At 45.2% G+C, this 60,948-nt stretch overlaps 2 protein-coding genes across 9 annotated transcripts; both read left to right on the top strand.

Moving 5' to 3' along the window:
* Window positions 1–873: 873 nt before the first annotated feature.
* Window positions 874–49,488, top strand: LOC112264359 (keratin, type I cytoskeletal 13). Of its 8 annotated transcripts, none has more exons than XM_042310706.1 (8): window positions 876–1,085; window positions 8,846–9,240; window positions 9,717–9,799; window positions 10,123–10,279; window positions 10,467–10,628; window positions 11,279–11,404; window positions 11,730–11,950; window positions 12,137–12,737. In XM_042310706.1, the coding sequence occupies exons 1-8, from the start codon at window positions 944–946 to the stop codon at window positions 12,318–12,320; spliced, it is 1,470 nt and encodes a 489-aa protein (XP_042166640.1). In that variant the 5' UTR covers window positions 876–943; the 3' UTR covers window positions 12,321–12,737. The 8 variants fall into 8 exon arrangements, with proteins under 8 accessions (XP_042166641.1, XP_042166640.1, XP_042166643.1 ...); XM_042310709.1 differs by having other exon boundaries at window positions 876–1,115; window positions 8,885–9,240; XM_042310711.1 differs by lacking the exon at window positions 876–1,085 and having other exon boundaries at window positions 8,634–8,947; window positions 8,990–9,240.
* LOC121841574 (keratin, type I cytoskeletal 13-like) lies at window positions 29,592–30,473 on the top strand. The gene has a single exon (XM_042310713.1). It carries the CDS (start codon window positions 29,606–29,608, stop codon window positions 29,900–29,902), a length of 297 nt encoding a protein of 98 aa, XP_042166647.1. The 5' UTR covers window positions 29,592–29,605; the 3' UTR covers window positions 29,903–30,473.
* Window positions 49,489–60,948: the final 11,460 nt, after the last annotated feature.

Here is a 60,948-nt window from a genome sequence, read left to right as displayed (position 1 = left end):
TGGGGTACGATGCCCGGAGTAATGTCTCATCCCATGGGGACTATAAAGTGGTAAAAGGAAGGAAAAAGGACTTTTGTCGGTCCTGCAGTAGATGGAACACATACAGTTGAGTGAAACTTAGTATAATGGTATCCGAGTCTGTGCATGAAACCACAAAAACTATCAGGCAACAATGGACTGTTGCGTTTTAAGGAATTAGGAAAGGAGATTTTCTTGCGAGATATCAGTGTGTGAGTAAAAGACAGGTCTGTTCGGGGAAAACGTTGTCTGGGTGTCACGTGAAAGATCATATTGTACCGTAAAGTTTCAATGAATTGCATGCACCTCTGCAACTTGTGTCTTGGTAGGATAACATGTACAGGTAAATAGGCATTCAGTGTGCCAATCTATATGCTCAGGAAACATGGCAAAGCTCACCTGTTACAGCATGTCAAAGTTATACTGTGTGTGTGTTGACTGATTGATTGATTGACCTACCTGGGGGTAATAGAAGCAGGCGTGTCCATGCTTTAAACCAGACGCTTTAACGGGAGAGGAATTCCAACTGTTTATGGGTGTGTGCACATTTATGTTTGTGTTTGTGTGAGTGCCTGCAAGCACCCTGCAGGCAGAAGCCACATATAGAGTGAGATGGGGGAGAGTGGAGTTACGCAACAATAGAATATTTAAGAAATTTGCATATCCACACATACAGTACATATCTATCTTTCCTCTTCAATCTTCTGCATCCAAACATGTCTAAGTGGGGGGAGGAGCCCTGCCCTTTCCCACATGAGTTAATAACTACCTGTATTCCTCCCTTCTGCCTCCCCCACCCATGTCCTCCACCCACCCTCCCTCCCACCTTCTGCCATGTGCAGCATAAAAAGGGAACAGTGGCTGGGCCAGGCACCACATTCTCTCTCCTCTTCATCCCAGGCAGGCAGACTCCTTCTCAGCAGCCATGTCCTTCTCCAGATCTAGCATGTCCTACAGCAGCAGCGGTGGTGGAGGTGGCACCATGTCCATGAGGTCTGGAGGTGGAGGTGGAGGTGGTATGGGCTCCTCACGCTTCTCCTCGATGGGTGGTGGTGGTGGTGGAGGAGGTGCCATGAGGGCCGGCAGTGTGTACGGAGGTGCAGGAGGCTCTGGGGTGCGCATCTCTAGCTCCTCGTTTGGTTCCGGCGGCGGAGGTGGTGGTGGCGGTTATGGTTTCGGAATGGGAGGGGGTGGCGGCGGAGGCTTCGGCATGGGAGGGGGTGGTGGCGGCGGTGGAGCTGACATGAATGTGTCAGCCAACGAGAAGGCCACAATGCAGAACCTGAACGACCGCCTGTCCACCTACTTGGAGAAGGTGCGCAAGCTAGAGGCGGCCAACGCCGAGCTGGAGCTGAAGATCCGTCAGTTCATGGAGAGCAAGACGTCCCCCAGCTCTCGTGACTACTCTGGCTTCTACGCCACCATCGCCGACCTGCAGGACAAGGTACGTGGCATGTCTCCTTGATAGCAAGAGCACTCAATGATGACATCACAGCATGTCAAAACATGGTAATGTCTGCATTGCGACAATGTTATGCTTCATTAGAGAGTACAGGTACATGGTGTACACATGCCATCAGCTTGTTTTTCCAACAAGTTACTGAGAGTGATATATGACAATTGGAAAATGCTAAATTATGTACATTTGTTATAATTGATTCAACCAAGATGTGGCACCAAAGATAGATGCAAAGACAGTGTCCATACTTGCAGCTGAAGTATTGAAAATTAAGCCAATCATTGAAGCTATTCCTTCCTCTCTCAACAGCCCCTTGGCGATTGCGAAAGGTGCAATTTGTTTCTTGGAGCCATGCTTTACAATTATCATAAAGACGACAGTTTCACTGTAATGCTTCCATGAGCTATTATTTACAGTGCGGCTGAATCTCAGAATTCAATGATTACAGTGTGGTATCACAGTTTGTGCGCACTGCATTAGTGTGAAATTCCATGCATTCCCCATCCTGAAATGTTTTTCCATCCTCCACCTCTCAGATCCAGGCTGCTACTCGTGTAAACGGAGGCATCTATCTCAGCATTGACAATGCAAAGCTCGCTGCAGACGACTTCAGAACCAAGTAAGTATATCCAACATCATCCACATAAACAGTCCACTGCTGGTGCATTCCATTAACCGAATGGAATAACCCCAAATATGTAAAAACCCTCATACTGCTTATTATTTAATTTTGTGTTGAATCTATAAAAAAGGAAACCAAATGATATTACCCTTCACCTCCACAATAACCACACCCTCCCAACAGACATATCAGAAGCCTGGTGTTACTTTCTGTTATTTTCCCAAAACTTAATGGAATACTAGAATCTATAACCCCCTGCTATTCCCACAGAGGAACACATTCAGGCAGTTCTTTGACCTAAGCTCTCTCTATCTCTCAGGTATGAGAACGAGCTGGCCATGCGTCAGTCAGTGGAGGCAGACATTGCCGGGCTGAAGAGGATGCTGGACGAGATGACCATGGCCAGATCTGACCTGGAGATGCAGATCGAGGGGCTGAAGGAGGAGCTCATCTATCTCAAGAAGAACCATGAGGAGGTGGGTGTGGGCTGATGGAACATATCCATACAGTCCCTTAATGTATTACATCTATTGACCATGTCAACCTGCTATGGGTCTCCACTAGAACACCACTGCTGGCTTTCAAGCACGTCTGTATCAAGCAATGGTGTTCAAATGTATAATGAAGACAGAGGGCAGGTCAAGTTGTTACCATCAGCAGAGGTTAGTCACTTCTTAATTCTTTAAACTAACCCCTATGTGTTTCTCCACAGGAGCTACTGGCCATGAGGACACAAATGACTGGACAGATCAATGTGGAGGTGGACGCAGCACCACAGGAGGACCTGTCCAGAGTCATGGCTGAGATCCGTGAGCAGTACGAGTCCGTTAGTGCCAAGAACCAGCGCGATCTGGAGGCCTGGTTCCAGACCAAGGTAGAACCTCTAGAACCTCTAAACTATGTTCATGGTGTAGATGTTCCTTTACTTCTAGTTGGTAACGTTGTCACATTATATCATGAGCTGAAATGTTGATTTGTTCCTGTGATGGTTGACCATTGTTTTACAGACAGAGACGTTGAACAAGGAGGTGGCGTCCAGTACAGAGGTTCTCCAGACCTCCAAGTCAGAGATCTCAGAGATCCGTCGCACACTGCAGGCCCTGGAAATCGAACTGCAGTCACAGCAAAGCATGGTGAGCCGTAATTACAAACATCTAACCACAGACAACAGTTTAGGGGACATTACCAATACAACTTTCTGCAGCTTTCTTCAATAATCAACAATTGACTCTCATCATTCTCTATCATCCCTCAAGAATCTCACTTTCAACTGGTCTCTAACACTGTCCCTCAAGTTGCTATAGCCAGGCACCACTCCATTACTATAGCTAACCTCTACCTGCCTACACATTCAATTACTAGAGCTAACTTTTCAGTATGACTGTAAACATTCCAAATTCAAAACCAACTCCCGCTGTTTTTGACCCATCATCTCTGTCCCTCCCGGCCAATAGAAAGGCTCCCTGGAGAACACGCTGGCGGAGACGGAGGGCCGTTACTCCATGCAGCTGGGACGCCTCCAGAACCAAGTGACCAGTCTGGAGGAGCAGCTAGTGTCTCTCCGCAGCGACATGGAACGCCAGGGCCAGGAGTACAAGATGCTGCTGGACATCAAGACACGCCTGGAGATGGAGATCGCTGAGTACAGGAGGCTGCTGGATGGAGAGGCTAGCGGGTAAGGCAGGAAGCGATTGGACAGAGGGGGGCCAATGAGACAGATAGGGATGGGGGAGGAGAGTGCTACATCTTAGTGGGATGGGAAGAGGGGTGACAGGGGACCTTGAAACACATGTAAATGAATTGATGTCTCCTTCAACGTTTGATTTTAAATACAAAATTCATTTGAAGGTGATTTTAAGTTGATCTTACTATGAGCCATGGTTGCTTTTGACATGAATCTACTGCTATGTAACCAATTAATGGTTACTTTTTACGATCATAGATGCTAACTATGGGTTTCTCTTCCTCACAGCCTCGGCGCTAGCTCCTCGAAATCTGTCCAAAAATCCTCGAGCTCCGGCCTTAGTTCCAGTGTCAGCAGCTCCACTGTCAGCTCCTCCAGTTCCGTCCCCAGCTCCACCACCTCCACCACACGTAAGGTGGTGATCGTCACGGAGGAAATAGTGGACGGCAAGGTTGTCTCCACAAGTGAAACCAAACACACCACATAAGGTCCCACACACGCAGCGAGCACTGCAGCAAGCAATGGGTTAACCATAGAAATAAAATGACTAGAATGGGTATAGGAAATGAGAGGCCAGCACATGGCATATTACAGCTCCCCAGTGCTTTATTCATGCAACCTAAAATACATCGTTTCAACTTATACGAAGTCTTTGTCAGCTGTCTTCGTTATCTGTGTTATTTGTTGAGGCCAGCTCTGGTTAACTCTAGTTTAAGATGTGCATACCATCCTCCTGTTCTTTCTAGAATGGCTAAAGCCCCTCAGACACCCATCATGGATCATTGACTTGAATGGGGATTTATTTTCTGGTAATTCTATTTCTATGGTTAACACCTCCAGAACAACACATTCTACTACATCTGGATGGAACACCAACAACAGAACCCATTGTCAATGTAATAAAGATGCTCTGACTTGCTGACACCATCATTCTGTCTTCTGTGTCTTTCAACTTGATTTATCTGATCTGGCGTGCTCCCAAACATCTGACTATCACATAGGTTGTTATCTTTTGCACATGAGGCCAATTCTATGGTCTTGAGAAAGCATATGTGTCAGTATGATCTTGAATAGTGTAATAGTGACAATCACTTGTACTGAGTTTAATACTAAGCAAAAATGTTTAAATATTCATAGTAGAAATGTTGAAAGTTGTCATAAAAATTATATAATTCTATCTCTAAGAAAAGTTACGAGTTTTTAGATTGAGTTTTATACTGTATGGAGGGTGTTTGGAGTCAACTGTAGAGCTGTACACCATGTTTTGGTGGAAAGATTTAGATTTGAAAACTATACATTTTAAATTAGATGCCAAAATGTATCTGCTATGACATCTGTACTCACATATTCATATAGTCAGTCTATGATAAAGCATTAATATCTCTGAAACAAGTGAAACCACACAGTCCATTCTCATTCAACCACAAAAATCTTTATTGTGGGTTCTGTTGACAAATTATTACTTGATCTCATCCACATCGAGGTTCTAGGTGCTCTCCATCATAACTACCATGTAGGTCTATGGAAGTAGGTCAGGAGCAAGTGTTTCCTAGGTTTTGTATTGAAATCGATGTAGCCAGAGGAGGATGGAAAATAGTTACACCAGGGTGCTACCCTAGAGGGTCCTGTTGAGACTACTGTAGACCTTCATTGCGAAAGTGTGTTTTAGGTCTATTTGGTGACGTGAGTATATGTAGTATGCTTTTTTTTTTACTCTTAAAAAAAAGCATAACCTTTTGAATTTTTATTTTTCAGATAATCACTGAGTAGGGTGGGTCCTCCTATTCCTCTTCTGAGGAGCCTCCACTGTTACACAACATCAGTAGGCATTGGAGTTAGAGGATGGTCAGTTCGCATTAACAGATATGACTGTGGGAGACTTAGGATATTTGGAAAATTCATACAAAGGCTTGGAAAGTAGAGTCTTCTACTCACAGTGGTGGACAGCCATAAATCAAGATGCAGACCACATATACACTACATGGTCAAAAGTATTTGGACACCTGCTCGTCAAAAACCTCATTCCAAAATCATGGGCATTAATATGGAGTTGGTCCGCCCTTTGTTACTATAACATCAACACTCTTCTAGGAAGGCTTTCCACTAGATGTAGGAACATTGCTGCGGGTATTTGGTTCTATTCAGCCGCAAGAGCATTAGTGAGATCGGGGACTGATATTTGGTGATTAGGCCTGGCTCGCAGTTTGTGTTCCATTTCATCCCAAAGTTGTCCATAGAATGTCATTGTAAGCTGTAGCGTTAAGATTTCTCCTCACTGGAACTAACGAGCCTATCCCAAACCATGAAAACCTGCCCCAGACCGTTATTCGTCCCCCACCAAACTTTACAGTTGGCACTATGCATTCGGGCCAGTAGCATTTTCCTGGCATCTGCCAAATCCAGATTCGTCCCACTATTGGTGAAGCGTGATTCATCACTCCAGAGAACACTTTTCCACTGCTCCAGAGTCCAATGGCGGCGAGCTTTACACCACTCTATCAGAAGCTTGGCAATGCTCATGGGGGTCTTAGGCTTTTGTGCGGCTGCTCAGCCATGGAAACATATTTCATAAAGCTCCCGGCTAACTGTGTATGTGCTGACCTTGCTTCCAGAGGCAGTTTGGAACTCGGTAGTGAGTGTTGCAACAGACAATTTTTACACACTTCAGCACTCTGTGGTCCCGTTCTGTGAGCTTGTGTGGCCTACCACTTCGCGGCTGAGCCGTTGTTGCTCCTAGACGTTTCCACTTCATAATAACAGCTTTACAGTTGTCCGGGGCAGCACCAGCAGAAATTTGACAAACTGACTTGTTGGAAAGGTGGCATCCTATGGTGGTGCCACATTGAAAGTCACTGAGGTCTTCAGTAAGGCCAATCTACTGCCAATGTTTGTTTATGGAGATTGCATAGCTGTGTGCTTGATTTTATACACGTTTCACTAACGGGTGTTAGTGAAATTGCCAAATCCACTAATTTGAAGGGGTGTCCACGTACTTTTGGCCATGTAGTGTATGATAGATGATTTTGTGATTCATACATTCAGATGAACGTGTATCTAATTTGATTGCATTGGCCTGGCACCTTGTTTGTATGAACACGCCAATGCAAACTCACTGACTGACTGCACCCTTCTGATTTAGTATTTCTCAGAAAAGCCAATAATTTCACAAATGTATTAAGACACATGCGACAGCACTTTGGATTTGAATCCATTTCAACTAGATTGTGGTCTAGAAATGACTGCTTTAGGATGTCTTCTTTTAGACATATTTGTTCATACGAAGGGGGTCTGTTTGTTCCTACATTGGGGACATTGTGTGTCTAGAAGAACCAGTTACATAATGCCAATGGACAGGGGTTGAGTTCTGGGTGAATCTAGTGACTGTCAGTGGCTCTACGTGCTGTCGTGCTTGGCTCGGATCTCTGTGACCGGGTTGTAATTCAGGCACAAACAACCAGGAAATATGTTATGAATAATTGAAGGGTGAGGCTAAGGTGAGGAGGTTTATTTTAGTTTAAAAAAAACTTTAGACAAGTCTTAGGGCAACATTTATCTATTTTTTTTGGGCTGAGGCTGGAGCACTCAGGAATACTCAACTCCTCTTGGAAAGTCATTCTGGCCTGTCTTTGGCATTAATATATGTGTAATTCTCCCGCTAAAAAATAAAAAGTTTAACCTCGCTCCTTTCATATTTATTTTGATCCTGACAAATTCCCCAGTTCCTGCCGGTGACAAGCATACCCATAACATGATGCTGCCTTCCCAACCCTTGAAAATACAAAGCGTTTCACCCTGTGTTGTGTATTCAGGATCAAAATAGATAATGGAGCAACGCCCAGGTAAAATGTTAGAGGACAATGGTAACCACTGGAGCGTGACAAAAAAAAAAAACTGCAATATATGCTGTGGTTATATGGAAATACACAGATGTCAAGTTCCCTGCCAAGGTGTTAAGGGAAAGAACAGTACTTTAATCCCATCTGGGGTGAGTTTTTCTGGGGTACAATTCCCTGAGTAATGACTCATCCCATGGGGGCTATAAAGTGGTAAAATGAAGGAAAATGACTTTTGTCGGTCCTGCAGACTCCTACAGCAGATGGAACACGCATAAAGTTGAGTGAAACTTAGGAAAATGGAACCTGAGTCTGTGCATAAAATCACAAAAATGATCAAGGAACAATCGACTGTTGCGTTTAAGGAAATGGACAGATTATCTTGCGAGATATCAGTGTGTGAGACAAAGACAGGTCTATTCGGGGACAATGTTGTCTGGGTGTCAAGCGAAATATCATATTGTACCGGGAAATTTCTTGGCAACTTGTTGTCTTGGTAACTTAACAGGTACAGGTAAATAGCCATTCATTGTTTCAAAAAAATATGCCCAGGAAACATGGCAAAGCTCACCCGTCACAGCATATTAAAGTTATACTGTGTGTGTGTTCACTAATTAAATTACTTACCTGGAGCTAATAGAAGCAGGCCTGTCTATGCTTTAAACCAGATGCTTTTAAAGGAGAGGAATTCCATCTCTTTATGGGAGTGTGCACTTCTATATGTTTGTGTGAGTGCCTGCAAGCACCCTGTCGGCTGACACCACCTATAGAGTGAGATGGGGGAGAGTGGAGTTGCTCAACAAGAGTATATTTTCAAAATGTGCATATCCACACATACAGCACATATCTATCTTTCCTCTTCCGTCTTCTGCATCATAACTTGTCAAAGTGGGGGGAGGAGCCCTGCCCTACATGTGGTAATACTTCCCTGTATTCCACCCTTCTGCCTCTCCTACACATGTCCTCCTCCCACCCTCCCTCCCTCCTTCCACCATGTGCAGCATATAAAGGGAACAGTGGCTGGGCCGTGCACCACATTCTCTCTCCTCTTCATCCCAGGCAGGCAGACTCCTTCTCAGCAGCCATGTCCTTCTCCAGATCTAGCATGTCCTACAGCAGCAGCGGTGGTGGAGGTGGCACCATGTCCATGAGGTCTGGAGGTGGAGGTGGAATGGGTATGGGCTCCTCACGCTTCTCCTCGATGGGTGGTGGTGGTGGTGGTGGAGGAGGCCGCGTCACTGCCATGAGGGCCGGCAGTGTGTATGGAGGTGCAGGAGGCTCTGGGGTGCGCATCTCTAGCTCCTCGTTTGGTTCCGGCGGAGGAGGTGGTGGTGGCGGTTATGGTTTCGGAATGGGAGGGGGTGGCGGCGGAGGTGGCGGTTATGGTTTCGGCATGGGAGGGGGTGGTGGCGGTGGAGCCGACCTCCATGTGTCGGCCAACGAGAAGGCCACAATGCAGAACCTGAACGACCGCCTGTCCAACTACTTGGAGAAGGTGCGCTCTCTGGAGGCGGCCAACGCCGAGCTGGAGCTGAAGATCCGTCAGTTCATGGAGAGCAAGACGTCCCCCAGCGCTCGCGACTACTCTCGCTTCCACGCTACTATTGCCGACCTGCAGGACAAGGTACGTGACATGTCTCCTTGATAGCAAGAGCACTCAATAATGACATCACAGCATGTACATGGTGTACACATGTCAGTTACAGAGAGTTATACATGGCTATTGGAAAATGCTATTATATATGCATTTGTTGTAATTGATTCAACCAAGATATTGCACCAAAGATAGATGCAAAGACAGTATGCATATTTGCAGCTGAAGCATCGAAACTATAGCAGACCATTGAAGCCAATCCTTCCTGTCTGTTAAGAGCCTCAAGGCGATTGCGAAAGGTACAATTTGTTTCTTTGTGTCATGCTTTACAATGTTCACAAAGACAGCAGGTTCCCTGTAATGCTTCTATGGGCTATAATGTACAGTGCAGCTGAAACTCAGATCTCAATGATTACAGTGTGGTATCACAGTTTGTGCGCACTGCATTAGTGTAAAATTCCATGCATGCCCCATCCTGAAATGTTTTGCCATCCTCCACCTCTCAGATCCAGGCTGCCACTCGTGTAAACGGAGGCATCTATCTCAACATTGACAACTCAAAGCTCGCTGCAGACGACTTCAGAACCAAGTCAGTATATACAACACCATCCACGTATACAGTACACTGCTGGTACGTTCCATTAACCAAATAGAATAAGCCCAAATCTGTAAAAACCCTCATAATATATTTTATTTAATTTTGCGTAGAATCTATAAAAAAGGAAATCAAATGACATTACCCTTCACCTCCACAATAACCACACACTCCCAACAGACATATCAGAAGCCTGGTGTTACTTTCTGTTATTTTCCCAAAACTAAATGGAATTCTAGATTCTATAACCCCCTTCCTATTCTCATAGAGGAACACATTCAGGCAGTTCTTTGACCTAAGCTCTCTCTGTCTCTCAGGTATGAGAACGAGCTGGCCTTGCGTCAGTCAGTGGAGGCAGACATTGCCGGGCTGAAGAGGATGCTGGACGAGATGACCATGGCCAGATCTGACCTGGAGATGCAGATCGAGGGGCTGAAGGAGGAGCTCATCTATCTCAAGAAGAACCATGAGGAGGTGGGTGTGGGCTGATGGAACATATCCATACAGTCCCTTAATGTATTACATCTATTGACCATGTCAACCTGCTATGGGTCTCCACTAGAACACCATTGCTGGCTTTCAAGCACATCTGTATCAAGCAATGGTGTTCAAATGTATAATGAAGACAGAGGGCAGCTCACCCCTATGTGTTTCTCCACAGGAGCTGCTGGCCATGAGGTCAGAGATGACTGGACAGATCAACGTGGAGGTGGACGCAGCACCACAGCAGGACCTGTCCAGAGTCATGGCTGAGATCCGTGAGCAGTACGAGTCCGTTAGTGCCAAGAACCAGCGCGACCTGGAGTCCTGGTTCCAGACCAAGGTAGAACCTCTAGAACCTCTAAACTATGTTCATGGTGTAGATGTTCCTTTACTTCTAGTTTGTAACGTTGTCACATTCTATCATGAGTTGGTTTGTTCCTGTGATGATCAACGACTTATAGTGGTGTAATGTTCTTAAGTAAAAATACTTTAAAGTACTTTTTAAGTCGTTTTTTGGGGTATCTGTGCTTACTGTTTACATTTTTGACAACTTTTACCACATTCCTACAGAAAATAATGTACTCCATACACTTTATCTGACACCCAAAAGTACTTGTTACATTTTGAATGGTTAGCAGGACAGGAAATTGGTCCAATTCATTCACTTATCAAGAGAACATCCCTGGTAATACCCTACTGCCTCAGATCTGGCGGACTCCCTAAACACACATGCTTCGTTTTTAAATGTATGCACCTGGTTAAAAAAAACAAATAATTTATACTTTTACTCTTGATGCTTAAGTATATTTTAGAAATGATATTTACTTAAGAACATTTAAAACCAAAGAGTTGTAGACTTTTACTCAAGTAATATTTTACTGGGTGACTTTCACTTTTACTTGAGTCATTTTCTGTTAAGGTGTGTTTACTTTTACTCAAGTATGACAATAGAGTGCTTTTCAACCATTAACAACTTATTATTTTTTACAGACAGAGACGTTGAACAAGGAGGTGGCGTCCAGTACAGAGGTTCTCCAGACCTCCAAGTCAGAGATCTCAGAGATCCGTCGCACACTGCAGGCCCTGGAAATCGAACTGCAGGCACAGCAAAGCATGGTGAGACGTAATTACAAACATCTAACCACAGACAACAGTTTAGGGGACATTACTAACACAACTTTCTACAACTTTCTTCAAAAATCAACAGTTGACTCTTTCATCATTCTCTTTTCCAACCCTCAACTTTCTCACTTTCACCTGGTCTCTAACACAGTCCCTCAAGTTGCTATAGCCAGGCACCACTCCATTACTATAGCTAACCTCTACCTGCCTACACATTCAATTACTAGAGCTAACTTTTCAGTATGACTGTAAACATTCCAAATTCAAAACCAACTCCCACTGTTTTTGACCCATCATCTCTATCCCTCCCGGCCAATAGAAAGGCTCCCTGGAGAACACGCTGGCGGAGACGGAGGGCCGTTACTCCATGCAGTTGGGACACCTCCAGAACCAAGTGACCAGTCTGGAGGAGCAGCTAGTGTCTCTCCGCAGCGACATGGAACGCCAGGGCCAGGAGTACAAGATGCTGCTGGACATCAAGACACGCCTGGAGATGGAGATCGCTGAGTACAGGAGGCTGCTGGACGGAGAGGCTAGCGGGTACGGCAGGATGCGATTGGATGTCTCCCTCAACATTTGACTATAAAAACAATGTTCATTTTAAGTTGACCTTAGTATGAGCCATGGTTGCTTTTGACATGATTCTACTGCTACGTGACCTTTAATACGTACTTATTATGATCATCGATTCTAACTATGCTAACCATTGGTATCCCTTCCTCACAGACTCGGCCTCAGCTCCTCAAAATCTGGCCACAGCTCCTCCAGCTCCCACATCAGCTCATCTAGCGCTGGTCTCAGCTCCGGCTCCAGCTCCACCACCTCCACCAAACGCAAGGTGGTGATCGTCACAGAGGAAATGGTGGACGGCAAGGTTGTCTCCTCAAGTGAAACCAAACACGCCTCTTAAGGTCCCACACACACAGCGAGCACTGCAGCAAGCAACGGGTTAACCCCATAGAAATATAATTACTGGAATGGGTATATGAATATTGCTGTTCCCCAGTGCTTTATTCATGCAACATAAAATACAACGTTTTAATTCATAATAAGGATTTGTCAGATAAATAACATTGTTATTTGTTGAGGCCAGCTCCGGTAACTCTAGTTTAAGATGTGCATACCATCCTCTTATTTTTCTAAAATGGCAAAAGCCCCTCAGACACCCATCATGGATCATTGACTTGAATGGGGATTTATTTTCTGGTAATTCTATTTCTATGGTTAACACCTCCAGAACAACACATTCTACTACATCTGGATGGAACACCAACAACAGACCCCATTGTCAATGTAATAAAGATGCTCTGACTTGCTGACACCATCATTCTGTCTTCTGTGTCTTTCAACTTGATTTATCTGATCTGGCGTGCTCCCAAACATCTGACAAGGTTGTTATCTTTTGCACATGAGGCCAAATCTATGGTCTTGAGAAAGTACATGCGTCATTATGATCTTGAATAGTGTAATAATGACAATCACTTGTACTGAGTTTAATACTTGGCAATAAATGTATGAACGCTCATAGTCGAAATTTGAATTCAAAGTTGTCAATAAAATTATTCAATTCAATCTCAATTAATCAAACTCCAAAAATGTTAAGCATTAGGTTCAGAGGTATGTACTGTATGGGGGTGTTTGTGGAGTCAACTGTAGAGCTGTACACCATGTTTTGGTTGAAAGATGTCAAATTGAAAACAATTCATTTGAAATGTGAACACAAAATGTATCTGCTATGACATCTGTACTCACACATTCTTATAGTCTGTCTATGATAAAGCATGAATATCTCTGAAACAAGGGAAACCACACAGTCCATTCTCATTCAACCACAATCTTTTTTTAATAGTTGTGTTGACAAATTATTACTTGACATTCTGGGTTGTCTCTGTCATTACTACCATTTAGGTCTATGTAAGGGGGTCAGGAGTCAGATCTGAATAATAAATAACTCCGGCTAAACCAGATCTGAACAAATTCTTCCATGGAGGGCCGCATTAGAATATATTTTTGCCTTTGCGGGCCAGAATCATATTACAGGATTATACATCATGTGTATGACTGTGTTGATATATATATATCTATTGTAAATCACGTCCACGTCGCTATGCGTAGAATTGCTGAGAGGTGAGAGTCAGCAAGAGATAATCTGTGCCTTGACTTGTTGTATTTTGTCACTGAAAATGACTGGTCACATACACTACTGTTGACAAGTTTGGGGTCACTTAGAAATGTCCTTGTTTTTTAAAGAAAAGCAAGTTTTTTTTGTCCACTAAAAGAACATCAAATTGATCAGAAGTACAGTGTAGACATTGTTAATGTTGTAAATGACAATTGTAGCTGGAAATAGCAGATTTTATATGGAATATCTACATAGGCGTACAGAGGCCCATTATCAGCAACCATCACTACTGTGTTCCAATGGCACGTTGTGTTAGCTAATCCAAGTTTCTCATTTTTACAGGCTAATTGATTATTAGAAAACCCTTTTGTAATTATGTTAGCACAGATGAAAACAGTTGTTCTGATTAAAGTTGAGTATCTGGAGCATCAGTGGGTTCGATTACAGGCTCAAAATGGCCAGAAACAAAGAACTTTCTTCTAAAACTCGTCAGTCTATTCTTGTTCTGAGAAATGAAGGCTATTACATAAGGGAAATTACCAAGAAACTGAAGATTTCGTACAACGCTGTGTACTACTCCCTTCACAGAACAGTCTCTATCCAGAAGTGAAAGAAGAGTGGGAGGCCCCGGTGCACAACTGAGCAAGAGGACAAGTATGTTAGAATGTGTAGTTTGGGAAATAGATGCCTCACAAGTCCTCAACTGGCAGCTTCATTAAATAGTACCTGCAAAACACCAGTCTCAACATCAACAGCGAAGAGGCGACTCCGGGATGCTGGCCTTCTAGGCAAAGTTCCTCTGTCCAGTGTCAGTGTTCTTTCGCACATCTTAATCTATAATTTTTTTCATGTGCTGACCAACTGGCAAGTGTCTTTACTGACATTTTCAACATATCCCTGATTGAGTCTGTAATACCAACATATTTCAAGCAGACCACCATAGTCCCTGTGCCCAAGAACACGAAGGCAACCCGTAGCCATGAAGTGCTTGGAAAGGCTGGTAATGGCTCACATCAACACCAATTTGCATACTGCACAAACAGATGATGCAATCTCTATTGCACACCACACTGCCCACTGCCCTTTCCCACCTGGACAAAAGGAACACCTATGTGAGAATGCTATTCATTGACTACAGCTCAGTGTTCAACACCATAGTATGCTCAAAGCTCATCACTAAGCCAAGGATCCGGGACTAAACACCTCCCTCTGCAACTGGATCCTGGACTTCCTGACGAGCTGCCCCCAGGTGGTGAGGGTAGGTAGCAACACATCTGTCATGCTGATCCTCAACGCTGGAGCCCCCCAGGGGTGTGTGCTCAGTCCCCTCCTGTACTCCCTGTTCACCCACAACTGCATGGCCAGGTACGACTCCAACACCATCATTAAAGTTGCAGACTACACAACAGTGGTAGGCCTGATCACCGACAACAACGAGACAGCCTATAGGGAGGAGGTCAGAGACCTGGCCGGGTGGTGGCAGAATAACAACCTATCCCTCAACGTAACCAAGACTAAGGAGATGATTGTGGACTACAGGAACAGGAGGACCGAGCACGCCCACATTCTCATCGACGGGGCTGTAATGGAGCAGGTTGAGAGCATCAAGTTCCTTTGTGTCCACATCACCAACAAACTAGAATGGTCCAAACACACCAAGACAGTCATGAAGAGGGCAAGACAAAGCCTATTGCCGCACTGCTCGGCCTCCAACCGCAAAGCACTACAGAGGGTAGTGCGTACGGCCCAGAACATCACTGGGGCTAAGCTGCTTGCCATCCAGGACCTCTACACCATTCGGTGTCAGAGGAAGGCCAAAGACCCCAGCCACCCCAGTCATAGACTGTTCTCTCTACTACCGCATGGCAAGCGGTACCGGAATGCCAAGTCTAGGTCAAAAATGCTTCTCAACTGTTTTTACCCCCAAGCCATAAGACTCTGAACAGGTAATCACATGGCTACCTGGACTATTTGCATTGTGTTTCCCCCCACCCCCTCTTTTACGCTGCTGCTACTCTCTGTTTATCATATATGCATAGTCACTTTAACTATACATTCATGTACATGCTACCTTAATTGGGCCGACCAACCAGTGCTCCCGCACATTGGCTACCCGGACTATCTGCATTGTGTCCCGCCACCCGCCAACCCCTCTTTTACGCTACTGCTACTCTCTGTTTATCATATATGCATAGTCACTTTAACCATATCTACATGTACATACTACCTCAATCATCCCGACTAACCGGTGCCTATATGTAGCCTCGCTATTGTTATTACCTCGCTACTGTATATAGCATCGCTACTGTATATAGCGTTGCAACTGTTATTTTTCACTGTCTTTTTACTGTTGTTTTTATTTCTTTACTTACCTATTGATCACCTAATACACATGTTGTATTCGGCGCACGTGACAAATAAACTTTGATTTGATTTGATTTAGTCTAAAGAAGCCCATTTTTATTGCTTCTTTAATCAGGACAACAGCTGTGCCAACATAATTGCAAAAGGGTTTTATAATGGTCAATTAGCCTTTTAAAATGAGAAACTTGGATTAGCTAACACAACATGGCTACCTGGACTATTTGGACTCCTGGAACACAGGAGTGATGGTTGCTAATAATGAGCCACTATGTAGATATTCCATAAAAAATCTGCCATTTCCAGCTACAATTGTCATTTACAACATTAACAATGCCGACACTGTACTTCTGTACTTCTGTACTTCAATTTGATGTTCTTTTAATGGACAAAAAATGTGACCCAAAACTTTTGAACAGTAGTGTACGTAGGCTGACCCAAAACAGTACAAACATCTTCTGAGTATGACTCCTAATCTTTGGAAAGTTTTGTTCATCAATAGATGCATAGAACCTCGTCAGTGACATTGCTTTGAATAGTTCTTCAATCACTGCATCAGACTGAAGATCGATAAGCTCAAGTTGCAGGTCAGTGGGAGCGTTATCCACACTGAAGGTGAAAGGAGAGGAAACTGTTTCCAACACTTCAAAATCCTCAAAATGACAAGAAAACTCACCGTTTAAAGCCCGCAGCAGTGGTGTATACTTCTCCCACTGGTCATCTGATAGGGAACAGACTAGTAGTGTCGGAAGGTGGGTGAGATTGTTGGCTTCTACTTGACGGGTCAGGAGGAGTAATTTACCCTTGAAGGCTTTAACAAGGCTGTACATCTAATGTGCAAAAAGACCCTTCCTTCCCTTGTAGTTTGGAATTCAGTTCATTCATGAGGGCCATGATGTCCACGGTGAAGGCAAAATTAGCCAACCATTCTTTATCTTGCAGTTGATGTAACATCTGCTCCTGCAACGCCCTTTACTTCTCATCCTGTGTCTCCTTGACCTACCGCCACTCCCCCAGTACTCTCTCTCTCTGTGCGTGTGTGTTTGTGTGGGTGGAGACAGGTGTGCTGGAGTCAGAGCAAATCCCACCAGCTGCAACCTGTTCCATAATCAAGACCTCTACAAATACTCAGCCCTGCCACTTCCACGCTGATAGATCGTAATCTCTGCTCAGTCAGTCTACGGTTCTAGCTGTTTGTTTCTATTTAGCTCCTGTTGTGCCTGTTTTCCTTGCATGATGCTGTTTTGTTCTCCGCTACAGTTCCGCCAGCTCTGACTCTGGTCCCTGTCTCCAGTCTAATGTCTCATCATCCTGCTACTCTGTCCTGGATTCCCCTCTGGACCTACTTACCCTGTTCCAACCCCTCTCGCTCCAGCCTCAGCCTCTACACCTGGTTTCCTTCAACCCGCCCAAGCTTCCCCTGACCTGCACTCCATCTTCCCCCTGTATTTCAATAAATACCTTGGTTACTTCATCCCAGTCTCCTCGTCTGAGTCTGTTCTTGGGTTCCCCTGTTCCACACCGCGTAACAATTGAGGGAAATCAACATATTTTCCTTAAATTTGCTAAAACTCAGCAATCTCCGACTTCAGGTCCCACACCCTTTTAAGCACCTTCCCCAAACTCAGCCATCTCACGTTTGTGTGGGAAGGGAGATCTGCATGACCCGACTGTCTCTTCCAACAGTGAGACAAACTGCCTGTGGTTTAAATATTTTTCTTTTATGAAGTTTACCACTTTAGTGACTGTTTCCACAACGTGGCTCATTTTCAAAACACATTTACAGAGCACCTCCTGATGAATAATGCAATACAGGAAAATCATTTTCTGATCTGGGTTCAGCTCTGCTACCTGATCTTCTATCCTTTTCAAAAGGCCAATGTTTTTTCCTGTCAAGTTTGGGCACCCATCAGTGGTCACTCTGGCAACTTTTCAAAACTCAGTCCCAGCTTTGCCACACACTTATCCTCCTCCAATAAATATTTATCTGTGGTTGTGCTCTTCATTGACTGCACTGAAACAAGGCCCTCTGTAATTTCAAAGTCTGGGGTTATGACTCGTAAGAATATCAACAACTGCACCATGTCACATGCATCACTGCTCTCCTCCAGGGTCATGGAGAAATAGGTGAAATCGTTTACTGTGTCTTTCAACTGTTGATCCATATTTTCTGCGATGTCCTCAACACTCCGTGTAACTTTTTGTCTTGACAGGGCAACATTTTCAAACAGCTCATTCCAGCGGGTTTCTCCACGCATCGCGCCGACAGAAACGAACATCTTTCTGGTAAGAAGAGGGGCGGGGGCGTATGCCTTATGACTAACGTGACATGGTGTGATGACAGAAACATACAGGAACTCAAATCCTTCTGTTCACCTGATTTAGAATTCCTCACAATCAAATGTAGACCGCATTATTTACCAAGAGAATTCTCTTCGATTATAATCACAGCCGTATATATCCCCCCCCAAGCAGACACATCGATGGCTCTGAACGAACTTTATTTAACTCTCTGCAAACTGGAAACGATTTATCCGGAGGCTGCATTCATTGTAGCTGGGGATTTTAACAAGGCTAATCTGAAAACAAGACTCCCTAAATTTTATCAGCATATCGATTGCGCAACCAGGGGTGGAAAGACCCTGGATCATTGTTACTCTAACTTCCGCGACGCATATAAGGCCCTGCCCCGCCCCCCTTTTGGAAAAGCTGACCACGACTCCATTTTGTTGATCCCTGCCTACAGACAGAAACTAAAACAAGAGGCTCCCACGCTGAGGTCTGTCCAACGCTGGTCCGACCAAGCTGACTCCACACTCCAAGACTGCTTCCATCACGTGGACTGGGAGATGTTTCGTATTGCGTCAGACAACAACATTGACGAATACGCTGATTCGGTGTGCGAGTTCATTAGAACGTGCGTTGAAGATGTCGTTCCCATAGCAACGATTAAAACATTCCCTAACCAGAAACCTTGGATTGATGGCAGCATTCGTGTGAAACTGAAGGCACGAACCACTGCTTTTAATCAGGGCAAGGTGTCTGGTAACATGACTGAATACAAACAGTGCAGCTATTCCCTCCGCAAGGCTATCAAACAAGCTAAGCGCCTGTACAGAGACAAAGTAGAATCTCAATTCAACGGCTCAGACACAAGAGGCATGTGGCAGGGTCTACAGTCAATCACAGACTACAGGAAGAAACCCAGCCCAGTCACGGACCAGGATGTCTTGCTCCCAGGCAGACTAAATAACTTTTTTGCCCGCTTTGAGGTCAATACAGTGCCACTGACACGGCCTGCAAAGAAAACATGCGGTCTCTCCTTCACTGCAGCCGAAGTGAGTAAGACATTTAAACGTGTTAACCCTCGCAAGGCTGCAGGCCCAGACGGCATCCCCAGCCGCGCCCTCAGAGCATGCGCAGACCAGCTGGCCGGTGTGTTTACGGACATATTCAATCAATCCCTATACCAGTCTGCTGTTCCCACATGCTTCAAGAGGGCCACCATTGTTCCTGTTCCCAAGAAAGCTAAGGTAACTGAGCTAAACGACTACCGCCCCGTAGCACTCACATCCGTCATCATGAAGTGCTTTGAGAGACTAGTCAAGGACCATATCACCTCCACCCTACCTGACACCCTAGACCCACTCCAATTTGCTTACCGCCCAAATAGGTCCACAGACGATGCAATCTCAACCACACTGCACACTGCCCTAACCCATCTGGACAAGAGGAATACCTATGTGAGAATGCTGTTCATCGACTACAGCTCGGCATTCAACACCATAGTACCCTCCAAGCTCGTCATCAAGCTCGAGACCCTGGGTCTCGACCCCGCCCTGTGCAACTGGGTTCTGGACTTCCTGACGGGCCGCCCCCAGGTGGTGAGGGTAGGCAACAACATCTCCTCCCCGCTGATCCTCAACACTGGGGCCCCACAAGGGTGCGTTCTGAGCCCTCTCCTGTACTCCCTGTTCACCCACGACTGCGTGGCCATGCACGCCTCCAACTCAATCATCAAGTTTGCGGACGACACAACAGTGGTAGGCTTGATTACCAACAACGACGAGACGGCCAACAGGGAGGAGGTGAGGGCCCTCGGAGTGTGGTGTCAGGAAAATAACCTCACACTCAACGTCAACAAAACTAAGGAGATGATTGTGGACTTCAGGAAACAGCAGAGGGAACACCCCCATCCACATCGAGGGAACAGTAGTGGAGAGGGTAGCAAGTTTTAAGTTCCTCGGCATACACATCACAGACAAACTGAATTGGTCCACTCACACAGACAGCATCGTGAGGAAGGCGCAGCAGCGCCTCTTCAACCTCAGGAGGCTGAAGAAATTCGGCTTGTCACCAAAAGCACTCACAAACTTCTACAGATGCACAATCGAGAGCATCCTGGCGGGCTGTATCACCGCCTGGTATGGCAACTGCACCGCCCTCAACCGTAAGGCTCTCCAGAGGGTAGTGAGGTCTGCACAACGCATCACCGGGGGCAAACTACCTGCCCTCCAGGACACCTACACCACCCGATGCTACAGGAAGGCCATAAAGATCATCAAGGACATCAACCACCCGAGCCACTGCCTGTTCACCCCGCTGTCATCCAGAAGGCGAGGTCAGTACAGGTGCATCAAAGCTGGGACCGAGAGACTGAAAAACAGCTTCTATCTCAAGGCCATCAGACTGTTAAACAGCCACCACTAACATTGAGTGGCTACTGCCAACACATTGTCAATGACACTGACTCTACTCCAGCCACTTTAATAATGGGAATTGATGGGAAATGATGTAAATATATCACTAGCCACTTTAAACAATGCTACCTTATATAATGTTACTTACCCTACATTATTCATCTCATATGCATACGTAGATACTGTACTCTATATCATCGACTGCATCCTTATGTAATACATGTATCACTAGCCACTTTAACTATGCCACTTGGTTTACATACTCATCTCATATGTATATACTGTACTCGATATCATCTACTGTATCTTGCCTATGCTGCTCTGTACCATCACTCATTCATATATCCTTATGTACATATTCTTTATCCCCTTACACTGTGTATAAGACAGTAGTTTTTTTGGAATTGTTAGTTAGATTACTTGTTCGTTATTACTGCATTGTCGGAACTAGAAGCACAAGCATTTCGCTACACTCGCATTAACATCTGCTAACCATGTGTATGTGACAAATAACATTTGATTTGATTTGATTTGATTTGTCGGGGCAAAGTAGTGCTGCAGAGTCAAGTAAACATTATTTCATGAATTTGCCCTCAGCGCAAGGCTTGCTTTGTTTATTCATTTTGTGGGATAGTACATAGCTAGCTCTTGCAATTCCGTAGTTTGCTGAATGCAGTTTTGTGAAAAGTCCTTGCTGCTTTTGCAACTGAGAAAGAAACTCTCTTGCCTTCTGCTCTGAAGACATATTCCTATTTTTCTGCATGCTTCGTCTTGAAGTGTCGGGACAAGTTGTAGTCTTTCAAGACACACTAAGCACACAGCTTTCCCTGATACCTCAATAAAGAATGATTTTGATGTTCACTTTGAAATATTTGAAAAACGTTTTTTTTTCTCGCAATTTCTAGCTAGCTACTAAATCAAATCAAATCACATTTTATTTGTCACATACACATGGTTAGCAGATGTTAATGCGAGTGTAGTGAAATGCTTGTGCTTCTAGTTCCAACAGTGCAGTAATATATAACAAGTAATCTGACAATTTCCCAACAACTACCTAATACACACAAATCTAAAGGGGTGAATGAGAATATGTAAACGTAAGTATATGGATGAGCAATGCCTGAGCGGCATAGGCAAGGTGCAATATATTTTATAAAATACAGTAATGTAAGATATGTCAACATTATTAAAGTGGCATTATTTAGAGTGCATTGTATAAAGTGACTTGTGATCCATTTATTGAAGTGGCTAGTGATTGGGTCTCAACGTAGGCAGCAGCCTCTCTGAGTTAGTCATTGCTGTTTAGCAGTCTGATGGCCTTGAGATAGAAGCTGTTTGTCAGTCTCTCGATACCAGCTTTGATGTACCTGTACTGCCCTCGCCTTCTGGTAATGGTAATGGTGTGAATAGGTCGTGGCTCGGGTGGTTGATTTTTTTTCTTTTTGGCCTTCCTGTGACATTGGGTGCTATAGGTGTCATGGAGGGCAGGTAGTTTGCCCCAGGGATGTGTTGTGCAGACCCCACAACCCTCTGGAGAACCTTGCGGTTGAGGGCGGTGCAGTTGCCGTATCAGGCTGTGATACAGCCCGACAGGATGCTCTCGATTGTGCATCTGTAAAAGTTTATCAGGGTTTTGGGTGACAAGACAAATTTCTTCAGCCTTCTGAGGTTGAAGAGGCACTGTTGCGTCTTTTTCACCACTCTGTCTGTGTGGGTGGACCATTTCAGTTTGTCTGTGATGTGTATGCAGAGGAACTTAAATCTTTCCACCTCCACTGCTGTCCCTTCGATGTGGATGTGGGGGTGCACCCTCTGCTGTTTCCTGAAGAACACGATCATCTCCTTTGTTTTGTTGACGTTGATTGAGAGGTTGTTTTCCTGACACCACACTGCGAGTGCCCTCACCTCCTCCCTGTAGGTTGTCTCGTCGTTGTTGGTAATCAAGCCCACTACTGTTGTGTCGTCTGCAAACTTGAGGATTGAGTTGGAGGCGTGAATGGCCACGCATTCATGAGTGAACAGAGAGTACAGGAGAGGGCTGAGCACGCACCCTTGTGGGGCCCCAGTGTTGAGGGTCAGCGAAGTGGTGATGTTGTTCCTTACCTTCACCACCTGGGAGTGGCCTTTCAGGAAGTCCAGGACCCAATACCACAGGACAGGGTTGAGACCCATGGACTCCAGCTTGATGATGAGCTTGGAGGGTACTATGGTGTTGAATGCTGAGCTATAGTCAATAAACAGCATTCTTACATAGGTATTCCTTTTGTCCAGATGGGATAGAGAAGTGTGCAGTGTGATGGCAATTGCATCGTCTGTGAACCTGTTGGGGCGGTATGCAAACTGAAGTGGGTCTAGGGTAGCTGGTAAGGTAGAGGTTATATGATCCTTGGCTAGTTTCTCAAAGCACTTCCTGTGAGTGCTACGGGGTGGGATTAATTTCGTTTTTTAAATCTTTGCCTTCTTGGGTACAGGAACAATGGTAGCCATCTTGAAGCATGTGGGGACAACAGTCTGAGATAGGGAGTGATTGAATATGTCCGTATACACACCAGCCAGCTGGTCTGTCCTTGCTAGGGATGCCGTCTGGGCCAGCAGCCTTGCGAGGGTTAACACAATTAAATGTTTTACTCACGTCAGCCACGGAGAAGCCTGCCAGTTCAGCCTGTCAGTTGTTGTCCTCGTGCAGTTGTTATTTATATGTGCCTTCAAAATAAATGTCCCATAAGCAGTGGGAGTTAAATCATTACACAAAGGCGAGTATTCAATGAGCTTTTAGTATATATATATTTTTTTTAATTTGACCCTTTTTTCCCCCCAATTTCACGGTATCCAATTGTTTTTAGTAGCTACTATCTTGTCTCATCGCTACAACTCCCGTACGGGCTCGGGAGAGACGAAGGTTGAAAGTCATGCGTCCTCCGATACACAACCCAACCAAGCCGCACTGCTTCTTAACACAGCGCCATCCAACCCGGAAGCCAGCCGCACCAATGTGTCGGAGGAAACACCGTGCACCTGGCAACCTTGGTTAGCGCGCACTGTGCCCGGCCCGCCACAGGAGTCGCTGGTGCGCGATGAGACAAGGATTTCCCTACCGGCCAAACCCTCCCTAACCCAGACGACGCCAGGCCAATTGTGCGTCGCCCCATGGACCTCCCGGTCGCGGCCGGTTACGACAGAGCCTGGGCACGAACCCAGAGTCTCTGTTGGCAAAGCTGCGCCACCCCAATGAGCTTTTAATTTGAATAACAAATACGATTAAAAAACTTTACTATTGGCAAATTCTTTATGTGATCTGAGCATGATTCCGTGGGCCGTATTGAATCAGGTCGCGGGCCATATATGCCCCCCCGGGCCGTCCTTTGCCCAGGCCTGGTCTACACCATGGTCCTATTCTAGAGTGTGCTGTTGAGACTACCGTACTGTAGACCTTCATTGCAGAATCCGTTTATTTTAATCGGGTACAGCATTTAGTGTAGTTTTATCTGAAAGGGATAACTTTTTCATGTTTCAGAATTTTTGTTGTTTGAAATTCACTGAGTTGGATGGTCCCCCCCCTACCTCCTCTGAGGATCCTCCACTGTTACACAACGTCAGTAGTCATTGGAGTTAGTGTTGACAGATATGACTGTGGGAAACTTCAGAAGCTCATACAAAGGCTTGTAAAGTAGAGTGCTCTACTCACAGTGGTGCACAGCCATAAACCAAGATGCAGACCACATACTAAGGAAAGGGAAAGGGGGATACCTAGTCAGTTGCACAACTGAATGTGTACAACTGAAATGTGTCATCCGCCTTCAACCAATATAGTGATTTATGCATTCCGATGAATTGCTGTTATCTTAACTGGTTGCTTTGCCCTGGTTCCTTGTTTGTGTGAACATGTCAATGCGGACTAACAGACTGACTGCACCTTTCTGATTTAGCATTGCTTGTAAAAACCATAATATTACTAGATTGTGGTCTAGAGAATATTGCTATAGAATGTCTTCTTCACTTCATTACATATTTGTTCAGACAAAGGGGTTCTGTTTTTTTCTACATTGTGTGTCTGGAAAAAACAGTTACGGAATGCCAATGGATAGGGGTTAGGTTTCGGGTGAATCTGGTGGTTGACAGTGGCTCTATGTTGCACTGCTGTGCTCTGCTCCGTGTGACAATCCCAAACAACCAGATAATAAGTTAGGAATTATAAAAGTTTGAGGCTAAAATGAAGCGGTATACCTTAGTTTACACACAAACAAGCTATTGTATGCTCAATTTAATTAAAGAATCAAACTAAAATCAAACTAAAACCGAACACTTCATGCCACTAGCTGAATGTCAGTGTAAAGTACATTCTAGTAGGGGGAATAATCATAAAGGTATTCTGTTTTCAGTTAGAGTTTATGTTGTTTTTAAGATTAAGATTAGATAACTTTATTGGTCAATTGCACACAAGGTCCAAACCGAAATTTGACTTCCGCTTTTTACCCAACCTACACATCCAAACAGATTTTTTTGGAGAGGTGTGTGGTGCTGCCCCACTGGATGCCCGGGAGCTGTTGTTGTGGTGGATTAAGTGCCTTGCTCAAGGGCACAACAGCCCTTGAGCAAGGTAAATTGACTGAGAAGGTAAATAGACTGAGAAGAGAACACATTGTTATTTATAGCAACGACCTGGGAATAGTTGATGGGGAGAGGTGAGGGGATGAAAGAGTCGATTGGAAAGCTGGGGATGATTACATTTTGGGGTGCCCATGTTGAGGGTCAGCATGGTGGAGGTTATGTTGCCTACCCTCACCACCTTGGGTTGGCACCTCAGGAAATCCAGGATCCAGATGCAGAGGGAGGTGTTCAGTCCCAGGTTCCCAAGCTTGGTGACAAGCTATTGTTGAACGTTGAGCTGTAGTCAATGAAAAGCATTCCTCTTACCTTGGTGGGTGAGAGCAGTGTGGAATGCAATTGAGATTGTGTCGTCTATGGATCTGTTGAGGCGGTATGCAAATTGGAGTGGGTCTAGGGTGTCTGGAATGATGGTGTTGATGTGTGCCATAACCAGCCTTTCAAAACACTTCATGATTACAGATGTGAGTGCTACAAGGTGGTAGTTATTGTGGCAGGTAGTCTTAGAGTTCTTGGTTGGGCACAGGAATTAAGGTGGTCAGTTTGAGACATGTGGGGATTAGGGACTGAGACAATGAGAGGTTGTAAATGACTGTTCTGCCCAAGCTCTGAGAATGTGCCCAGGAATACAGAGTGTTTACTTGATTAGCGAGATCACCCAGTCCTCTGAATTAGCGGGTGCCCTCATGCATGGCTCGGTGTTGTTTTTGTCAAAGCATGCATTAAATACATTGAGTTCTTCTGGTAGAGAGGCATTTTGCGAAGATCATGGCTGGGCCTTCCTTTGTAATCCGTAATGGACTATAGCCCCTGCCACATGTGGCGGGCGTCGGAGTCTGTGTAATAGGATTCCAGCTTGTTCCTATATTGTCCTTTTGCTTGTTTGATGGCTGTCTGGAGATCGTAGCAGGATTTCTTGTACTTGTTTGTGTCCTCAGCCATAGCCTCTGGGTTGGCTGTGATATCTCTGTGTGCACTAAACCTATCCTTTAGCTTTGCGCCAAACTCTATGTTAATCCAGGGCTTTTGATTGGGGAAGCAGAGTCTGTCGCTGATGTATTTCCTAATGAAGCCGTTGACGGAGGTGGTTAGTTTGTCGAAGATATCGGCTGAGTAACATAACATATTCCAGTCAGAGCTAGCAAAGCAGTCTTGTAGCTTAGCCTTGGATTTGGAGGACAATTTCTCTATGTAGCGTGTCACGGGTACTTCCTGTTTGATGTTGTAGACAGGATTTAGGAGTATCGAGTCATGATCTGATTTGACGAAGGGCCTTGTATGCTTGCTTGTGGATAGAGTAACAGTGGTCAAGGACTTTATCGCTCCTACTGGAGGAGACGTGTTAATGGAAAGGACCAACCCAGACACAGGTTTCTGTCATTTATATTAGTTATCAATAACAGTCATTACAAACAACATACAGGCAGAACATTTTATTTTTGAGGTTGCAAAGGCTAATGGTGAAGACAAGGGAGTGTATAAAAGAAAAGGTTTATTATGGACAACATGAACCTCTTCCCTTTCAACCTCCCACAAACCCAGATCCCCAGCCAGCACCCAGATGCCGGTTTATGAGAGGTTGTAAAAGCCTGCAGAGTGCAGGTCTTATCATGAGAGTACATTGCACACCGCCATGTCATAGCACCTATTATTTATTCTATATAGTTGAGAGTTACAGTACATGTATGCATGACAAACCAGGAAAGTTTTGGAGATGTTTCAGTGATAGAAATGTTTGACTAATGCGAACTTCAACTTTGCAACCAGAGGCAAAAAGCACTCCAATTTTACACCTCTGTGTTTGAGAGTTAAAGCAAATGTATTTCACCTTTATTTAACCAGATAGGCCAGTTGAGAACAAGTTCTCATTTACAACTGTGACCTGGCCAAGATAAAGCAAAGCAGTGCGACAAAAACAACAACACAGAGTTACACATAAACAAACGTACAGTCAATAACACAATAGAAAAATCTATGTACAGTGTGTGCAAATGTTAAAGAGTAGGGAGGTAAGGCAATAAATAGGCCATAGAGGCGAAATAATGACAATTTAGCATTGACACTGGAGTGATAGATGTGCACATGATGATGTGCAAGTAGAGATACTGGGGTGCAAAATAGCAAGAGGATAAGTAACAATATGGGGATGAGGTAGTTGGTTGTGCTATTTACAGATTGGCTGTGTACAGGTACATTGATCGGTAAGCTGCTCAGACAGCTGGTGCTTAAAGTTGGAGAGGGAGATATAAGACTCCAGCTTCAGTGATATTTGCAATTTGGTCATTGGCAGCAGAGACCTGGAAGGAAAGGCGGCCAAAGTAAGTGTTGGCTTTGGGGATGACTAGTGAAATATACCTGCTGGAGCGCGTGCTACGGGTGGTTGTGGCTATGGTGACCAGTGAGCTGAGATAATGTGGGGCTTTACCTAGCAAGGACTTATAGATGAACTGGAGTCAGTGGGTTTTGCGACTAATATGTAGTGAGGGCCAGCCAACGAGAGCATACAGGTTGCAGTGGTGGGTAGTATATGAGACTTTCGTGACAAAACGGATGGCACTGTGATAGACTACATCCAGTTTGCTGAGTAGAGTGTTGGAGGCTGTTTTGTAAATGACATCGCCAAAGTCAAGGATCGTAGGATAGTCCGTTTTACGAGAGTATGTTTGGCAGCATGAGGGAAGGAGGCTTTGTTGCGAAATAGGAAGCCTGTTCTAGATTTCATTTTGGATTGGAGATGGTTAATGTGAGTCTGGCAGGAGAGTTTAGTCTAACCAGACACCTAGGTATTTGTAGTTGTTCACATATTCTAAGTCAGAACCGTCCAGAGTAGGGATGCTAGTCGAGCGGGAGGGTGCAGGCAGCAATCAGTTGAAGAGCATACATTTAGTTTTACTAGCATTTAAGAGCAGTTGGAGCCCACGGAAGGAGTGTTGTATGGCATTGAAGCTTGTTTGGTGGTTTGTTAACACAGTGTCCAAATAAGGGCCAGAAGTATACAGAATGGTGTCGTCTGCGTAGAGGTGGATCAGAGAATCACCAGCAGCAAGAGCGACATCATGGATATATACAGACAAAAGAGTCGGCCCGAGAGTAACGTGGGTACGAACGAAAGTGGGGAATGGATAAGAGTGGGATATGGCTGTGCCATTTACTATAGACTAGATTTTTTAGCAGAGTTATTATCATACCCAAAAATAGATGTCATGCTAAACTATGTAGCATTGCAGGAACTTAGATTTAAAAAAGAAATGCCAGCACCACATTTCTGGTCCTAGTCTGCCCCTGCTTGCACTTTTAATGCATTCTCAATTGCAATTCAGCTCATTTGGTTGTGCTATTAGACGAAGCACAGTGTCAACACACTGAGTTGTACAAATACACACCATTTCTGTCATTGTTTTCCATTTGAACTTTGTGCCAAATGGTTGAAAGTGCAGATATAACACATTTAGGTGACAACTAAACAAAAATCAGACAATGTTTTTCCATTGTTTTTGGATGGTTGAAAGCATAGTGATAACACATTGGGAATTCAACTAACTTTTGTTTGTCTTTTTGAGGTTAAAATCTCATTGAGCAACATCTCAACCAAATATCATCCAATTGTCCATGTTGAACTTACGTGGTGTGCCGAGTGGGATGTCACTGCAACTTACATGTTAATAATGTGTCAGCTATGGTGACAGTTTACCTACAAAGGTTAAATGTTACTTTTTGTTACAAATTCTAGTTAGACCATGTTGACTTAAAGGCAATAGCTATATATAGTGCAACATCTCTGTCACACCAATGTCACAATAATCCATTCTACTGCAAATCATTAACAGGAGATGCTGCAATGTTCTTTGGCTTTAATCAAACGCAAATCAACTTTTCCACATGCAAAATATGGGACTCAAATGGCAACATCTGGAGCATGATTTAAAAAATCTGCAAGAAATGCAGTGGTGATACAGAAATATGCAAATGCCAAGTTCCTTGCCAAGGATTTTTTTTTGTCAGACCTGCAGACTCCTACAGTGGATAGAAAATGCATAAAGTTGAGAAAAAAAAGTATGTGACAAATAACATTTGATTTGATTTGAGGAGATTTTCTTGTGAGATATCCTCGTTCGGTTCCAATGGAGGAGGTGGTGGTGGTGGCGGTTATGGTTTCGGCATGGGAGGGGTGGTGGTGGCGGTTATGGTTTCGGCATGGGAGGGGTGGTGGTGGCGGTTATGGTTTCGGCATGGGAGGGGGTGGTGGTGGCGGTTATGGTTTCGGCATGGGATGGGGTGGTGGTGGCGGTTATGGTTTCGGCATGGGAGGGGTGGTGGTGGCGGTTATGGTTTCGGCATGGGAGGGGTGGTGGTGGCGGTTATGGTTTCGGCATGGGGGGGGGTGGTGGTGGCGGTTATGGTTTCGGCATGGGAGGGGGTGGTGGTGGCGGCAGTGGAGCCGACCTCCGTGTGTCGGCCAAGGAGAAGGCCACAATGCAGAACCTGAACGACCGCCTGTCCACCTACTTGGAGAAGGTGCCCTCGCTGGAGGTGGCCAACGGCGAGCTGGAGCTGAAGATCAGTCAGTTCCTGGAGCGCAAGGCGTCCCCCAGCGCTCGTGACTACTCTGGCTTCTACGCCACCCTGCAGCACAAGGTACGTGACATGTGTCCTAGATGGCAAGAGCACTCAATGATGACGTCACAGCATGTCAAAACATGGTAATGTCTGCATTGCGACAATGTTATGCTTCATTAGAGAGTACAGGTACATGGTGTACACATGCTATAAGATTGTTTTCCAACAAGTTACTAATAGTGACATGAATATGAATATTGGACAATGAAAAATGATATACATTTGTTATAATTGATTCAACCAAGATGTTGCACAAAAGATAGATGCAAATACAGTATGTATACTTGCAGCTGAAGCATTAAAAATATAGCAGATCATTGAAGCCTATCCTTCCTGTCTGTTAAGAACCCTAGGCGATTGCGAAAGGTGCAATTTGTTCCTTTGTGTCATGCTTTACAATGTTCACAAAGAAAACAGGTTCCCTGTAATGCTTCAATGAGCTATAATTTACAGAGCAACTGAAACTCAGAACTCAATGATTGCAGTGTGTTATGACAGTTGTGCGTACTGCATTAGTGTGACATTCCAAGCATGCCCCATCCTGAAATGTTTTCCATCCTCTACCTCTCAGATCCAGGCTGCCACTCGTGTAAATGGAGGTATCTACAGTTGAGGTCGGAAGTTTACATACACTTAGGTTGGAGTCATTAAAACTTGTTTTTCAACCACTCCACAAATTTCTTGTTAACAAACTATAGTTTTGGCAAGTTGGTTAGGACATCTACGTTGTGCATGACACAAGTCATTTTTCCAACAATTGTTTACAGACAGATTATTTCACGTATAATTCATTGCATCACTATTCCAGAGGGTCAGAAGTTTACATACACTAAGTTGACTGTGCCTTTAAACAGCTTGGAAAATTCCAATTATGTCATGGCTTTAGAACCTTCTGATGGGCTAATTGACAACATTTGAGTCAATTGGAGTTGTACCTGTGGATGTATTTCAAGGCCTACCTTCAAACTCAGTGCCTCTTTGCTTGACATCATGGGAAAATCAAAAGAAATCAGCCAAGACCTCAGAAAAATATTCTAGACCTCCACAAGTCTGGTTCATCCTTGGGGACAGTTTCCAAGTATAAACACCATGGGACCACGCAGCCGTCATACCGCTCAGGAAGTAGACGTGTTCTGTCTCCTAGAGATGAACATTCTTTGGTGTGAAAAGTGCAAATCAATCCCAGAACAACAGCAAAGGACCTTGTGAAGATGCTGGAGGAAACAGGTACAAAAGTATCTATATCCACAGTAAAACGAGTCCTATATCGACATAACCTGAAAGGCCGCTCAGCAAGGAAGAAGCCACTGCTCCAAAACCGCCACAAAAAAGACAGACTACGGTTTGCAACTGCACATGGGGACAAAGATTGTACTTTTTGGAGAAATGTCCTCTGGTCTGATGAAAGAAAAATAGAACTGTTAGGCCATAATGACTATCGTTACGTTTGGAGGGAAAAGGGGGAGGCTTGCAAGCCGAAGAACATCATCCCAACCGCCAAGCACGGGGGTGGCTGTGCTTGACCCCAAGCATACTTCCAAAGTTGTAGCAAAATGTCTTAAGGACAACAAAGTCAAGGTATTGGAGTGGCCATCACAAAGCTCTGACCTCAATTCTATAGAAAATTTGCGGGCAGAACTGATAAAGCGTGTTTGCGAGCAAGGAGGCCTACAAACCTGACTCAGTTACACCTGCTCTGTCAGGAGGAATGGGCCAGAATTCACCCAACCTATTGTGGGAAGCTTGTGGAAGGCTACCCGAAACGTTTGACCCAAGGTAAACAATTTAAAGGCAATGCTACCAAATACTAATTGAGTGGATGTAAACTTCTGACCCACTGGGAATGTGATGAAAGAAATAGAATCTGAAATAAATTATTCTCTCAACTATTTTTCTGACATTTCACATTCTTAAAATAAAGTGGTGATCCTAACTGACCTAAAACAGGGAATATTCACTAGGATTAAATGTCAGGAATTGTGAAAAACTGAGTTTAAATGTATTTGGCTGTGTATGAAAACTTCCGACTTCAAATGCATCTCAGCATTGACAATGCAAAGCTCGCTGCAGACGACTTAAAAACCATGCATCGCGCCGACAGAAACAAACGTCTTTCTGGTAAGAAGAGGGGCGGGGGCGTATGCCTCATGGCCAACGTGACATGGTGTGATGAAAGAAACATACAGGAACTCAAATCCTTCTGTTCACCTGATTTAGAATTCCTCACAATCAAATGTAGACCGCATTATCTACCAAGAGAATTCTCTTCGATTATAATCACAGCCGTATATATCCCCCCCCAAGCAGACACATCGATGGCTCTGAACGAACTTTATTTAACTCTCTGCAAACTGGAAATGATTTATCCAGAGGCTGCATTCATTGTAGCTGGGGATTTTAACAAGGCTAATCTGAAAACAAGACTCCCTAAATTTTATCAGCATATCGATTGCGCAACCAGGGGTGGAAAGACCCTGGATCATTGTTACTCTAACTTCCGCGACGCATATAAGGCCCTGCCCCGCCCCCCTTTTGGAAAAGCTGACCACGACTCCATTTTGTTGATCCCTGCCTACAGACAGAAACTAAAACAAGAGGCTCCCACGCCGAGGTCTGTCCAACGCTGGTCCGACCAAGCTGACTCCACACTCCAAGACTGCTTCCATCACGTGGACTGGGAGATGTTTCGTATTGCGTCAGACAACAACATTGACGAATACGCTGATTCGGTGTGCGAGTTCATTAGAACGTGCGTTGAAGATGTCGTTCCCATAGCAACGATTAAAACATTCCCTAACCAGAAACCTTGGATTGATGGCAGCATTCGTGTGAAACTGAAGGCACGAACCACTGCTTTTAATCAGGGCAAGGTGTCTGGTAACATGACTGAATACAAACAGTGCAGCTATTCCCTCCGCAAGGCTATCAAACAAGCTAAGCGCCAGTACAGAGACAAAGTAGAATCTCAATTCAACGGCTCAGACACAAGAGGCATGTGGCAGGGTCTACAGTCAATCACGGACTACCAGGAAGAAACCCAGCCCAGTCACGGACCAGGATGTCTTGCTCCCAGGCAGACTAAATAACTTTTTGCCCGCTTTGAGGACAATACAGTGCCACTGACACGGCCTGCAACGAAAACATGCGGTCTCTCCTTCACTGCAGCCAAAGTGAGTAAGACATTTAAACGTGTTAACCCTCGCAAGGCTGCAGGCCCAGACGGCATCCCCAGCCGCGCCCTCAGAGCATGCGCAGACCAGCTGGCCGGTGTGTTTACGGACATATTCAATCAATCCCTATACCAGTCTGCTGTTCCCACATGCTTCAAGAGGGCCACCATTGTTCCTGTTCCCAAGAAAGCTAAGGTAACTGAGCTAAACGACTACCGCCCCGTAGCACTCACATCCGTCATCATGAAGTGCTTTGAGAGACTAGTCAAGGACCATATCACCTCCACCCTACCTGACACCCTAGACCCACTCCAATTTGCTTACCGCCCAAATAGGTCCACAGACGATGCAATCTCAACCACACTGCACACTGCCCTAACCCATCTGGACAAGAGGAATACCTAAGTGAGAATGCTGTTCATCGACTACAGCTCGGCATTCAACACCATAGTACCCTCCAAGCTCGTCATCAAGCTCGAGACCCTGGGTCTCGACCCCGCCCTGTGCAACTGGGTACTGGACTTCCTGACGGGCCGCCCCCAGGTGGTGAGGGTAGGCAACAACATTTCCTCCCTGCTGATCCTCAACACTGGGGCCCCACAAGGGTGCGTTCTGAGCCCTCTCCTGTACTCCCTGTTCACCCACGACTGCGTGGCCACGCACGCCTCCAACTCAATCATCAAGTTTGCGGACGACACAACAGTGGTAGGCTTGATTACCAACAACGACGAGACGGCCTACAGGGAGGAGGTGAGGGCCCTCGGAGTGTGGTGTCAGGAAAATAACCTCACACTCAACGTCAACAAAACTAAGGAGATGATTGTGGACTTCAGGAAACAGCAGAGGGAACACCCCCCATCCACATCGATGGAACAGTAGTGGAGAGGGTAGCAAGTTTTAAGTTCCTCGGCATACACATCACAGACAAACTGAATTGGTCCACTCACACAGACAGCATCGTGAGGAAGGCGCAGCAGCGCCTCTTCAACCTCAGGAGGCTGAAGAAATTCGGCTTGTCACCAAAAGCACTCACAAACTTCTACAGATGCACAATCGAGAGCATCCTGGCGGGCTGTATCACCGCCTGGTATGGCAACTGCACCGCCCTCAACCGTAAGGCTCTCCAGAGGGTAGTGAGGTCTGCACAACGCATCACCGGGGGCAAACTACCTGCCCTCCAGGACACCTACACCACCCGATGTCACAGGAAGGCCATAAAGATCATTAAGGACAACAACCACCCGAGCCACTGCCTGTTCACCCCGCTATCATCCAGAAGGCGAGGTCAGTACAGGTGCATCAAAGCTGGGACCGAGAGACTGAAAAACAGCTTCTATCTCAAGGCCATCAGACTGTTAAACAGCCACCACTAACATTGAGTGGCTAACTGCCAACACACTGTCAATGACACTGACTCTACTCCAGCCACTTTAATAATGGGAATTGATGGGAAATGATGTAAATATATCACTAGCCACTTTAAACAATGCTACCTTATATAATGTTACTTACCCTACATTATTCATCTCATATGCATACGTAGATACTGTGCTCTATATCATCAACTGCATCCTTATGTAATACATGTATCACTAGCCACTTTAACTATGCCACTTGGTTTACATACTCATCTCATATGTATATACTGTACTCGATATCATCTAATGTATCTTGCCTATGCTGCTCTGTAACATCACTCATTCATATATCCTTATGTACATATTCTTTATCCCCTTACACTGTGTATAAGACAGTAGTTTTTTTGAATTGTTAGTTAGATTACTTGTTCGTTATTACTGCATTGTCGGAACTAGAAGCACAACATTTCGCTACACTCGCATTAACATCTGCTAACCATGTGTATGTGACAAATAAAATTTGATTTGATTTGATTTGATTTTTGATTTGAAGAAATAACACATAAAAAAACAAAATACTGCATAGTTTCCTAGGAACGCGAAGCGAGGCGACCATCGATGTCTTATTTGTAGCAACCACATACAAATAGTTGCAGTGGAGAGGTGAGGGGATAAAAGATGATCATCCCGGTTGGAGGGCCAGATTTGGGAATTTAGCTACGACACAATCATGGCACACTAGATTGTGTGGTCTGTCATCTTTTTGGAGGGGAGAAGACAGGCAGAGGTCACTTTACATAGTTCATGCTTCATACGTTTTCTCCTTGGGGTTACTGCATGTTCATTCCTGTCAAACGTGCACATTCTTTGCTTGTGTCTGATAAGCAGAGTAGCAGCAGCGTGTATAATGATTGTGTGTGAGTGTATGGGCATGTGTGTGTGTGTGTGTGTGTGTGTGTGTGTGTGTGTGTGTGTGTGTGTGTGTGTGTGTGTGTGTGTGTGTGTGTGTGTGTGTGTCGTGTCTGTGTCTGTGTGTGTGTGTGTGTGTGTGTGTGTGTGTGTGTGTGTGTGTGTGTGTGTGTGTGTGTGTGTGCTTGTTTATCGATGTGAGAGTGCATAGAGTCAGTGCAGAAATAATAAAGAATCCATAAAAAGGGTAAAGCAGATTGTCCATGTAGTGATTGTTAGCTTTTCAGTAAAATCTCATTTCATGAGAAACCTCTGCGATCGAGGGCGGTGCAGTTGCCATACCAAACAGTGATGCAGCCAGTCATGATGCTCTCAATGGTACAGCTGTATAACTTTTTGAGGACTTGAGGGCCCATTCAATCTCCTGAGGAGGAAGAAGAGGAAGATGTGCTGTCACGCCTTCTAAGAACACTAAGGTAACCTGCCTAAATGACTACCGATCCATAGCCCTCATGTCTGTAGCCATGAAGTGATTTGAAAGGCTGGTCATGGCTCACATCAACCCCATTATCCCAGAAACCCTAGACCCATTCCAATTTGCAAACTGCCCCAAAAGATCCACACATGATGCAATCTCAATTGCACTCCACACTGCCCTTTCCCATCTCGGCAAAATAAACACCTATGTGAGAATGCTATTCATTGACTACAGCTCAGCGTTCAACACCATAGTACCCTCAAAGCTCATCACTAAGCTAAGGACCCTGGGACTAAACATCTCCCTCTGCAACTGGATCCTGGACTTCCTGACGGGCCGCACCAGGTCATAAGGGTAGGTAACAACACATCCGCCACGCTGATCCTCAACATGGGGGCCCCTCAGGGGTGCGTGCTCAGTCCCCTCCTGTATTCCCTGTTCACTCATGACTGCATGGCCAGGCACAACACCAACACCATCATCAAGTTTGCCAATGACACAACAGTGTCTGATCACCAACAATGATGAGACAGCCTATAGGGAGGTCAGAGACATGGCCGTGTGGTGCCAGGACAACAACCTCGCCCTAAACGTGATCAAGACAAAGGACAAAGGAGATGATTGTGGACTCCTGGAAAAGGAGGACCGAGCATGCCCCCATTCTCATCGACGGAGCTGTAGTGGAGCAGGTTGAGAGCTTCAAGTTCCTTGGTGTCCACATCAACAACAAACTATCATGGTCCAAACACACTAAGACAGTCGTGAAGAGGGCACAACAAAACCTATTCCTCCTAAGGAGTCTGAAAAGATTTGGCATGGGTCCTCAGATCCTCAAAAGGTTTTACAGCTGTACCATCGAGAGCATCCTAACTGTTTGCATCACTGCCTGGTATGGCAACTGCAACTGCAACTGCTCCTCCGACCGCGAGGCACTACAGAGGGTAGTGCATACGGCCCAGTACATCACTGGGGCCAAGCTTCCTGCCATCCAGGACCTCTATGCCAGGCGGTTTCAGAGGAAGGCCCTAAAAATTGTCAGACTCCAGCCACCCTAGTTTAAGACTGTTCTCTCTGCTATAGCACGGCAAGCGGTACCAGAGCGCCAATTCTAGGTCCAAAAGGCATCTTAACAGCTTCTACCTGCAAACCATAACACTCCTGAACAGCTAATCAAATGGCTACCCAGACCTCTCTTTTACACTGCAGCTACTCTGTTTATTATCTTCGCATGGTCACTTTAACTACCTACTTGTACATATTGCTATAGTGATTTTAATGCTGCTGTTTAATTATTTGTTCATTTTATTTTTTATTTTCAATTTTTTTACTTTACACTTATTTTTCTTAACTTCTTAAGAGGTTTAAATTTTTGCCTAAAATGACACAACAAATCTAACTGCCTGTAGCTCAGGACCTGAAGCAAGGATATGCATATTCTTGATACTTGAAAATATTGAAAGGAAACACTTTGAAGTTTGCGGAAATGTGAAATGAATGTAGGAGAATATTAGATTTTGGTAAAAGATAACACAAAGAAAAAACATGCGTTTTTTGTTATTTTATATGTACCATTTCTTTGAAATGCAAGAGAAAGTCCATAATGTATTATTCCAACCCAGGCACAATTTAGATTTTGGTCACTAGATGGCAGCAGTGTATGTGCAAAGTTTTTGACTAATCTAATTAACCATTGCAATTCTTTTCAAATTGTTGTTTCAAGACTTCCCAAATGTGCCTAATTTGTTCATTAATAACTTTTCATGTTCAAAATTGTGCACTCTCCTCAAACAATAGCATGGCATTCTTTCACTGTAATAGCTACTCTAAATTGGACAGTGCCGTTAGATTTAAGCTTACTGCCAATATCAGTTATGTCTATGTCCTGGGAAATTTGATTTTTTTCTTACAATCTCATGCTAATTGCATTAGCCTATGTTAGCTCAACACTAACACTAATTAGACATTACGATAAAATATTTTTGTATGATCATGATCAAGCTTACAAAATATAGTGCTGGGTGAAACAGACAATGTTTTTCACAGCAGAACATATGCTTCTCTGTGATAATGGTAGAATAATATGATCATGTGGGTGTACATATCTATGCCTAAAATGTTATCCCATGGCTACAGAGAGTTGTTTATTTAAAATTTGATCTGTCCTTTTCATTGCACTGTATCAACAGAGATAGAGTGCTTCTTTTGTCTGGCCCTCCATCCTTCATCACCTATCCACACCCAAACAATAAATCTCTATGGCCACACCCTACTACAAGTCAACCTGTGGAAGGGACACCGATCCCAGGCCAAAAATTGATAATACATATAGGCCTAGGGTTTCAAGCTTTTATTTCCCATTTGTGGACAACTTAATAATGAATGTGTTGGATTTACTTCTCCATCTCAACCATTAATCTATAGTACTGAGCCAGTGGCACAAATTAAACTAGCTAAGTCGGTCTTGACTGTTAAGTCTTTACTGAAGACTCATCTCTTCAGTAGGTCATATGATTGAGTGTAGTCTGGCCCAGGAGTGTGAAGGTGAACGGAAAGGCTCTGGAAGAACGAACCTCCCTTGCTGTCTCTGCCTTGCCGTTTCCCCTTTCTCTGCTGGGATTCTCTGCCTCTAACCCTATTACAGGGGCTGAGTCACTGGCTTACTGGTGCTCTTCCATGCCGTCCCGAGGGGTGCGTCACTTGAGTGGGTTGAGTCACTGATGTGATCTTCCTGTCTGGGTTGGCGCTCCCCCCTTGGGTTGTGCCATGGTGGAGATCTTTGTGGGCTATACTCTGCCTTGTCTCAGGATGGTAAGTTGGTGATTGAAGATATCTCTCTAGTGGTGTGGGGGCTGTGCTTTGGCAAAGTGGGTGGGGTTATATCCTGCCTGTTTGGCCCTGTCCGGGGGTATCATCGGATGGGGCCACAGTGTCTCCTGACCCCTCCTGTCTCAGCCTCCAGTATTTATGCTGCAGTAGTTTGTGTCGGGGGGCTAGGGTCAGTCTGTTATATCTGGAGTACTTCTCATGTCTTATCTGGTGTCCTGTGTGAATTTAAGTATGCTCTCTAATTATCTCTTTCTCTCTTTCTTTCTCTCTCTCGGAGGACCTGAGCCCTAGGACCATGCCTCAGGACTACATGGCATGATGACTCCTTGCTGTCCCCAGTCCACCTGGCCATGCTGCTGCTCCAGTTTCAACTGTTCTGCCTGCGGCTATGGAACACTGACTTGTTCACCGGACGTGCTATCTGTCCCAGAACTGCTGTTTTCAACTCTCTAGAGACAGCAGGAGCGGTAGAGATACTCTTAATGATCGGCTATGAAAAGTCAACTGACATTTACTCCTGAGGTGCTGACTTGTTGCAACCTCGATAACTACTGTGATTATTATTTGATCATGCTGGTCATTTATGAATATTTGAACATCTTGGCCATGTTCTGTTATAATCTCCACCCGGCACAGCCAGAAGAGTACTGGCCACCCCTCATAGCCTGGTTCCTCTCTAGGTTTCTTCCTAGGTTTTGGCCTTTCTAGGGACTTTTTCCTAGCCACCGGGCTTTTACACCTGCATTGCTTGCTGTTTGGGGTTTTAGGCTGGGTTTCTGTACAGCACTTTGATATATCAGCTCATGTAAGAAGGGCTATATAAATAGACTTGATTTGATTATCACAATCTATGCATGCAACCACTCACTTACATTACTGACTATAAAAAACATTGTTACTTGTTTATAGTTTACTTTAGCTAACTTTTTATTGCTGCAGGGGCAGTATTGAGTAGCTTGGATGAAAAGGTGCCCATTGTAAACGGCCAGCTCCTCAGTCTCAGTTGCTAATATATGCATATTATTAGTAGTATTGGATAGAAAACACTCTAAAGTTCCCAAAACTGTCAAAATATTGTGTGTGAGTATAACAGAACTGATTTTGCAGGCGAAACCCTGAGGAAAATCAAAACAGGAAGTGACCTCTATTTTGAAAACTCCATGTTCCATAGCCTCCCTTTGCTGGATTTAAAGGGATATGAACCAGATTCCTTTTCCTATCGCTTCCTCAATGTGTCAACAGTCTTCAGACATAGTTTCAGGCTTTTATTTTGAAAAATGAGCCAGAACGATAACATCGCGTCAAGTGGTCACATGAGTTTTTCTCGCGCAACAGAATTTGGTTAGGTATTGCCCTCTCCTAATGTGAAATACATTTGCGGTTGATATATTATCGATTATATATTTTAAAAACAACCTGAGGATTGATTATAAAAAACGATTGACATGTTTCTGTGGACATTATAGAAACTATTTGGAATTTTCGTATGCGTTGTCGTGACCGCTCTTTCCTGTGGATTTCTGAACATAAAGCGACAAACAAACTGAGGTATTTTGGATAGAAAAATAATCTTTATGGAACAAACGTAACATTTGTTGTGTAACTGGGAGTCTCTTGAGTGAAAACATCCGAAGATCATCAAAGGTAAACGATTAATTTGATTGCTTTTCTGATTTTCGTGACCAAGCTTCCTGATACTAAGTGTACTTAATGTTTTGTTGTGTGATCGATAAACTTACACAAACGCTTGGATTGCTTTCGCTGAAAAGCATAATTTAAAAATCTGACACGACAGGTGGATTAACAAAAGGCTAAGCTGTGTTTTCCTATGTTGCACTTGTGATTTCATGAATATTACTATTTGTAGTAATATTTATTGAATGTAGCGCTATGCTATTCAGCGGTTGTTGATGACACTTATCCCGATATCGGGATTGTAGCCATAACAAGTTAATAAATATGTTTTTGTTATTCTTTGACCTCTGCGTTGGCTCCCTTTTTGTTATGGGTTACGAGCCGGTTCGTGATAAGGGGGGGGGGGCTCATCTGGGATCATAAGTTTGGTTCCTAGACATTTTGGCATATAGGATTTTGTGGCATTATGATGGATTTATGTTCATTGGGATGCGAATTGATCGGTATTCACTGTCTAGTCTTATAAGTGTTCGGTATAGTGCCTTAGAGACGTATCAGTGATTTTGGTTGTCCAATGAGGTCGTCAAACAGGTGCGTTGCATGGAGTAGTATGCCATTAGGCTTAATACTAGTGTCGTTAAGCTAACTGGTAAGTGTATTTTGTTTGTGAGAACGTGGAGTTAGTGTTTTGATAGTCTTTTGTTAATTTTTTTGAGTTGCGCTGTTTGGTAGGCCCAGTGTTGGTAGCCTTATGTTTGGTAAACTTGCAACTGCGGTGGATAGTTGCTTGTGTATTGAGTTGGAGAGTAACAATGGTTAGTTTCCAGGCCCCTGCCTAGACTGGAAACTCCTGCTCTACTCACTGTTGGGCTATCGGTCGGAGGTGAGTACAATCTGCTGTGTACCTCCGTGGGAGATTTGGGTAGGGTAGTGCTATTTGCTACCCAGAGCTACAGTTGAAGTCAGAAGTTTACATCCACTTAGGTTGGAGTAATTAAAACTCGTTTTTCAACCACAAATTTCTTGTTAACAGACTATAGTTTTGGCAAGTCGGTTAGGACATCTACTTTGACAAGTAATTTTTCCAACAATTGTTTACAGACAGATTATTTCACTTATAATTCACTGTAATCACAATTCCAGTTGGGTTAGAAGTGTACGTAAACCAAATTGACTGTGCCTTTAAACAGCTTGGAAAATTCCAGAAAATGATGTCATGGCGTTAGAAGCTTCTGATAAGGCTAATAGCAGGAAGAAGCCACTGCTCCAAAAAACGCCATACAAAAGCCAGACTACGGTTTCCAACTGCACATGGGATAAAGATCGTACTTTTTGGAGAAATGTCCTCTGGTCTGATGAAAGAAAAATAGAACTGTTTGGCCATAATGACCATTGTTATGTTTGGAGGAAAAAGGGGGGGGCTTGCAAGCTGAAGAACACCATCCAAACCATGAAGCACGGGGGTGGCAGCATCATGTTGTGGGGGTGCTTTGCTGTAGGATGGACTGGTGCACTTCACAAAATAGATGGCATCATGTGGCAGGAAAATTATTTGGATATATTGAAGCAACATCTCAAGACATCAGTCAGAAAGGTAAAGCTGGGTCGCAAATGTGTCTTCCAAATGGACAATGACCCCAAGCATACTTCCAAAGTCATGGCAACATGGCTTAAGGACAACAAAGTCAAGGTATTGGAGTGACCATCATGAAGTCCTGACCCTCAATCCTATAGAAAATGTGTGGGCAGATCTGAAAAAGCGTGTGCGAGCAAGGAGGCCTACAAACCTGACTCAGTTACACCTGCTCTGTCAGGAGGAATGGGCCGAAATTCACCCAACTTATTGTGGGAAGCTTGTGGGAGGCTACCCGAAACGTTTGACCCAAGTTCAACAATTTAAAGGCAATGCTACCTGCAAATTGAGTGGATGTAAACTTCTGACCCTCTGGGAATGAGATGAAAGAAATAAAAGCTGAAATAAATCAGTCTCTCTACTATTATTCTGACATTTCACTTTCTTAAAATAAAGTGGTGATCTTAACTGATCTATGACAGGGGATTTTTACAAGGATTAAATGTCAGGAATTGTGAAAAACTGAGTTTAAATGTATTTGGCTGAGGTGTATGTAAACTTCCCGACTTCAACTGTATCTCCTTTCTTTTCCCCTGTTAGGCTTAGCGACGTGTTCCACTTTGGAATACGCTGGGCATTGTTATTTTTGTGTGGTGTCCGTGGACGGAGCAGTTGTCTCAGGGGCACATCTGTGGCTTGTGGGGAGGCTTCCAGCGTGCTGGGGGGGTTTTCCATGCCAGAGGGCTACAGTGTGTAATTACCCACTGCAAATCTGCACAAAGACTAGGGTTGAGTTATTGTAGGATTTGGGGAAGCTCCTTTTATATCTCATCTCCTGTGGTGCCCAGTGTGATGGGTGTTTCTCTTGTTGTGGTCTGGTGTGCTCAGAAGAGGGGAAGAGCAAGATTATTTTGAGTTACTTGTGACTATGGGTTCTAATGTAGACAAGTTCATTTGCGTTCCATCAGAGGAACTGTTAGATGATGTACTAAAGAACAGCTGTTGATTATTGCTGAACACTCCCAGGTTGAAATTAGTGATAAATGTTAAGTTGATATTGAAGGCCAATCTGATTTGAGAGTGGTATACTTGTAGTTGTCCCCTAGTATTTATTTTGTGTTGTCCTGTTTTCTGTTCCCTGCTGTCCTTGTTTTCTTCTTTCCTCTTAAAGGATGCTTCCTGTGCGCAACGATTGCTGAGGTCTGGGGAGGACAAGTTCGGCTGGGGCAGTGGGACAGTGTTAACCAGTGTTAACCTCCCACTCTGTCTACCAAATTCTTTCTTTGTTCTTGTATTCTTTAATAGGAAGTCGGTGGGTGGAGCCGGGAGGCGAAATGGGACCCACCTGGGTTTGGGTGTGTCCCAGGGAAAAAGACACCTTTCCCTGTAAATCGTGGATACCCTTTCCACACAGACACTGTTGATTTTTGTTTGTGCCATTTTGTCTTGTTAGTTTTGGCACGTCTCAACGCTAATCATCTATGCCTGCAACCACTCACTTACACTACTGACTACACACACACCATTGTTACTTGTTTATAGTTTACTTTAGTTGATACATGTTTTGCACCCTTGTTATTACTGGCGATGAGCTGGTTTGTGACAAAGCAGCAGATACATTTCCTTCAAATGTTGCTATTTTGTGTAGACGTCCAAACACAATTCAATATTATTTTTGTAATACTACAGCCTAAAGTGAAGGCTCTTACAAACCTTTGTAACAGTTCAACCTTAAAATGAGTAAAACATCCATAGCAGTTGTTTTCGCGCTGCCAGAGGTGGAACTGCGTTTAAACTGTCAAAGCCAAAGCGGCTCTTGGCATTATAAAGCAGACATTGACTTTGGCTACAGGGAGTCCAAGTAATAGAAATCCCATGCAGCCTTGTTTACAAGTTCAATAGCTGGAATATGAGCAGGGCCAGCTCCAGGCATAAGCGACGTAAGCCATCATTTGGGGCCCCCTGACCAACTGTGAAAATTTGTGTTTTCCTGTTCACCTCATGGCTAAATGTGTAGAACTGCATGAAATGTTTGATAAAATTGCACATTTTTCTCTATGCCGCATGGCAAAATGTGTAGAACTGCAGAAAACGTTTCTCTCCACTGTCAAGAAGGGGGCCACTAAACGTTTTGCCCGCTTGATGGGGGCCCCCAACCAAATCTCGCTTAGAGCCAACTCTGAATGTGAGATGTAATCTACACCTCGATTAGGATGATAAAAATCTTAATTTTGTTGAATGATTTTTCAATTTGAGCATAATTATTTCTATACAGCCTATTTTTTGGACTTTACTTTAAATGGGAAATCTGTCGCCGTCAATTGAGCTATTCACTTAGTGAAAACTGCACAAAAACCATAACGCATTTGGCTATTTTGATAGTCACAGGTGTTCTGAATAAGAAATTATAATTGCTCATTTTACAATATTACAACATATTTGGTAGGAAGAATAACATCAAATATGGGTTGGACTAGATTTTTTTCATAATTATTATCATGAAATTGCATACCCAACATTATATGTCATGTTAAACTAAGTAGAGGTGTAGGAACTTAGCTTTAAAACAGAAATGTCAGGGCCAAATTTCTGGTCCTAGTCCGCCCCTGCTTGCACAATGTACTTTTAATGAAATCTCAACTGCAATTCAGCTCATTTGGTTGTACTATTCATTAGATGAAGCACAATGATAACACATACCGTTGTGCAGAAAAACACAATATCTGTCATTATTTTCTCATTTGAACTTTGTACTAAATGGTTGAAAGTGCAGTTATAATTCATTTAGGTGACAACCAAGTTCCATTGGAATTCCATTGGAATTTGGTTGTGTTTTTAGATGGTTGAAAGCATAGTGATAACACATTGGGAATTCAACTAACTTTTGGATGTCTTTTTGAATGGGTGAATGTAGGTTAAATTCTCATTGATCAACATCTCAACCAAAAATCCCACAATTGTCCATGTTGAAATGATGTTGTGTGCCCAGTGTGATGTCACTGCAACATACATGTTAATGGTATGTTAGCTATGGTGACAATTTACCTACAAAGGTTAAATATTACTTTTTTATTACATTTTCCACCAATGCCACTATAATCCACTTTACCACAAATGATTAACATGTGGACATAAATGATACAATGCTCTTTGGCTTTAACCAAATACAAAGACACCTTTTCACATACTAAATGTGAGACTCAAATGGTAACCTCTGGAGTATAATTATGAAAAGGAAATGCTCTGGTTATATGGCAATATACAAACAAGCGACAGCTTGTTCTTGCACGCTGCAGATGCCAAGTTCCCTGCCAAGGTGTTAAGGGAAAAGAACAGCACTATAATCCCATCTGAGGTGAGTTTTCCCGGGGTACGATGCCCGGAGTAATGACTCATCCCATAGGGGCTATAAAGTGGTACTTTTGTCGGTCCTACAGACTCTTACAATAGATTGAACATGCATAAAGTTGAGTGAAACTTAAAACAATGGTACCTGAGTCTGTGCATAATATCCGAAAAACTACCAAGGAACAATGGACTGTTTAATGAAAAGGACAGGAGATGTTCTTGCAAGATATCAGTGTGTGAGACAAAGACAGGTCTGTTCAGGGAGAATGTTGTCTGGGTGTCAAGCAAAAGATCATCTTGTACGGTACTGACTGACCTACCTGGGGATAATAGAAGCAGGTTTGTTTATGCTTTCAACCAGACGCTATAAACGGGAGAGGAATTCCAACTTTATATGGTTGTGTGCAATTTTATTTGTTTGTGCAGGCAGACACCATATATAGAGTGAGATGGAGGAGGTGGAGTTGCACAACAATAGTATATTTTCAATATTTGCATATCCACATATACTAACTATCCTCTTCCATCTCCTTCTGCATCCTAGCATCAGGGTGTCAAAGTGGGTGGAGGAGCCCCCCTGCCCTATATGCCCTGCCCTGCCCTCCCTGATGGTAATACCTCCCTGTATTCCTCCCTTCTCTATTCCTCCCTTCTGCCTCCCCCCCATGTCCTCCTCCACCCAACCTCCCTCCCACCTTGCCCTGTGCAGCATATAAAGGGAACAGTGGCTGGGCCGTGCACCACATTCTCTCTCCTCATCCCAGGCAGGCAGACTCCTTCTCAGCAGCCATGTCCTTCTCCAGATCTAGCATGTCCTACAGCAGCAGCGGTGGCGGAGGTGGCACCATGTCCATGAGGTCTGGAGGTGGAGGTGGATGTGGTATGGGCTCCTCCCGCTTCTCCTCGATGGGTGGTGGTGGTGGAGGTGGAGGAGGCCACGTCACTGCCATGAGGGCCGGCAGTGTGTATGGAGGAGCAGGATGCTCTGGGGTGCGCATCTCTAGCTCCTCGTTCGGTTCCGGCGGTGGAGGTGGTGGCGGTGGAGGTTATGGTTTCAGAATGGGAGGGGGTGGTGGTGGTGGCGGTGGAGCCGACATTAATGTGTCGGCCAACGAGAAGGCCACAATGCAGAACCTGAATGACCGCCTATCCACCTACTTGGAGAAGGTGCGCATGCTAGAGGCGGCCAACGCCGAGCTGGAGCTGAAGATCCGTCAGTTCATGGAGAGCAAGACGTCCCCCAGCGCTTGCGACTACTCTGGCTTCTACGCTACTATCGCCGACCTGCAGGACAAGGTAGGTGACGTGTTTCCTAGAAGGCAAGAGCACGGCATGTCAAAACATGATAATGTCTGCAAAGTGACAATGTTATCCTTTGATAGAGAGTACAGGTGACATTGGCTTGTTTTTCCAACAAGTTACTGAGAGTGACATATGAACATTGCGAAAATGCAAAGTGATATAATAATTGATTAAACCAAGATATTGCACCGAAGATAAATGACAAGACAGTATGCATATTTGCAGCTGAAGCATTGAAGATAAAGCGGATAATTGAAGCCAATCCTTCCTCTCTCTTAAGAAAAAGGTGCAACAAACAGGTGCAATTAGTTTCTTTGTGTCATGCTTTACAATGTTCACAAAGATAACAGGTTCCCTGTAATGCTTCTGTGAGCTATAATTTACAGTGCAGCTGAAACTCAGAACTGAGTGATTACAGTGTGATTTAACAGTTTGTGTGTACTGTATTAGTGTGAAATTCCATGCATGCCCCATTCTGAAATGTTTTGAAATCCTCCACCTCTCAGATCCAGGATGCCACCTGCTTGAACGGAAGCATCTATCTGAACATCGACAACGCAAAGCTCGCTGCAGACGACTTCAGAAACAAGTAAGTACATCCAACACCATCCACAGATACAGTACACTGCTGGTACATTACATTAACCACTTGGAATAACCCCAAATCTGTAAAAACTCTCATACTGTTTTTTATTACATTTTGTGTTGAATCTATAAAAAGGAAACCAAATGACATTACCCGTCAGCTCCACCATAACCACACACTCCCAACAGACATATCAGAAGCCTGGTGTTACTTTCTGATATTTTCCCCAAACTTAATGGAATACTAGAATCTATAACCCCCCTGCTATTCTCACAGAGGAACACATTCAGGCAGTTCTTTGACCTAAGCTCTCTCCATCTCTCAGGTATGAGAACGAGCTGGCCATGCGTCAGTCAGTGGAGGCGGACATCGCCGGGCTGAAGAGGATGCTGCACGAGATGAACATGGCCAGATCTGACCTGGAGATGCAGATCGAGGGACTGAAGGAGGAGCTCATCTATCTCAAGAAGAACCATGAGGAGGTGGGTGTAGGCTGATGGGACATATCCATACAGTCCCTTAATGTATTACATCTGTTGACCATGTCAACCTGCTATGGGTCTTCACTAGAACACCATTGCTGGCTTTCAAGCACATCTGTATCAAGCAATGGTGTTCAAATATATAATGAAGACAGAGGGCAGGTCAAGTAATTGCCATCAGGCAGAGGTTAGTCACTTCTTAATCCTTTACACTCACCACTATGTGTTTCTCCACAGGAGCTGCTGGCCATGAGGACTCAGATGACTGGACAGATCAACGTGGAGGTGGACGCAGCACCACAGGAGGACCTGTCCAGAGTCATGGCTGAGATTCGTGAGCAGTACGAGGGCGGTAGTGCCAAGAACCAGCGTGACCTGGAGTCCTGGTTTCAGACCAAGGTAGGACCTCTAAAACCCCTAAACTATGTTCATGGTGTAGATGTTCCTTTACTTCTAGTTGGTAACGTTGTCACATTCTATCATGAGCTGAAATGTTGGTGTGTTTCTGTGATGATTGACCACTTATTGTGTTTTACAGACAGAGACGTTGAACAAGGAGGTGGCGTCCAGTACAGAGGTTCTCCAGACCTCCAAGTCAGAGATTTCAGAGATCCGTCGCACACTGCAGGGCCTGGAGATTGAACTGCAGTCACAGCTCAGCATGGTGAGCTGTAATTACAAACATCTGACCAAGGACCACAGTTTAGGGACATTACTTACACAACTTTCTGCAATAATCAACATTTGACTCTTCCATCATTCTCTACCATCCCTCAAGTATCTTACTTTCACCTGGACTCTAACACTATCCCTCAAGTTGTTGTAGCCAGGCACCACTCCATTACTATAGCTAACATCTACCTGCCTTCACATTCAATTACTAGAGCTAACTTTTTCAGTATGACAGTAAACATTCCAAATTCCAAACCTACTCCCACAGTTTTTGACCCATCATCTCTATATCTCCTGGCCAATAGAAAGGCTCCCTGGAGAACACGCTGGCGGAGACGGAGGGCCGTTACTCCATGCAGCTGGGACGCCTCCAGAGCCAAGTGACCAGCCTGGAGGAGCAGCTAGTGTCTCTCCGCAGCGACATGGAACGCCAGGGCCAGGAGTACAAGATGCTGCTGGACATCAAGACACGCCTGGAGATGGAGATCGCTGAGTACAGGAGGCTGCTGGATGGAGAGGCTAGCGGGTAAGGCAGGATGGGAAGAGGGGTGACAAGGGTCCTTAAATGGGAAGTGAAAATGAATGAATGTTTCCTTCAACATTTGACTTTATAAACAATGTTCTTTTGAAGTTGACCTTAATATGAGCCATTGTTACTTTTGACATGAATCTACCAGTGTTTGACCTTTAATAGATACTTATTATGATCATAGATCATAGATGCTAACTATGCTAACCATGGGTTTCCCTTCCTCACAGCCTCGGCCTCAGCTCCTCGAAATCTGTCCACAGCTCCTCCAGCTCAGGCCCCAGGTCCTCCACCAAAGGCAAGGTGGTGATCGTCACAGAGGAAATGGTGGATGGCAAGGTTGTTTCCTCAAGTGGAACCAAACACACCACATAAGGTCCCACACATGCAGCGAGCACTGCAGCAAGCAACGGGTTAACCCCATAGAAATATAATTACTAGAATGGGTATATGAAATGAGCACATAGAATATTGCTGTTCCCCAGTGCTTAATTCATGCAACCTAAAATACAACGTTTCAACTTATAAAAAGTATTTGTCAGATAAATAACATTGTTTGTTGAGGCCAGCTCTGGTTAACTCTAGTTTAAGATGTGCATAACATCCTCCTGTTCTTTCTAGAATGGCTAAATCCCCTCAGACACCCATCATGGATCATTGACTTGAATGGGGATTTATTTTCTGGTTATTCTATTTCTATGGTTAACACCTCCAGAACAACATATTCTACTACATCTGGATGGAACACCAACAACATACCCCATTGTCAATGTAATAAAGATGCTCTGACTTGCTGACACCATCATTCTGTCTTCTGTGTCTTTCAACTTGATTTATCTGATCTGGCGTGCTCCCAAACATCTGACTATCACATGAGGCCAAATCTATGGTCTTGAGAAAGTACATGTGTCATTATGATCTTGAATAGTGTAATAATGACAATCAATTGTACTGAGTTTAATACTTGGCATTAAATGTATGAACGCTGACAGTCGAAATTTGAATTCAAGTTGTCAGCAAAATGATACAAAATGTTAAGCATTAAGTTCAGAGTTATGTACTGTATGGGGGTGTTTGTGGAGTCGGCTTTTGAGCTGTACACCATGTTTTGGTTGAATGATGAAAACAATTCATTTGAAATGAGAACACAAAATGTATCTGCTATGGCATCCATACTCAGACATTCTTATAATCTGTCTCTGAAACAAGTAAAACCACACAGTCCATTCTCATTTAACCACATAATCTTTATTGACGGTTGTCTTGACAAATTATTACTTGACATTCTGGGTTGTCTCTGTCATAACTACCATGTCGGTCTATGTAAGGGGGTCAGGAGTCAGATCCTAATAATAAATAACTAAACCAGATCTGGGCAAATTCTTCCATGGAGGGCCACATTAGAATATATTTTTGCCTTTGCGGGCCAGAATCATATTACAGGATTATACATCATGTCTATGACTGTGTTGACAGATATATCTACTGTAAATCACGTCCAGATATGCTACTTATTTAACTTTTTTAACATGCACAGAAATAAACCACAACCATGTTCTCCTATTGGTAGGTATTTCCATTATTAAACATGCAATGAACTACAGGGGAAAAAAGTACACTGTGCATTCAGCACCACGGACAGAACTCTTGTTGTTATTTTTTTTGTCCATTAAATAGCATCAAATTGAGCTAACATAATTGCAAAAGGGTTTACTAATGATCAATTAGCCTGTAAAAATGATAAACTTGGATTAGCTAACACAACGTGCCATTGGAACACAGGAGTGTTGCTGATAATGAGCCTCTGTACGCCTATGTAGATATTCCATAAAAAATCTGCCATTTCCAGCTACACTTCTCATTTACAACATTAACAATGTCTATACTGTATTTCTGATGAATTTGATGTTATTTTAATGGACAAAAAATGTGCTTTTCTTTCAAAAACAAGGACATTTCTAAGTGACCCCAAACTTTTGAACAGTAGTGTACATAGGCTGACCCAAACATTACAAACATCTTCTGAGTATGACTCCTAATCTTTGGAAAGTTTTGTTCATCAAGAGATGCATAGAACCTCGTCAGTGACATTGTTTTTAATAGTTCTCCAATAACTGCATCAGACTGAAGATCGATAAGCTCAAGTTACAGGTCAGTGGGAACGTTATCCACACTGAAGGTGAAAGGAGAGGAAACCAACAGCATGTCATTTTCCAACACTTTGAAATCCTCAAAACGACCAGAACTCACTGTTCAAAGCAGGCAGCAGTGGTGTATACTTCTCCTGCTGGTCATCTGATAGGGAACAGACTAGTAGTGTTGGAAGGTGGATGAGATTGTTGGCTTCTACTTGACGGGTCAGGAGGAGTAATTTACCCTTGAAGGCTTTAACAAGGCTGTACATCTAATGTGCAAAAAGACCCTTCCTTCCCTTGTAGTTTGGAATTCAGTTCATTCATGAGGGCCATGATGTCCACAGTGAAGGCAAAATTAGCCACCCTTTCTTTATCTTGCAGTTGATGTCACATCTGCTCCTGCAATGCCCTCTACTGCTCATCCAGTGTCTCCTTGACCTGCCGCCACTCCCCCAGTACTCTCTCTCTGTGCGTGTGTGTGATTGTGTGGGTGGAGACAGGTGTGCTGGAGTCAGAGCAGATCCCACCAGCTGCAACCTGTTCCATAATCAAGACCTCTACAAATACTCAGCCCTGCCACTTCCACGCTGATAGATCGTAATCTCTGCTCAGTCAGTCTATGGTTCTAGCTGTTTGTTTCTATTTAGATCCTGTTGTGCCTGTTTTCCTTGCCTGATGCTGTTTTGTTCTCCGCTACAGTTCCGCCAGCTCTGACTCTGGTCCCCGTTTCCAGTCCAATGTCTCATCATCCTGCTACTCTGTCTTGGATTCCCCTCCGGACCTGCTTACCCTGTCCCAACCCATCTCGCTCCAGCCTCAGCCTCTACACCTGGTTTCCTTCAACCCGCCCAAGCTTCCCCTGACCTGCACTCCATCTTCCCCCTGTGTTTCAATAAATACCTTGGTTACTTCATCCCAGTCTCCTCATCTGAGTCTGTTCTTGGGTTTCCCTGTTCCACACCGCATAACAGTTCCACATATTTTCCTTTCATTTGCTAAAACTCAGCAATCTCCGACTTCAGGTCCCACACCCTTTTAAGCACCTTCCCCAAACTCAGCCATCTCACATGTGTGTGATAGGGTAGATCTGCATGACCCGACTGTCTCTCCCAACAGTGAGACAAACTATTGATGTTAACTGGGGTTATGGCTCGTAAGAATATCAACAACTGCAGAGTCAAGTAAACATTATTTCATGAATTTGCCCTCAGCGAAATAATTGCTTTTTTTATTAATTTTGTGGGATAGTACATAGCTAGCTCTTGCAATTCCGTCGTTTGCGGAATGCAGTTTTGTGAAAAGTCCTTGCTGCTTTTGCAACTGAGAAAGAAACTCTCTTGCCTTCTGCTCTGAAGACATATTCCTATTTTTCTGCATGCTTCGTCTTGAAGTGTCGGGACAAGTTGTAGTCTTTCAAGACACACTAAGCACACAGCTTTCCCTGATACCTCAATAAAGAATGATTTTGATGTTCACTTTTGCTGGAACTCCCTACAATCATTGTCTACTTGATGCACCTGTACTGACCTCGCCTTCTGGATAGTAATGGTGTGAACAGGTCATGGCTCGGGTGGTTGATTTTTTACATTTTTGTCCTTCCTGTGACATAGGGTGCTATAGGTGTCATGGAGGGCAGGTAGTTTGCCCCAGGGGACCCTCTGGAGATCCTTGCGGTTGAGGGCAGTGCAGTTGCCGTACCAGGCTGTGATACAGCCCAACAGGATGCTCTCGATTGTGCACCTGTGTTACGGTTTTCTTCCGTCGAAAGAGAGTCGGATGATGAAGAAACACGATAAATACAAAAACAAGAAACGGACCGTGAAAACTTATACAGCCTATCTGGTGACAATAAACACAGAGACAGGAACAATCACCCACGAAACACTCAAAGAATATGGCTGCCTAAATATGGTTCCCAATCAGAGACAACGAGAATCACCTGCCTCTGATTGAGAACCGCCTCAGGCAACCATAGACTTTGCTAGAACACCCCACTAAGCCACAATCCCAAAACCTACGAAAAACCCCAATACACAAACACACCACAAAATAAACCCATGTCACACCCTGGCCTGACCAAATAAAGAAAGAAAACACAAAATACTAAGACCAGGGCGTGACAGAACCCCCCAAGGTGCGGACTCCCGGCCGCACACTAAAACCCATAGGGGAGGGTCCGGGTGGGCGTCTGTCCACGGTGGCGGCTCCGGCTCGGGACGTGGACCCCACTCCAACCAAGTCTTAGTCCCCTGTAACGCGTCCTTTGATTGGCGACCCTCGCCGCCGACCTTGGCCTAATAACCCTCACCAAGGACCCCACTGGACTGAGGGGCAGCTCGGGACTGAGGTAGAAGCTCGGGACTGAGGGGAAGCTCGGGATTGAGGGGAAGCTCGGGACTGAGGGGTAGCTCGGGACTGAGGGGAAGCTCAGCACTGAGGGGAAGCTCAGCACTGAGGGGAAGCTCAGCACTGAGGGGAAGCTCAGCACTGAGAGGAAGCCCAGTACTGAGAGGAAGCTCAGGCAGGTAGTTGGCTCTGGCAGATCCTGGCTAGCTGGTGGTTCTGGCAGATCCTGGCTGACTGGCGGTTCCGGCAGATCCTGGTTGACTGGCGGATCCAGGCTGAATGGCGGATCCTGGCTGAATGGTGGATCCTGGCTGAATGGCGGATCTGGAAGATCCTGGCTGACTGGCGGATCCTGGCTGACTGGCGGATCTGGAAGATCCTGGCTGACTGGCGGATCCTGGCTGACTGGCGGATCTGGAAGATCCTGGCTGACTGGCGGATCCTGGCTGACTGGCGGATCTGGAAGATCCTGGCTGACTGGCGGCTCTAGCTGCTCTGGCTGCTCCATGCAGACAGGCAGCTCTGGCTGCTCCATGCAGACTGGCAGCTCTGGCTGCTCCATGCAGACTGGCAGCTCTGGCTGCTCCATGCAGACTGGCAGCTCTGGCTGCTCCATGCAGACTGGCAGCTCTGGCTGCTCCATGCAGACTGGCAGCTCTGGCTGCTCCATGCAGACTGGAAGCTCTGGCTGCTCCATGCAGACTGGCAGCTCTGGCTTCTCCATGCAGACTGGCAGCTCTGGCTTCTCCATGCAGATTAGCAGCTCTGGCTGCGTTGAACAGGCAGGAGACTCCGGCAGCGCTGGAGAGAAGGAAGGCTCTGGCAGCGCTAAACAGGCGGGAGACTCCGGCAGCGCTGGAGAGGAGGAAGGCTCTGATAGCGCTAGACAGGCGGGAGACTCCGGCAGTGCTGGAGAGGAGGAAGGCTCTGGCAGCGCTAAACAGGCGGGAGACTCCGACAGCGCTAAACAGGCGGGAGACTCCGACAACGCTGGAGAGGAGAAAGGCTCTGGCAGCGCTGAACAGGCGAGGCGCACTGAAGGCCTGGTGCGTGGTGCTGGCACTGGTGGTACTGGGCCGAGGACACGCACAGGAAGCCTGGTGCGGGGAGCTGCCACCGGAGGACTGGTGTGTGGAGGTGGCACTGGATAGACCGGGCCGTGCAGGCGCACTGGAGCTCTTGAGCACCGAGCCTGCCCAACCTTATCTGGCTCGATGCCCACTCTAGCCCGGCCAATACAAAGAGCTGGTATGTACCGCACCGGGCTATGCACCCGCACTGGAAACACCGTGCGCTCCATAGCATAACACGGTGCCTCCCGGTCTCTTTAGCCCCCCGGTAAGCACAGGAAGTTAGCGCAGGTCTCCTACCTGGCATAGCCATACTCCCTGTGAGCCCCCCCCAATAAATTTTTGGGGCTGACTCTTGGGCTTCCATCCGCGTCGCCGTGCTGCCTCTTCATACCAGCGCCTCTCCGCTTTCGCCGCCTCCAGTTCTTCTTTGGGGCGGCGATATTCTCCAGGCTGTGCCCAGGGTCCTTTTCCGTCCAATATCTCCTCCCAAGTCCAGAAGTCCTGTGATCGCTGCTCCTCACGATAAACAGGGGGAGTTGGCTCAGGTCTGAACCCTGACTCTGCCACACTCTCTCTGAGCCCCCCAATAATTATTTTGGGGCTGACTCTCGGGCTTCCTTGCCAACCGTGTTCCCTCGTATCGCTAGCTCCTATCTCCGGCTGCCTCTGCTCTCCTAAGTGCCTCCACCTGTTCCCATGGGAGGCGATCTCTTCCAGCCAGTATCTCCTCCCAAGTGTAACAACCCTTGCCATCCAAAATATCTTCCCATGTCCATTCCTCTTTTCGCTGCTCCTGCTGTTGCTGCCTGTCACCACGCCGCTTGGTCCTGTGGTGGGTGATTCTGTTACGGTTTTCTTCCATTGAAAGAGAGTCGGACCAAAATGCAGCGTGGTTAAATCGATACATCTTTAATGATGAAGAAACACGATAAATACAAAAACAAGAAACGGAACGTGAAAACCTATACAGCCTATCTAGTGACAATAAACACAGAGACAGGAACAATCACCCACGAAACACTCAAAGAATATGGCTGCCTAAATATGGTTCCCAATCAGAGACAACGAGAATCACCTGCCTCTGATTGAGAACCGCCTCAGGCAACCATAGACTTTGCTGGAACACCCCACTAAGCCACAATCCCAAAACCTACGAAAAACCCCAATACACAAACACATCACAAAATAAATCCATGTCACACCCTGGCCTGACCAAATAAATAAAGAAAACACAAAATACTAAGACCAGGGCGTGACAACCTGTAAAAGTTTGTCAGGGTTTTGGGTGACAAGCCACATTTCTTCAGCCTTCTGAGGTTGAAGAGGCACTGTTGCGCCTTTTTCACCACTCTGTCTGTGTGGGTGGACCATTTCCGTTTGTCTGTGATGTGTATGCAGAGGAACTTAAAACTTTCCACCTTCTCCACTACCGTCCCTTCGATGTGGATGTGGAGGTGCGCCCTCTGCTGTTTCCTGAAGTCCACGATCATCTCCTTTGTTTTATTGAAGTTGAGGGAGAGTTTGTTTTCCTGACACCAAACTCCGAGTACCCTCAACTCCTCCCTGTAGGCTGTCTCATTGTTGTTGGTAATCAAGCCCACTACTGTTGTGTCGTCTGCAAACTTGATGATTGAGTTGGAGGCATGCATGACCACGCAGTTGTGAGTGAACAGAGAGTACAGGAGAGGGCTGAGCATGCACCCTTGTGGGTCCCCAGTGTTGAGGGTCAGCGAAGTGGTGATGTTGTTTCTTATCTTCACCACCTGGGGGCAGCCAGTCAGAAAATCCAGGACCCAATTTCACAGGGCGGGTTTGAGACCCAGGGTCTCCAGCTTGATGATGAGCTTGGAGGGTACTATGGTGTTGAATGCTGAGCTGTAGTCAATAAACATCATTCTTACATAGGTATTCCTTTTGTCCAGATGGGATAGGTAAGTGTGCAGTGTGATGGCAATTGCATTGACTGTTGACCTTTGGGGCGATATGCAAACTGAACTGGGTCTAGGGTAGCCGGTAAGGTGGAGGTGATATGATCCTTGGCTAGTCTCTCAAAGCACTTCATGATGACAGAAGTGAGTGCTACGGGGTGGGATTCATTTAGTTTAGTTATCTTTGCCTTCTTGGGTAAAGGAACAATGGTAGCCATCTTGAAGAATGTGGAGACAACAGACTGAGATAGGGAGTGATTGAATATGTCCGTAAACACACCAGCCAGCTGGTCTGTGCATGCTTTGAGGTTGCGGCTAGGGATGCCGTCTGGGCATGCAGCTTGAGAGGGTTAACACAATTAAATGTTTTACTCACGTCAGCCACGGAGGAGGGGGGGCGCAGTCCTTGTTATCGGGCCACAACGGTGGCACTGTATTATCCTCAAAGTGGGCAAAGAAGGTGTTTAGTTTGTCTGGAAGCATAACGTCGGTGTCCGAGACGTGGCTGGAATGAATTTGTAGTCCGTTATTTCCTGTAGACCCTGCCACATACGTCTCGTGTCTGAGCAGTTGAATTGCGAATCCACATTGTCACTGTACTGGCATTTCGCTTGTTTTACTGCCTTGCAGAGGGAATAGCTACACTGTATATATTCAGACATATTCCCATACCTCTTTCCATTGTTAAATGTGGTGGATTGCTCTTTCAGTTTTGCGCAAATTCCGAAATCCACCCATGGTTTCTGGTTAGGGTAGGTTTTGATTGTCACAGTGGGCACAACATCTCCAATGCACTTCTTTATAAACTCACTTACCGAGTCAGCGTATAGGTCAATGTTGTTCTCTGAGGCTGACCAGAACATATTCCAGTCCGCGTGATCAAAACAATCTTGAAGCATGGCATCCGATTGGTCGGACCAGCATTGAATGGTTCTCGTCACTGGTACCCTAACCAGCCTGGGCTTACCTCCGCTGTACCCGCACCCCACCATACCCCTGTCTGCGCATTATGCCCTGAATATATTCTACCATGCCCAGAAACCTGCTCCTCTTATTCTCTGTCCCCAACGCTCTAGGCGACCAGTTTTGATAGCCTTTAGCCGCACCCTCATACTACTCCTTCTCTGTTCCGCGGGTGATGTGGAGGTAAACCCAGGCCCTGCATGTCCCCAGGCACCCTCATTTGTTGACTTCTGTGATCGAAAAAGCCTTGGTTTCATGCCTGTCAACATCAGAAGCCTCCTCCCTAAGTTTGTTTTACTCACTGCTCTAGCACACTCTGCTAACCCTGATGTCCTTGCTGTGTCTGAATCCTGGCTCAGGAAGGCCACCAAAAATTCAGAGATTTCCATACCCAACTATAACATCTTCCGTCAAGATATAACTGCCAAAGGGGGAGGAGTTGCAGTCTACTGCAGAGATAGCCTGCAAAGTAATGTCATACTTTTGAGGTCTATACCCAAACAGTTCGAACTACTAATTTTGAACATTACTCTCTCCAGAAATAAGTCTCTCACTGTTGCCGCCTGCTACCGACCCCCCTCAGCTCCTAGCTGTGCCCTGGACACCATTTGTGAATTGATCGCCCCCCATCTAGCCTCAGAGTTTGTTCTGTTAGGTGACCTAAACTGGGATATGCTTAACACCCCGCCAGTCCTACAATCTAAGCTAGATGCCCTCAATCTCACACAAATCATCAAGGAACCCACCAGGTACAACCCTAACTCTGTAAACAAGGGCACCCTCATAGACGTCATCCTGACCAACTGGCCCTCCAAATACACCTCTGCTGTCTTCAACCAGGATCTCAGCGATCACTGCCTCATTGCCTGTATCCGCTACGGAGCCGCAGTCAAACGACCACCCCTCATCACTGTCAAACGCTCCCTAAAACACTTCTGTGAGCAGGCCTTTCTAATCGACCTGGCCCGGGTATCCTGGAAGGACATTGACCTCATCCCGTCAGTTGAGGATGCCTGGTCATTCTTTAAAAGTAACTTCCTCACCATTTTAGATAAGCATGCTCCGTTCAAAAAATGCAGAACTAAGAACAGATACAGTCCTTGGTTCACCCCAGACCTGACTGCCCTCGACCAGCACAAAAACATCCTGTGGCGGACTGCAATAGCATCGAATAGTCCCCGGGATATGCAACTGTTCAGGGAAGTCCGGAACCAATACACGCAGTCAGTCAGGAAAGCTAAGGCCAGCTTCTTCAGGCAGAAGTTTGCATCCTGTAGCTCCAACTCCAAAAAGTTCTGGGACACTGTGAAGTCCATGGAGAACAAGAGCACCTCCTCCCAGCTGCCCACTGCACTGAGGCTAGGTAACACGGTCACCACCGATAAATCCATGATTATCGAAAACTTCAATAAGCATTTCTCAACGGCTGGCCATGCCTTCCGCCTGGCTACTCCAACCTCGGCCAACAGCTCCGCCCCGGCAGCTCCTCGCCCAAGCCTCTCCAGGTTCTCCTTTACCCAAATCCAGATAGCAGATGTTCTGAAAGAGCTGCAAAACCTGGACCCGTACAAATCAGCTGGGCTTGACAATCTGGACCCCTATTTCTGAAACTATCCGCCGCCATTGTCGCAACCTCTATTACCAGCCTGTTCAACCTCTCTTTCATATCGTCTGAGATCCCCAAGGATTGAAAGCTGCCGCAGTCATCCCCCTCTTCAAAGGGGAGACACCCTGGACCCAAACTGTTACAGACCTATATCCATCCTGCCCTGCCTATCTAAGGTCTTCGAAAGCCAAGTCAACAAACAGGTCACTGACCATCTCGAATCCCACCGTACCTTCTCCGCTGTGCAATCTGGTTTCCGAGCCGGTCACGGGTGCACCTCAGCCACACTCAAGGTACTAAACGATATCATAACCGCCATCGATAAAAGACAGTACTGTGCAGCCGTCTTCATTGACCTTACCATGGCTTTCGACTCTGTCAATCACCATATTCTTATCGGCAGACTCAGTAGCCTCGGTTTTTCTGATGACTGCCTTGCCTGGTTCACCAATTACTTTGCAGACAGAGTTCAGTGTGTCAAATCGGAGGGCATGCTGTCCGGTCCTCTGGCAGTCTCTATGGGGGTGCCACAGGGTTCAATTCTCGGGCCGACTCTTTTCTCTGTATATATCAATGATGTTGCTCTTGCTGCGGGCGATTCCCTGATCCACCTCTACGCAGACGACACCATTCTATATACTTTCGGCCCGTCATTGGACACTGTGCTATCTAACCTCCAAACAAGCTTCAATGCCATACAACACTCCTTCCGTGGCCTCCAACTGCTCTTAAACGCTAGTAAAACCAAATGCATGCTTTTCAACCGATCGCTGCCTGCACCCGCATGCCCGACTAGCATCACCACCCTGGATGGTTCCGACCTTGAATATGTGGACATCTATAAGTACCTAGGTGTCTGGCTAGACTGCAAACTCTCCTTCCAGACTCATATCAAACATCTCCAATCGAAAATCAAATCAAGAGACGGCTTTCTATTCCGCAACAAAGCCTCCTTCACTCACGCCGCCAAGCTTACCCTAGTAAAACGGACTATCCTACCGATCCTCGACTTTGGCGATGTCATCTACAAAATGGCTTCCAACACTCTACTCAGCAAACTGGATGCAGTCTATCACAGTGCCATCCGTTTTGTCACTAAAGCACCTTATACCACCCACCACTGCGACCTGTATGCTCTAGTCGGCTGGCCCTCGTTACATATTCGTCGCCAGACCCACTGGCTCCAGGTCATCTACAAGTCCATGCTAGGTAAAGCTCCGCCTTATCTCAGTTCACTGGTCACGATGGCAACACCCATCCGTAGCACGCGCTCCAGCAGGTGTATCTCACTGATCATCCCTAAAGCCAACACCTCATTTGGCCGCCTTTCGTTCCAGTACTCTGCTACCTGTGACTGGAACGAATTGCAAAAATCGCTGAAGTTGGAGACTTTTATCTCCCTCACCAACTTCAAACATCTGCTATCTGAGCAGCTAACCGATCGCTGTAGTTGTACATAGTCTATTGGTAAATAGCCCACCCATTTTCACCTACCTCATCCCCATACTGTTTTTATTTATTTACTTTTCTGCTCTTTTGCACACCAATATCTCTACCTGTACATGACCATCTGATCATTTATCACTCCAGTGTTAATCTGCAAAATTGTAATTATTCGCCTACCTCCTCATGCCTTTTGCACACATTGTATATAGACTCCCCCCTTTGTTTTCTACTTTGTTATTGACTTGTTAATTGTTTATTCCATGTGTAACTCTGTGTTGTCTGCTCACACTGCTATGCTTTATCTTGGCCAGGTCGCAGTTGCAAATGAGAACTTGTTCTCAACTAGCCTACCTGGTTAAATAAAGGTGAAATAAAATAAAAAACATCCTGTTTGAGTTTCTGCCTATAAGGCAGAAGGAGCAAGAAGGTGTCGTGGTCGGATTTGCCAAAGGGAGAGAGGGGGAGGGCTTTGTATGCATCGCGGAAGTTAGAGTAGCAGTGGTTGAGGGTATTGCGCATGCGCGTAGCGCAATCAATATGCTGGAAGAATTTAGATAGACTTGTTTTCAAATTTGCTTTGTTAAAATCCCCAGCTACAATAAATGCAGCCTCAGGATATATGGATTCCAGTTTGCATATAGTCCAGTGAAGTTCCTTGATGGCCATCTTGGTGTCTGTTTGAGGGGGGAACGTACACAGCTGTGATTTTAACTGATGAGAATTCTCTTGGTAGGTAAAATGGCCGGCACTTGATAGTAGGGAATTCTA

This window comes from Oncorhynchus tshawytscha, linkage group LG32 (genome assembly GCF_018296145.1).
Source record: "Oncorhynchus tshawytscha isolate Ot180627B linkage group LG32, Otsh_v2.0, whole genome shotgun sequence".
Classification (NCBI taxonomy): domain Eukaryota; kingdom Metazoa; phylum Chordata; class Actinopteri; order Salmoniformes; family Salmonidae; genus Oncorhynchus; species Oncorhynchus tshawytscha.
This window is presented reverse-complemented; position numbering and strand designations above follow the sequence as displayed.

Coding starts and splice junctions, on each gene's coding strand:
- LOC112264359 (XM_024413899.2), top strand. CDS start 8,701: ATGTCCTTCTCCAGATCTAGCATGTCCTACAGCAGCAGCGGTGGTGGA. Junction 9,241..9,716: donor TTGCCGACCTGCAGGACAAG/GTACGTGACATG, acceptor TCCACCTCTCAG/ATCCAGGCTGCCACTCGTGT. Junction 11,405..11,729: donor TGCAGGCACAGCAAAGCATG/GTGAGACGTAAT, acceptor CCCGGCCAATAG/AAAGGCTCCCTGGAGAACAC.
- LOC121841574 (XM_042310713.1), top strand. CDS start 29,606: ATGGGAGGGGGTGGTGGTGGCGGCAGTGGAGCCGACCTCCGTGTGTCG.